Source organism: Oryctolagus cuniculus, chromosome 15 (genome assembly GCF_964237555.1).
Source record: "Oryctolagus cuniculus chromosome 15, mOryCun1.1, whole genome shotgun sequence".
NCBI classification, from domain to species: domain Eukaryota; kingdom Metazoa; phylum Chordata; class Mammalia; order Lagomorpha; family Leporidae; genus Oryctolagus; species Oryctolagus cuniculus.
Window position 1 is genome coordinate 12170805 of NC_091446.1, and position 70799 is coordinate 12241603.

The 70799-nt window shown below is 47.0% G+C and overlaps 1 protein-coding gene across 8 annotated transcripts; it reads left to right on the plus strand.

Moving 5' to 3' along the window:
- Positions 1 to 4085: 4085 nt before the first annotated feature.
- On the plus strand, positions 4086 to 38458 carry FAM204A (family with sequence similarity 204 member A). Of its 8 annotated transcripts, XM_008270593.4 has the most exons (11): positions 4182 to 4240; positions 4785 to 4965; positions 5952 to 6265; positions 6453 to 6537; positions 9699 to 9940; positions 10709 to 10796; positions 10929 to 10959; positions 11139 to 11238; positions 22533 to 22622; positions 37383 to 37489; positions 37804 to 38458. In XM_008270593.4, the coding sequence occupies exons 5-11, from the start codon at positions 9707 to 9709 to the stop codon at positions 37853 to 37855; spliced, it is 702 nt and encodes a 233-aa protein (XP_008268815.2). In that variant the 5' UTR covers positions 4182 to 4240; positions 4785 to 4965; positions 5952 to 6265; positions 6453 to 6537; positions 9699 to 9706; the 3' UTR covers positions 37856 to 38458. The 8 variants fall into 8 exon arrangements, with proteins under 8 accessions (XP_002718729.3, XP_051680172.2, XP_069913238.1 ...); XM_051824212.2 differs by lacking the exon at positions 4785 to 4965 and having other exon boundaries at positions 4118 to 4240; XM_008270592.4 differs by lacking the exon at positions 6453 to 6537.
- The last annotated feature ends 32341 nt before the right edge of the window (positions 38459 to 70799 follow it).

Genomic DNA, 70799 nt, shown 5'->3' on the forward strand with positions numbered 1-70799 from the left:
ATGGCAGAGAGCTGGATTGGAAGAGGAGCAGCAGGGACTAGAACTGGCACCCATATGGGATGCTGGTGCCACAGCATCTGTAAAATGAATGCTACTATGGCACAGCGCTGGCCCCCTTTAAGATTTTATTTATTTGAAACACAGAGTTACAGACAGAAAGAGAGAAAAACAGAGAGAGAGGTCTTCCATCCACTGTTACTCCCCAAATCTCCACAACGGCCAGAGCTGGACCACCAGGCCATCAGCAGGGAGCTGGATTGGAAGAGGAGCAGCAGGACTTGAACCGGCGCCTGTATGAGAAGTCAGTGCTACAGGAGAAGGCCTAGCCTGCTCTGCCACAACACCAGCCCCTCTTCAACTCTGGGAGTCTTCATTACCTTATCTGTAAAATGGATGTGGTAAAAACTACTTCAAAGGGTCCTATAAGAGAGTCAGTGCAAAATAACTAGCAGACATGTTCCATAAGCCTCTTCTTGTGCCCCCTCTCATCTCTCCCTAGGGACCACCTATTACACCTGAGGAATAACCAATAAAGAAAACGTGACTTTCTCTGGCAACATCCTTTATAACACAAATTTTGTTTCCTCAAATATCAATTCTTGTTGATGTCATAGTATTAGTTGTTCAATATATTCTTGGAAGACTAATATTGTTTATAGATGTTTCAGTCTTCAAACTCAAAGAATAAATCCAGATAGAGAAATTACTGTTCCGTTAGTCATGAAAGATATCAACACAATTTCTAAAATTCAGAAATCTCTGGTTTTGATTTTTTTTGTCCAAATCACTAGACCTCTTTTTCCTTCAATGCTAAAAAAGAGGCATTTTGTACAGAGGGAAATTAATTATTCTCTTTCTCAGTTTCAGCAAGAAGTACATTTATTATATGCCCAACAAAGTTGTATTCACTTTTCCCAACAGAGAAATGTGTATTTAAGGGGTTTCATTATATTTGGAGAGATTTTTCATCAATCAGAGATTTAACGGCCACCAAAAAGATCTCCACAATTAATCTTTTATAACATGGGTGTGACTTATAATCTCTACACTAAAAGAATTATTAAATATAAGGAAAAACTATTCACAAGCGATTATGTTCCTCGGGAAAGAAAAACCGCTTTGTGTTTTTAAAGATATGGTTGAGAATTTAAATGAAACATACATGCCTGAAATTAGTGCCAGATGCAACACAATCCAGGCACGACTCACAACTGCACCAGGTATTTCACTGCGATGTACTAAAAGGTATTCAACAATTCTATAGAACGCTCACAAACACAAGTATTTCATTCACAAAATGCATGGCTTGGCAGGTTTCCAGGGCAGGCATTTGCTAGAAGGAAGGTGAATTTATTGATTAGAATAAATCACATGACTGACATTCCTCCCACAAAACGGCCAAAACAGAAATACTCAGAAACTGAAGACCTCTCCACTGGAGCCAGAAGGAAAGTCTGGGCTATTCTTTACATGCATCATGGGAATCCAATAATGTTATCCAGCGAACAGGTATTTGAGCATTCTCAGTTTAATTTCCAAATATTTATTTTAAGAATACCAAATTTTAAAATACTAATTTTTGCAGTAGGACTTTCCAAAAATTTTGACATGAGTTTTTAATTCATTAGAGTACTTACAATTATATTCTCCCCCTAGCCCTTGCACATTTCTAGGCACTAAAGAATGTAGCGAGCATTCTTTAATGCAGCATACATAGAAACAGTAGTGATAGTTCTTAAGGATGCCAGTGGTCCTTCCTACTCCATACCTCAGTTCCTCCTCTTCTGCCCTTTCTTTCTCCATTCTGTTCACACTTCCACCATCAGCAATTGTTATGGACTGAATGGTTATAGACCTCCAACTTTCATATGGTGAAGTCAGAACCCACAGTGAGGGTGTATTTGGATCTGGGCCTCTAAGGAAGTACATTAGGTTAAAAAAAAAAGTCAAAAGGGTGGGGCCCTATCCAATAGGATTAGTGTCCTCTTAAGAAGAGATGTCAGAGGGGCTGGTGCCATGGTGCGGTAGGTTAATCCTCTGCCCGGGGCGCTGGCATCCCATATGGACACTGGTTTGAGTCCCGGCCATTCCACTTCCAATCCAGCTCTCTGCTATGGCCTGGGAAAGCAGTGGAAGATGGCTCAAGTCCTGCACCCATATGGGAGACCTGGAAGAAGCTCCTGGCTCCTGGCTTCAGATTGGTGCATCTCCGGCCGTTGCAGCCATTTGGGGAGTGAACCAGAGGATGGAAGACCTTTCTCTCTGTCTCTGCCTCTGTCTGTAACTCTACCTAATAAATAAATAAAATCTTAAAAAAAAAAAAAAGAGAGAGAGAGAGGGAGAGAGAGAGAGATGCCAGGGAGCTCCTGCAACCTGTACACATGAAGAGGTCATGCTTCTGCGGGGAGGTGGGTAGCATTCGAGAAAGGAGCTGAGGTTCTGCAGTCCGCACTGCCGTGTGCAGCAGCTCCAGCCACGGCTTGACAGCCAACTCACGGTTCCATAGCTTTGGTCAACCTGCTGCATGACAGCCCCAGGCGCAGGCGACCTGTGCATTGGTCCTGTCTGGCACAAGCAGCTGTGGCCACGCCAGCCCACATGGCAGCCTGTTGGGTCTGTACCACGCAGATTCCCTCTCTGTGCCCCCTCGCAGGCGGCCTTGCATGTAGCACGGAGCCCCCTCACATTTCCATGTAGCAACACCGCAAGTTCCATAAGGTTGCACATGTAGAACTCACTCCAGCTGGAAATGACCAGTACAGCTGCAGCATGTGTCCCTGCAATGAGCTGTAGGTCATTCCAGTGTCAGCAATAAGATCCTCATGGCCGCCACTCCCACCCCCCATCCTACACCTGATGCCATGGCACTTCCCGCCATTTCCGAAAAGGGACCGGACTTGAGTGGTACCAAAGCCCCTCCCCAAAGTCTGCTTTTTTAAAATTCAATGAAGCCCCACCCCAAATACTGTCGCTGCTGCCGCCGCGGGGCGCACCACTACACCCCCATAAAAGGGCAGGGGATAACTTGTTCAGAGTTTTTGTATTTTGTGTTCTTGTTTGTTCATTCTCTCTCCCTCCTTGTCTCTCTCTTTCCCAACTTGTTGGGGGTCTTTGTGTTTTGGCTTTTTGTTCTCTTTCTCTGTGAAGCTTTCCTGCATGCAATCCTCCAATGTGCACTTGTGTTTTGCTGCTGCCCTCTGCATACCTATACGCCTCCACCTTGAATTCTTCCACTTGTGGAGGGCAGAGCCTGGAGTAGCCCAGCCCAGGGCCCGAGACCCACAACGGTTTGAACACACAGCGAGGTGGCAGCTACCAGGGGAGATCTTGGAATGAACCTCCCTTGCAGTCAATTTGTTGTTTAATTCACAGTCTGAGGTGTCTCGTCTGGCAGCCCAACTACACTAATTTTACAGCACCTAGGAGGCCCAATGCTTGTTGCTTCCACACACTCTTCCCTTAAAGATTTGGATCCAAGGAAACCTATGGAGAAGCTGGACAGATCTGACCAGAGTTCAGACAGTCCCTTAGGTCATTCAGCTTTGCTTCCGTGACCAGGTTTGTAGGATTTAGGCATGAAGGGGGCGCAGGGACATCACCACTTCCATCAGCGCCGCCTGAGCAGCGCTGTTGGTCTCTGAGCCTCTACTGGTTCAGGGTGCTATTCCACTCGTGAGTCCTCTTCTCAAATAAACGCTGCTAAATTTTATTTTTTTGAGGTTTTACTTTCACAAGTGGCAGGGCACTGTTCCAGAAAGCGGACGCGCTGCCGAAGAAGGACCATCCCACGGCGGGACAACTTGGGGACCCCAGCGCCAGGCGAGCACCTGCGGGGCCTGGGACCGAGCCGGCGCTCCGGAAATGGGCGCAGAGAGAAAACAAGGAGGCCGGGGGGAAGATGGATGAGAAGGAGCCCAAGGGCCCGGAGAGCGTCCGCAGCGACGGACGGAGTCGGCACTTTCCTCCCTCGGCCGCACCGCAGGGACTGAAGAGAACAAAGCCTTCAAAAGCCTTCGGAAGCACCAGATAAACGGTGCGAAGAAGGGAGGAGGAGGAGGAGGCAGAAGAAAGAAACCACTTCTTCTGGTCCCACTGGAAAGCCAGGCCGGGGGAGGCCGGTTGCCATGGCGACCCTGGGGCCAGAGCGGCCGCCGCCCATTGGCTGAGAGGCCGGAGCCAATGAGAAGGCGCAATGTTGACGGGGTGTTAAGATGGCTGCCAGTCGGCCGCTTCCTGACCGGTGAGTATGGGTTACTGCGGGGCCGGTTCCCGGCGGGCGCGGGCTTCGACGTGACGGGTCCGGGAGGCCCCAGGAGGGCAGCTGAGGAAGCCAGCGTGGGTAGTGTCCGTTCCTCGGCCGAGCTGCCCGGAGCGGGCTAGGAAAACTGCGGCCTGGGCCCAGGGAAGCGACAGCGGAGGTGGCCTCCGCTGTGTGGACGGGGCGTCGCGGCAGAGGGTCCGTTCGTCCGCCTCACCGCGGCCAGAGTGAGGGGGATGAGGAGGCTGCGGCCGGCGGAGACGCGCTGGCGTTTCCTTGCTGTGCCGCGGGAACCAGCTCCGGTGCGGGCGGAGCGCCGCCGTCCGAGGCGCGAGGCGGAGTCCCGCGGCTTGCGGCCGCCGCGGGCGCTGGCGCCGGGAGCCTGCGGAGCTCGGGGGTGCAGGCGGCGGCGGAGGGGTCCCTTCGCGGAGCCGCCCTCTGGCGCCCCCGGACCTTGTGAGTGCTTAGCGGCATGGACGTCGAACGAGCCCTGAAAGGCCACTGGCGACTTGTCTTTCCGAGCAAGGTCGGGGGCCAAGCCTGCACGAAGCAGTCCAGTGGAAGCATTCCGCCTGCGTGCACGGTCCTGCCCAACGAATGGGGCGTCTGCGTGAGCAGGCCGGCAGCTGAAATCCGCGCCCGGGCCTGTGGTTCAGGTGTGCTCTCCGTAACTTGTTAACAAAAGGGAACGCATCTCCTAAAAGCAGGTGGGACATCCGCGTTCATGTTGATGTAAGATGCTTGAAAGAAAAGAAAAATCTTTATGTAGCCAGTTCCAAATCAGAAAAACTGATTTTTGTGTAAATTATTTAACAAGATCATCAGATCTTGGTGAGTGGTGGTTTCTGATAACTGGACAGGTGAGGTTAAGTTTAGATCAGACAAGATTCAGATTTCGGTGGTCATTTCTAACTGAATACAGAATTTGAGAAAGAAGATAATTCAGCTTGATGAAAATGGAATTTAAGTTCTAGAATATTAAAGCCAGGAAACATTTACCCATTGAGCTAATTAGATTATGCTTTATGGGTTTTGGCGATCAGAGGTTGCCTGGTATTCCAGAAGATATGAGATTAAATTCAAGCGCCTGAATGTCACTTTGATGCATGCAATCTAGTATAACATCTTGTATAAGTACAGACGAAAGTGTGCTTAACCAAATTTTAACAAGGCCCTCGTTACAGGCTAGAATCACTCTTCTCAAATTTTTGTCTCCAAAAATATGTTACCGCTGAAAGCTCTGCCCTCTAAAAGTGAATGATTTAAAGCCATAGAGTTCTACTTTTTTTTTTTTTTTTTTTAAGGATCAGTGGATGGCAATGTATTAGGCACGTCAGTTGCCTCATCCACAGAAAGGGTGTAAGGTAGTAGTTCCTAGTGCGGGTTGTCAGGAGGGTTAGTGGTGAGCCAGTGCTCTGCTCCTTTTTCTCTTTCTAGTTCCGTGTCTTACTGTGCCTGAGCTCCCCCCACCCCCACCTCGGTGTCCCGAGGTGCAGAATCTCGGCCAGCTTGCTGGCCAGACACAGACCTTATCCCCTGAGTAGGGGAGGTTCATCAGGGTTGCATCTGGCTGGGAGAGAATGGAGTGTGGCTACTCTGGGTATTTGGGCACTTAGAATATTAAGATCATCAAGAAACAGTTTAGAGCTGAGAGACATCTCACAAATCTCCTGATTAAACTTTTGTTTTGTAGCCTCTGAGTGGAGAGCCAGACAGATACAACTGCTTGTCCCTAATCCTGTTGCCCAGGACTGGAAACCATCTCCTGGCTTTCAAGACCCAGTGTCTCCTCTACCCAGGACCTCTCAGTCCTGGCGCAGCCCAGAGCCCCTTTCTTATCATTTGCTATCCCGGTGGATTCTGTACTTTGAGAGATGTGTTGACTAAACGTGTCGGTCAGTTGCCTCTCCTGTGAAAATCAGGCCACAGCTCCTAATCCGAGCCTGTGGTGAGCACGTGGAGAAGAATGCGGACTGCCTCGCCGACTTTGGGGCTCCTCAGCTAAAGGTGATGTTTCACTGGGAGGAGGAGTAAAACATGTTGGGCGCTTTGAATGTTGACATTAGCTTAGACACCATTACTGTCTTTATAGGGCTTGGTAGAGACCTTAGATTAGGAACCCTGAACTGTGCCCTGTGCTGTGCATTGTTTTCTGCCCAAGTGTGCTAAATAACGGCTATGGTTGGTTTTCCAGTGCATAAAAGAGCCTAGCTAGTGAGACTGGGATGGTACATGAATATTTCCAGTGCGTGGAAAACTCTGTGAGCCCAGGACTAAAGGTGTGTTGTGCATAGCGCTTGCAGGATGTTTCTTTAGAGCAGTTGTGGGATGGAATAAGTCCTATCTCTGGAGGTGGATGGAGGGGCTATGAGATGGAGAAGTGATATTCAAAACCAGAGAGAAAGGGGGATTCTGAATCATTTACATTTTCCTCAGAGCTAAAATGATTACATTTGCAGTTATTTGAGTTGCAGGATGAAAAATGAAAGCTTATGAGTTACTATATCGGTTGTTAAATGCATTTGGCTATAGCTACACTTAAATATGTTAAGTTTCTATTTCTCTGGTATTCCATATCCCTTGAGAATGGCTGAGTGGATTTTCACAGTTAATGGGCAATGTGGGATTATCTGCTTTAAAATAAAGAGGTAAAAAAAAAATTAAAAGATACAGTCTAAAAGGCATGGGTAAGAGACTTTTGGAAGAAATGGAGATTCATCCTTAAGAGCAACCGGAACAGGACTAACAAGAGGCCTGATGTGGTACCGGGGCAGAGTGTGTGACCGACGTGCGTGCTGTAGGAGACACTGCAAACAGGAACCCCAAGTGCAGTGGCCAAGCAGCCACTCGTACGTCGTGATTTACGGTTGACGGACAACTCTGTGAGTGGCAGCCGTTACCTGCTGTCATCGGCGCCTACAGAGTCGTCTTATTTCTTTCCTAAGTCACAGGAAAGTGACACATGGCTTGAGAGATTTCCAAGAAATGAGTTCAGAACAACCTTATTTGAATTTTGCCTTATTTCCTGGATTTGGAAGTGGATTCCACTTTTCTCTGTAGATTATACTAGGCAGATGCTATACTGAGGACAGGTCTTCATCAGCAGAGTTAAAAGTGGATAAATTTGAGAGTCCAAAAAGCATCAGAAGTGGTAACTGCTCGAGGCTGATGAGGAAGCCTGGGGGGCCGCGAGACAGCTCCGCAGAGGGAAGCACGTTTGGGTGCCCATTGCGTGGGCGACTGCCCTGCAGAGAGGCTGAAGCAGTGCGCAGCAGGAGACCCTTGGGGCACGTGCATCTCATGAACACTCACACCTAAGGTCTAGGCTGACTACCGACATAAATTTGCTGTGTGTGGGTATGCGTCCTTCCATGAGGCTAAGGATTTTTGTTGTATGTGCTTCTGACCGCAAGGTCTTGAAGAGTGCCTGGTACACAGCAGGCATGTAGAAGGTTCTGGGACAAGGAAGGAAACAGTGATTCCTGACGGATCCCAGCAATGCTAAAACATGCGGTTTGTTGCTGTTCTTAAGTTCTTAATGGACGATGAGCCTACAGGGATGTCAATGGCAAAGTCCTGTTGTAGTTGACTATAGTAAAGGAGTGGTTCTACTCAGAAGAGTAGAAATATTTTTGTTAATAGTATCACTTCTGTTTTCCAATATTGGCTTATTTTTACAGGATGTCCTTCATGTTGTTAGAGTATCTCAGGACTACCTCTGTTGCAACCTTTAAAATCCACAGGCCTTGTTTAGGAATGCGTCGAGGTTTTTTGGGTGCTGGAGCTTATGTAATTTTCTTTAAAGAAAAAAAAGGAATGCAAATTCTGAGTAGAAAATTAGGTTCCGAGCTTTGAAAGAAACTGTGCAGATGAGGAGCCTGGAAGCTTAAGCTCCATTATTTTAATTTGTCTCTCATTTTATTACTCCACTCAGAAAATCAATACCAAATTTTTTTTTATAGAAACTTCATGGAAACCAAGGAAGTAAATGATTTGTGTCAATTGCTAGGTGAATGCAGCACAAATAATAGAAACTTCTAAGCTATCTTCTGAACACTGCCACCCATAATAGAAGTGAAAGCATGCGCTGTGGTCAGAGAAACAGAGCAAAAAGCACCTGACATTTATTAAGCCCCTTGGACCTCCTAAACACTTTCTTGCGTCGCTTACCTCATTTAATCCTCAGAAAACTCTACAAGCAATGTAATGATCCTTGAATTCAGATAAAGACGCTGCAGATCGGAGATCTGAAGTGATTTCCTCACTGGTAGTCTGTGGAGTGGTGAGATGCCAGACTCCTGAAAAAGCCAAGAGAGTAACTTGCTGAGGTTATTTCAGAGAAGCAACCGCTGATGAGGCTGAGCCAGTACCACAGAAGTAAGACCTCATTCCTTGGACCTGGCAAGGAGTCCTTAAAAAAGAACAGGAATCTGTTATTCAGCGTGGTGCAAGCCCCCTGGTGCCTTTGTCTCTGCGAGAAGGGTGATCTTTGCTCCCTGGGTTAATCACAGTGTGGGACACAACACCGAAAACACATTGCGCTCCTGTCTCACTCCTTATGGTAGTAAATCATGGGCAGGACAACCAACTTTGGATTGGATTGTAGACATCTTTTGAAGGATATAGTGCTGGTTCAGCATGTATGCTAAAATGCACTGAGCTTTCATAATTGTAGCAGATGAGTACAACTCTCATTTCTTAAATCACTTTCATCAACTTAACAATGGTTAATTGTTCTAACAGTGAGCCCTGAACTTTTAGCATTGGTTTCTTAACTATAGTGTTATCACTCAAAAAACAAAACAAAACAAAACAACCCAGAACCAAAGCAGTGCATGTTTGTTAAATTGTAAGTACTGTATTTTGTTTGGTATTATTTTAGCAAATAGTATAAAATTTAGAACCAAGACGTCTTTCTTACTACTATTTATGTAGCTTCAAAATATTTGAAGTAATTGTTTTCCAGCTCCTTAGAAAATAAGTTCCCCTGAAAGTTCTCTGCATTCATTTGCAGTGAAACGGTCACTTTCTTTTACTCTCTGATTGATACAGCGTGAAGTGTAATATTTTAATTTTTAAATTTTCTGTAGAGTTTATTGTTAGACTGTTAACATTCTTGAGAATGTTTAACTGAATTTCACTTTTTTAGACAGTTATCTTTATTAGACAATCAAATCCTAATTTCCTTACTTATCTGTAGGTGTGTGCTCTAAAAAGCTTGTTAAACTGCTGTAAAACTTTTTTTTACTTATACAAGATTTTAAATATGTTAATATGAAAGTTTTACTCTGTTTTTAGGTTTTTTTAGAAGGAAGTTCAGGTACCTGTTTTCAAGTCATTGGTGTAATTATTAGGCTCCTGGGTGTCTTTTAATGGTTTTAAAATCATTTTCATGGCTACTCATGTAATATATATGTCTAAATTCATCTTTTTCCTGTAGAAGAAAAGATGTGGAGTGGGCTGCTGCCTCCTGGCCTAAATGAAAGTGATGTTGAGTCAAATTCTGAAGATGAAACCACACCAGATAACTCTGGACTTAACTCCCAAGACGGTGAAGAGGATGGGACTATTAGGAACACAGAAATCTCAGATTTACCCACAGATGGACCAAAAGCTGAAACAGAGACGATTGTAAATGCATATGAGACGTGTCCTTCTGGAATTCCCTTAAACATGTGGAATGTAGGTTTTCCCTGACGCTATCCTTATTAAAGCCTGTGTGTGTGTGTGTGTATGTATGTGTTTTCTTGGGATATAACAGTTAGGGAAGATGGACTCAGAATACTTTTACTATTTTATGAGTCATTGGCCACTTAGATTCTTGCTTTTAGTTTTATTTTTCATAAAAAGAAAAAGGAAAAAAAATCAGTACATATGGTTAGCTGTTTTGCCTACCATGATACATGAGGAGTTTGTATCCTCATTTTTGTCTTTATCTATCTGAGTCATTGGGTATCACTTAGATTATCAAATAATTTATTTCAAAACCAGTGAATAACAAAACTTAGGTTGTAAGAACTTGAAGAACAGAATCTCAAGAACTCAACCACTTTAATTAAATTGATACTTTATAAATACCAGACTATAATTTTATTGCTTAACAGATGTGTTATTTTTATTTTAGAATTTATTTATTTGAAAGGCTGAGTGACAGGCAGAGACACAGACATCTGATGGTTTATTTCCAGTGGCCCCAGCAGCCCCAGGCTGAAGTCAGGAGCCAGGAACTTCATCCTGGTCTCCCATGTGTGTGGCAGAGGCCCAAACACTTGGGCCATCTTCCACTGCCTTTACAGGTACATTAGCAGGAAGCTGGATTGAAAGCAAAGCAGCCAGGATTTGAAAATGGCAAATGGCAGCTTAACTGCTGGTCCCCATTTGTTATTTTTAAATGCATATTTTTCTTCAATGTGTGTTTGCCTCTCAACTTTTTTTTTTACTTTTACATAGAAATTTCAAGAATTGCATAAAAAACATTCTGAACAGAAAATCTCAACCTCAAAATTTAGAGGGAAAAAAAGGAAACGCTCCAGAAAAGGTATTTTGTTTTAATCCAGGTGATTAGTAGTGTTAATACTAATGTATAACTGAGTTCAGTAATTTTTTAAAAACATACTTTTGAAGTAATGGTTGAATACTGAAGTATTGACACTTTGTGAATTCTTTTCAGATAAATTGAAGAATGAAAAAGAATCTCATGGGTAGGTAGAATTTAATAGTTGTCTATCCTAGGCTATGTTATAGGACTTGTCCAAATTGTTGAGCTACTTTTTTTTGAGCTGATTAGACATGACAACTAGTATTGTAATATAATTGTAGTAACCAATTAAAATGAGTACATTTTGTGTAAAACAAAGCAAATTTAATTCTGTCTCTGCAGTGAACAGTCCTCAAATGAAACCCAGTGGAAGGAGCTTACTCAGTATTTTGGAGTCAATGATCGATTTGAACCCCCTGTTAAAAAGAAAAAAGTTGAAAAAGTAAGATCTTTTTTATTGGATCTTATGTTACCTCATAGGAGTCTTGCCTAAAGTACTTGTCCTCATCAGTTCATTCAGTTGAAAAGTTAAAATGTTGATTGTGTCTCAGAAAAGACGTGATAAGTAAATTCTTAGTTACACGTCATTTTAAAATGTTATGAAGCAAAAGAACAAACAGTTTGTTATGAAAACGTGGGAACCTTCCTTTAGTTTGGGTGCTCAGAGAAGGCCTTTCTTTTTTTCTTTTTAAGATTTATTTATTTGAAAGGCAGAGTTACAAGGTCGGGGGGAGATCCTGATCCTCCAGCTGTTGGTTCACTCCCCAGCGGCTGCAGTGGCCAGGGCCAGACTATGCCAGAGCCGGGATCCAAGAGCTTCATCCTGGTCTCCCACGTGGGTATAGTGTCCCAAACATCTGGGCCATCTTCTGCTGCCTTCTCAGGCCATTAGTAGGGAGTTGGATGGGAAGTGGAGCAGCCGGGACATGAACCGGCACCCATATGGGATGTGGGCTTTGCAGGTGGCAGCTTTAGCTGCTGTACTGCAATGGCAGCTGCCCAGAGAAGGCCTTAGGAGTCACCATCTCACTGAGACCTGTAGGATGTGCAGAAAGCCCTGTTTGTAGAGAACGCCAGTGCAGAGTTGGTAACACGGGCAGCATCCTTGGGCAGGTTCGTTCTGCAACATTAGAGTAAGAAACCAGCCTGGCTGGAATGGAGTCAGCAGGGCAGGGGATGGGTAGGCAGGGACCAAGGTGTGAAGAAGTCAAATGGTGTAGGAAGGAAGTGAGTTTTATTCAAAGTGTATCATTATTTATTCAAAGAGCATCATTAAAAGGTTTTAAGTCAAGGGAGTGGTTTGATTTATGTTTGAAAAAATCATCCCGTTATATGGGGAATGATGGCAGGTGGGACGAAAGTAGGTAAGAGAATGGATAGGAGACTGTTTTAGGCGCGAGATAGATGGTAGACCAAACAAACATGGTGCTACTGAAAATTAAGAACAATGGATGGATCTGAGGCGTAGTAGAGAAATAGAATTAGCAGTGTTTGCCTCTGGGTTGCATGTAAGGTGGTGGGGAGGGCTTGCAGCATTAAGGAGGAAGACTGAGTGTGCAGAGTTGTGCCTTGGGCAGTAGTGCGCAGCGTGATGCTGGTTTGGGAGGGGAAGATTTAGAGTGGAGCCTGTCTGCATTTTGTTTTGGAGCATGGGTGTGTTGCCTGGAGAACAGGTTCAGAGTGGGTGGCTGGTGTAATGAGATAGGGGCTCAGGGTGAGTGTGAGCTTGGCACTTGTGGACGTGGGGAGCTCTCCGTCTGTAGAACTCAGTAAAGGCTGCAGTGCATGGACAGTGTCCACAGTTTCCGGGAACCTGGAAATCAGATGCGAGTGGTCTGGCAAGGGTGCATGGGGCTAGGTGAAGCTCAGTGTATTGTATTCTGTGTGTATGGAGGGACACTCCTTGACTCACAGTTCGTTGTGTGTATTTAGAAACCTTTGCTGTGTTCTAATCAGTTGCTATTTCTCACAAGAAACCTTTCCTTTTAAATTCTTCTTGGGATGGATGCTGTCACAACAAAATTCTGTATGTAAATTTTTTTATTTCAATTTTGCAAAGAATTCTTGCCCAGAAATAGTCCCTAGAACACTGAGGAATTGGAAGCAGGATCACTTTCTGTGGCAGCTAGTCCCTGCTGTGGAGCAGTCTCCTTCCTGCACATGTCCAAGGGGGGCAGTTCCTACAAAGAAAGGTCACTGGTAAAGCTGGAATGAAAACTCTGGTTTCAGGACCACAATCTGGGTTTCCTGGCCGCGCTGCAGAAGGGGTGGTAGCCATTTGAAAGTGTGATTGCCGTGTTCCCTTTGCAGTTCTGGTGGGCTGAGAGGAGGGGCCCGGCCGCGGGAGTGGCTGCGCTTGTCTGTCCAGTCCGCTCTAGACCACCAGGGAGGCGACGCTGCGTCCCCTGTGCCTTCTCCGGCGACCTGCTGTAGGGTCGCAGCCACTGTCCAGGTTACTCTCTCCCAGAGTGAGTGGTTGAATAGTGGTTCTGTAGGAGGTATTTGTAAACTTTTACTTGTGAGTGAGATAGTTTTTGGTTTTCAGCTGTTTGCAGAATGTGTATGTTTTCTTATAACATTGTTGACTTTAGACTGTCTCAGTTGTTTCTTAGTGAAATCAAAGCCATGAAATGAACAATTTTAGCCTTTCTAAGGAGAATTGAATTTTGTACCATGTGTCTTTGTTAGAATTTCAATATTACTGAACTTATGAAACTGTATCTTCTTGATACTGGTTAAGTATGGGTAACTTCTTCATTGTCTAGAACTTGGAATTTGTGTGGAGTTAATTTAATATAGGATGCTAGGATTCTTTGTGCATAATCTTTTAAAGCAACTCCTTTTAGGAGCCAGTGTTCTGTTTCACATTATGCATTTGATGAATTCTAGAATAAAATTTTAAGTCTTAAGCAACATTTTAAAAAGAGATCTTTGTTTAAGGGAAAATGTAAGACCTCTTTTAAGTTCTTTTGTAATCACCCCTGATCTATGTTATGAGATCTATGTTATGAGATCTATGTTATGAAAACTATGTTTTCCTAACAGTGGTTGTTCCTGTCTTTAAATGGTACCTGGATAAGAAGTTGTGGCTGTTTCTGAACAAGGAAACCGATGCTGGCCAGGCTTCTATCTGTCCAGAGTTTTGCCAGCACTTAATATTCAACAAATGAATGCAAGCGAAGAGGGAAGGGAGGATTTAGTGGAGCCCGATTATTTCTTCTCGTGAAGTTCCGTGTAATTGCATGCTCCAGGTTCATTCATTTTTCTGGGATCACCCTTTTTTGCTGTTGTGGTAAAGTCCCTACTGTGAATCCACAGTGAATAAACTTCGAAGAATGTCCACATTCGAGGCACAAGGATAAAAGCTAAGAGTAGGTATTGAGTCCAGCAGATAGTAGCCCCTGCCCTCACCATCTAGAGAGGATCATGAAATTTTGTGGATTTTCAGTCCGTTATCTTACTTATCTGGCGCAGAGGCAGGTCTGCTCCCTTGTCTCTCTACCAGAGCCGTTTTATTTTGTATTCATGCAGCCCTCAAGAATGGTAAAACAAAGCAAACTTCTTAATCTTGTCTGTTGTGCAGTCTTTTTGTTTGGAAAGCTGCCAAGAATGTCTGTTTACAGCACTGCTGTCGCTGGCTTCCAGAGCACACTGAGAGACTTGTGTTTTTAAATATAGTCATCGTAATATCCAAAGCTGGTTTTATGTTCTTTGTATTAAATATAGCTATAATACTGTGTTTCTGGCAGCAGTTCTGGGACTTACTAATAATTCTGAGATCATAAAATAATTATCTTGAATCTATGTGGGAATTTATTTAGAATAGACTTTTTAAAAAAGATTTATTTATTTATTTGAAAGGCAGAGTTACACAGAGAGAAGGAAAGGCAGAGAGAGCGAGAGTTCTTCCATCTGTTGGTTCGCCCCCCAACTGGCCGCAATGGCTGGAGCTGTGCCCGTCTGAAGCCTGGAGCCAGGAGTTTCTGCTGGGTCTCCCATGCGGGTGCAGGAGCCCACAGACTTGGGCCATCTTCTGCTGCTTTCCCAGGCCACGGCAGAGATCTGGATTGGAAGTGGAGCAGCTGGGACTCAAACCGGCGCCCAACTGGGATGCTGGCACTGCAGATGGCGGCTTTACCCACTATGCCACAGTGCTGGCTCCTAGAATAAATTTTACTCATTAACTTCACTAAATGTCTCAAGTGTTCTTTAGTTGAATCAATTTGATTAGTCAGTAGTCATTTTTGAAGTAGTTTTATGCTTACCTACTAGATGCTTTTTGAATTGAAAAACTAGCTGTACTTTCATTAATTTTTAGAGTAATTGTACAGTGTCTGGTGGTTTTTAAAAGTTGTTGGTGAGAGGAAACTGCTGTTGTATTGTGTGGCTTTTTTGTAGCAGAGTGCTTTTTCCAACCACTCCAATACATGTTTAAGTAAAGTGCTGGCTGCCTTGTATACAGGAGGTGTACGGGTGTGCTATTGGGAAGGAGGCATTGGTCGGGGGAGGCTTCTGGTGGTCCTGGGAATTTTCCCTAGTGTCAGTTACGAAGTGTTCTCCTTGGATCCCCAAGTAATCCATGTGGGTGGGTGGGGTGGGCCACTAGTGTTCTCATGATACAGACGAAAGAACTGAAGCTGAGCACAATTTGTCCAGACAGACAGCAGCTCAGCAGTGAAATGACACTGTGAGCCTAAGTCATTTGCTTCCAAAGGTAGATGTTTCTCAGTAGCTGAACTTGGTTTCTTACATACTGGGCTTAAATGATCTAAGTGGGTGAGACTTGCATAGGTATGGAGGTGACAGATCATAAATTAATATATGAGTTAGTACATAAGAATAGTTCCCCCCTTCTTTATGGAGAAATTGCAGCCTTTTTACCCCTATTTTGTCCTGTCACAGTAAAGAAAGCTTCAGTGGATAATTCATTTGTATTAAGATTTAAACATTGATTGTGTTATCTAAGTAAAAGGTGTAGTAGCAGAACTTCTGTCATATTGGCTTAAAGGCCTTTAATCAATGATTTTTTTTTTTAATTTGTAGGTAATAGTACTTTTTTTAACAGCAGTTTTTTTTGTTTTGTTTTAAGATTTATTTATGTATTTGAAAGAGTTATACAGAGAGAGGAGAGACAGAGAAAGAAAGAGATAGAGAGGTCTTCCATCTGATGGTTCACTCTACAATTGGCTGCAATGGCTGGAGCTGCGCTGATCTGAAGCCAGGAACCAGGAACTTTTTCTGGGTCTCCCACGTGGGTGCAGGGGCCCAAGGAATTGAGCCATCTTCTACTGCTTTCCTGGGCCATAGCAGAGAGCTGGATCGGAAGTGGAGCAGCCGGGTCTCAAACGGGCGCCCATATGGGATGCCAGCACTTCAGGCCAGGGTGTTAACTTGTACCACAGCGCTGGCCCCAATGAATGTATTGTTAAAAGATATTCTGTATGTATACACATGGATGGCTAGTCCATAATATTAAACCTGGTGCCAAAGGTTTCTTAGATAATTGTAGTCATGACTTCCTGACAAGCTTAGCAAAACTGTTCATTAGAGGTTAGTTGTTGCCTGTTGGGAACTTCTGAGGCACTGTGCTTAGAGGAATTCTCCACCTGTGGCCACATCACCATCTATAAGCTCATTGTTGGTGCTGGATTATCTTTGGCTAAATGTGGTTCTAGCCACAAGGCAGCTTAGAAGTCCACCATGGCGTGGCAGCTGATCAGCAGTGCCTGGTGCCTCCTGCCTCTCCTGGGGCTTGGGAGATGTCCTGGAGAAGTCAAGCAAGGCTGCTCTTGGGTTCAGCTTCAGACTTAAACTAATTAATGGAATCTGAGTTATGAGACCATTTACTGACTCAGATTTGAATTCTTGCGTTTGTTCTTAGTCTGAGCCTTGAAGAGCTCTGCTGTGGTCTGTAACTGTAAAGATGAACCTTGTTCTTTGCATTAGTGGTGTTCTGATATTTAGATAGAATAATAGCAACGGCTGATCATTTACCGAATGACGGCTATATTCTAAAAACCTGGGTAAGTATTTTAGGTATATTTTCCTTGACTCTTAATGTAACCTCGCAGAAAACATAGCTTTACTCTCATTTTATTGCTCCTAGGCAGTTGCAGCCCATGGAGTTGTAGAATCTCACCAGGGTGCTTGCTTAGTTGCTGAGTAGGAGAGCTGGGGTTTGAGCCTGTCTAGCCTCCCCACCTGTGCTCCTGGAATCTGTTAGGGACTTAGGGTCTTAAGAAGGTGGAAATGTTACACAGAAGAATTTTTTTTTAAATAAGGTAAGTGTTTTTAACGCACATGAGATGTTAGTATGTTCTTAAAGAAATAGGAAGTTTAGGTATAGACATGGAACTAGAAATTTCTTAGAACCAAAGAAGTGATTACATTTTACTTAAATTGCCAAAAAGAAAGAAGGGAGGGAGAAAAAGAATTATATCTAGTTTATATTATAAATTATAAATATTTTATAAATAATTATATCTAACTATTACTGTTGAAATTTTTAACAACTTTTAGAAGAGCTAACAACAACGTTGAAAAGAAAGTGTAAAGCTAGGATTTTATTTCTGGGAGGGAATTTTGGTTGCCCAAGCCAATCCACTCATTGTCTTTGAGGACACTGAGGCTTGCGAGTCAGTGCCCTCTCACCCGCTGCAGTGGCCACGTTTCCTGACTGCCAGCCCAGCATCCTCTCTGCTTTGCTCTGCCTACAGCCTGAGATGCTGCTCATAATGGCTGGGGCACTGGGAGTTGGTTGGTGCTGAGAAGATGCATTTGTAGTTTCAACTGATTTATTTCCACATGAAAATTATACCTTTGAGCTCAGTGAGCCATAGGTTTCTAGAAAGAGGCAGTGTTCTTTCTCCCCTTTGTGAAATGAATCTTTAAGCTGTGGCTCCATGGTAATGAGAGGAAGATTAGCAAGTTGCTGATCAGCTGACCCCCCATCCTCCAGATTGTTCATGGGAGTTGCTAGAAAAAATAAAGTGGTGTTTTTTGTTTGTGTGTTGGTTTTCTCCTGTCACTGACCCATGATACTTCTAGGTGCTGGTGTAGAGGAATAGCCACACCCAGGTCTTCTGTCCTCCCAGGAAGCCTGGGTAATCAGAAGGGAGCAGAGCCGCTGTGTGGACCAAGCAGGACAGGCTCATTAGTGACCAGGTGGCTTAGGTGAAAGATTGGAGCAGAGCTGAGCTGCTTGATTCATTGGCTAGGAGCAGATAAGGTCAGAGTTGAGGTACCAGGTACCCCAGAATTTGTAATTCTCAAGGAAAATTGATGTTTTCTATTAATGAATTGTTTCGTGTATTTCAGTGGCATCCGAGGAGATACCACATATTCTGCACAGGAAGGAGGGGTTATTAATGTTTTCTAAATAAGATCACTTCTTCCAGTGCATACTGAATAGTGAGTACTAAGTTGCACCTGTAGGTAGCTCCGGGAGCCAAGATGGAGGTGATGTTCTCCATGTCTTCAAGGAATGTGTTTCCGAGTGTTGGGGTCGATCCACGTGTGAACAAGTACAGCAGCGTGTGGCCCTTCCTTCACAGTAGGAGTACTGCCACCTGGGTAGTAGAATTCCCTTGGGAACTTCCCCTCGCAGTGGATGTGTAGTGGATGGTCCCAGTCTGGGTGGGGTCCTTTGAGCACAAGGCAGGCGTGGGTCACTGTGCTGTGAACACCTCCTCGACAGCACATAACCCGGCTGGGGCCTCCTGCGGGGGGCGCTGGGCTGCATCCTGGGATGCACCGTGCTGGTGGACCTGGAGTCTGCCCTTCCCGAGGTGGAACACAGGAGGGGAGGCAGCCACACCACTCACTGTGGTGTGTGTCTGGCTGGTGGAGACGGGAGGGGCTGTGGCAGCAGAGAGTGCTGGGGGCAGGGGAGTGGCAGAGTAGCTGTGCAGGGCCGAGGGGACACGCCTAAATGGAGAAAGTGACATTTAATGTGAGCCTCAAAGAACACTGAAGACTTTTCAAAGGGATGCTCATAGGAGTCACAGGGACCATGAGGAAAATGGTGAATGTGGCCAGAGATTCGGAAGCATAGTGTTGCTAAAGGTGGGGCTGAAAGTCACGTGGGGACCCTCTTGTGAGGGGGTTGGATGCTGTTCAGAGGGAGTAAAGAAATAGGTGTTTGAGCAGGGCAGTGACATAATGACTGTTTTAGAAAGGACCAGTTTGGAGATGTTTATAAAATCCCAAATATGGAATAATGAGGCTTGGAAGAAGCACAGAGGGAAGAACAAGAAACTGCAAAAAATAAAGTGCAGTCAGGAGCAAGAGATTGGAGACACTGAAGACAGCTAAGGATTTGTCAAGGGCAGCGAGGTAGGAGAGAGGTAGGTCAGAAAGGGGTAAGCACGTTGTAGACAATAAAATCAAAGACCCCGCCTTTGAGGCCTTCAATGTGAAAATGACTAACAAGTGGCTGGAGGTGTCGATCTTAGGATGGGGAGAAGCCAGGTGTTTGAATTATCTAGAGATGTAATTAAGCACATCAGAGTCCTAGGACTGAGTAGATCACTGGGGAAGGTGAAGAGTGAGAGGGAGAGGAAGCTGATCGTATGACCTTGAGGACACTGTGACTAGGGCAACATGAGGACGTGGTAGATCATTTACGAATGAGGATGCAGCATAGATGTCTGTGTGGTGCAGCAGTTAAGTCCCTGCTTAGGATGCCTGGATCCCTTATCAGAGTGCCTGGTTCAAGTCCTTGCTACTCCAGTTCCAATTCAGCTGCCTGCTGAAGCACTTGAGAGGCAGCAGGTGGTAGCTAAAGTGCTTGGATCCTGGCCACCCATGGGGGAGACTTGGTTGGACTTCCAAGCTCATAGTTTTGACCTGGCCCAGTCCTGGTTGTTGGAGGCATTTGGGGAGTAAACCAGCTGGAAGATCTACCTATCTTCTGTCTCTACCTTTCAAATAAAAAGTGAAAATAAATAAATAAAGTTTAAAAAAGAATGAGGATACAGTTGTCATAAATTTTAGCTCACATTGGAATCAAGTCATGAATTGCTGGACTGTATCCCAGAGTTTCTAATTCAGAGACTTTGCAGTTCTAACAAGTTCCCACTGCTAGTCTAGAACTCACACTTTGAGAACGTTGTCTTGGATCCAGTTGGGCAAGGGTGATCTTAGTTGCAAGTTAGAGAGGAAGGACAGGAGAATCAGGAAGGGACAGGTAGACTGTGAGAGTACATGTAGGAGCTCCAGGGAATGAACCTCCAGGTGAGGACAGAGCAGGTTCTGTGGGTGAGGAGTTGGGACGAGTGGAGAGTTGTATTCAGAGAGCAGCCTTCCGCGTGGTGGAGCTCCCAGGTCTCTACCGTGACCCACAGCAGTCCAGTTCCAAAATACTCTTCTACAGGAGATGAGACGGAGCCTAATGCAACCCAGTGTGCTGCTTCCTTCCTTGAGGAAGGTCTCATGGTCCCCCTCTCTTACCAAGTCATCTGGACAAAGCTGTGCCTAGTCATGGAGTTGATGTGCATTCTGGCACAGCTCCTTCCCTTTGCATGGACAGAATAAGCAGTTCATGGGTTGACACTGTTCACAGGCCAGAGTGGATACACAGGCCACCGTTGGAGTGGTCCTGGTGTGAAGTGTAGAGTTGGAGCTCCCTGAAGATGCAGGATGGTGGGGAAGTGAGTCCAGGGTGTTGTTTGAATTAGGGGAGTTCTGCAGAAACACAAGGAAGGGAAACTCCTGAAGACTGGTAGATGACCACAGGGCAAGGACGAGGAGAAGGCACTAGAGCCGTGTGGCCTGTGGCTTCCAGCTACACTGAGGAGCAGGCGAGTAAGATAATTGACCTTCCAAGCCCTTCGCTGGGGTTTGTGAGAATAAACAGTGCCCACCTAACAGACATCAGTGACCGCCTCACTGGTTTTGATTCCATTATCTTTTTAGACAAATTATGTTGTGGTTATTTTTTCAGTAACAAAATTTCTCTCAGTTGACTGGTATAATGAAGAAATACAGTGATGGGGGAGACATCCTTAGGACTTCTGTTACTAGGTAGGGCAGGAGAGGCCTAGGTGAGACACTCTATAAACTGAAGATGCAGGTTAAAGGACACAGGAGATAAGCCATTGTTAGGGTAACATTTCTTAGAAGAGGCAAGTATTAAACCAGCTAAAATATTCTTGCTGTAATTGTTTTCACAAGCCAGAACTCAGTTTATGTTTAAGATTTCCCATAAGTATATAATAAGTCCTACCTAGTGACAATTTCCTGAGTAACCAGTGATTATTCATTTTACAGGGGTGTGCATTGTGGAGCAGTGGGTTAAGCTGCTACTTAGGATGCGCGGATACCATATTGGAGTGCCAGTTCGAGTCCTGGCTACTCCACTTCTAATCCAGCTTTCTGCTAATGAATCCTGGGAGGGAGCAGATGATGTCTCAAGTGCTTGGACCCCTGCACTCACACGTGAGACCCAGATGGAGTTCCTGGTTCCTGGCTTCTGCCTGACTTAGCTCTGTTTTGGGAAGTTGGGATATAAAGCAGCAATTGGATGATATCCACCTCTCCCCAACTCTTCCTTTTAGAAAGATGAACTTTTAAAAAAAAATTTCCATAGGAAAACAAAATGATTAGTGCAGATAATTTTCCTCTCATGTTTAATATTCAGTGACATGGCCACAGTCACAGACTGATGGGCTGTTGAATCAAAGTCTTAGCTGTAGGAATGGGCAGTAGAGAAAAGAAGCCGAAGGTTGTGGTTGAGGACATGGGCTCCGAGCAAGCCTGGGTCTGTGGGATGGTTGTCCTGCTGACACACTGCGCCTCTGGCCAATTTATATGTATGGTGGCCGTGTAATATATAAGAGTGTTTCCTCATCTTTAAAACAAGGTAACAGTGTTAGGAGGATTAAATCAACATTCTTACAGTTCTGAGTCCTGGAATTATATCTATAATTTTTGTAACTATTATAGTCCTGTGTCACTTAGCAACTGAAGACACATTCATCTTCATGAGACATCACACAAACTAAGATGGCTGCAGCGACACTGGGTGATACAGTGGTGATACAGTACAAGGAACACCTTGTATATGCAGTCCGTCGTTGACCAAAACCTCAAATGTGGCACATGACTTTTTTTTTTTAGGATTCATTTATTTGAAAGGCAGAGTTACAGAGAGGGAGAGAAAGGGAGGCAGATCGGTGTTCTATCTGGTGGTTCACTCTTCAGATGATCTCATTATCTGGAGCTGGGTCAGACAGAAGCCAGGAGCTTAGAACTCCATGCAGTTCTCTGGAGTAGATGGTAGGGGTCCAAGTACGTGGGCCGTCTTCCATTGCTTTCCCAGCACGTTATCAAGGAGCTGGGTGGGAAGTGGAGCAACTGGGACTTGAACCCGTACCCGTATGGGATGCTAGCATTGCAGATGGTGGCTTAGTCTTCTGTACCACGATGCTGGTCCCGATAACTGTATTCTCATTAGCCTCGTTGTTATTAAGGGAAAACATAGACTTTGGATTCACAAAAATCTGCATTTGCATCTCTTTTTAATTAGTTCAAGAAGTTATTTGACCTTGAGAAAAACCTTGTAATATATGTGAGACTTCCATTCGTTCCTGGAAATAGTGCCAGCCACCTTCCTGGGTTAGTGTGAGGATTCAGTGGTCTTTGTGAGTGATGTGTACGAGGTCATGTGATGGATTTGGCTGGCAAATGTCTGCCTTTGTTTCCTGCCCTTGATTTGTAACTTTCCTCCTTTTCTAGTCAGGCCTCGAGAAGAGGATCGACCAGGCTGTGGAGGAGTGGGATGTTGAGAAGGCCGAGGAGCTCAGCAACCAGCTGGCTACGCGCGAGGTGAGTCAGCCGAGATGCCTTTGTCTGTGCTCCCGAGTTGTCCGAGATGCATGCGGGTTCTTTTGTTACCGTTAGTAAATTCACTGCTAAGTGTGTGACCTGAGGCATTTCTTCTTGTCCATTTTCTTCCCTCTTGTTCTGCATTTATTTTTTTAAATTTTTTTTAGATTTATTTTTTTGAAAGGCACAGTTACAGAGAGGCAGAGGCAGAGAGAGAGACAGAGAGATTTTCCATTTGTTGGTTCACGCCCCAAATGGCTGCCATGGCTTGAGTTGGGCTGATCTGAAGCCAGGAACTTCTTCCGGGCCCCTCCCTGGGTGCAGGAGCCCAAGCCCTTGGCCATCTTCTGCTTTCCCAGGCCGTAGCAGAGAGATGGATGGGAAGGGTGGCAGCTGGGCCTCGAACTGGCATCCATATGGGATGGCGGTACTGCAGGCGGCGGCTTTACCTGCTATGCCACAGCGCTGACTCATGCCACGTATTTTTTAAATTCAAGATTTCATTATTGTCTTCAGTGTCTTTAAATTATTCTGGTCTAAAACTTATGCTGGGGATAACCCTTAGATTTTCCCTAGATCTAAAGTTGTTCAGGTCTGACTAAATGGCAGTTTTCTTTTTCACTTTGCATCTCTAACTCAGCCTGGAGCAGCTTTATGCTCTGAGGTCACATCCCTCACCTTCCCTTGACTCTTGCCAAGATGCTTTTTTTACTGCACACTCTGCACATCCTCCTGTCTTCCAGGCAATTTTCAGCCTTTCCTTCCTTTGATAAAACCTGGTAGATACATTGAATATTCTTTTTCCAACTACAGAAGGCCCTAGAAGACTCTCAGGTCCCTGACCTCCCCAGCTGAGAATGTGCCAGTGTGAAGAGCTCACATTGCTACATGTGTGCTGTTGTCAATGTTCTGTGATCCCTTTCGGTCCTTTCTAGGAAAAAATCTCCAGACCATGGCATCTGCGTCTCAGGCCTGGATCCTTCTCTGCTTTGCCTCATTCTTAAGCCGTAGTTAGTACTTGCTGTGTTACTTGTGTAAGCTGCTGCTCAGTGTTCTTACTTGCAGGTGAACTTTTTCCAAACTAAACTGGAAATGAACTTGCTGTTTCATAGACTCGTCTGTAGACGTACTGTTGTGCTCTTTCATCGCCAGATGTCACAAAATCTGTGACTTGCATCTCTTCCTCCTCTATTTTTGCCTGCAGAACTTCAGTATCTTGTGACTTTTATATTTTTATATAGGGAAAAAACATGTTCAGAAGAGGGGCTTAGGGGTTCTGAAATTATCTTTTCTGAAGCCTTTTAAAATCAATTGTGCCACTAAGTACTTCTGTGTATAATATGTGAGTGTATGTGTGTGTGTATTGATGGCTAATATAAAGAATACCATAGTCTTGGATGTTAGCTAGGGCGTAGGCAAGAAGTAGCATAAATAGCAGTTATATGGGCCGGCGCCGCGGCTCACTAGGCTAATCCTCCGCCTAGCGGCGCCGGCACACCGGGTTCTAGTCCCGGTCAGGGCGCCGGATTCTGTCCCGGTTGCCCCTCTTCCAGGCCAGCTCTCTGCTGTGGCCAGGGAGTGCAGTGGAGGATGGCCCAGGTGCTTGGGCCCTGCACCCCATGGGAGACCAGGAAAAGCACCTGGCTCCTGGCTCCTGCCATCGGATCAGTGCGGTGCGCCGGCCGCAGCGCGCCGGCCGCGGCGGCCATTGGAGGGTGAACCAACGGCAAAGGAAGACCTTTCTCTCTGTCTCTCTCTCTCACTGTCCACTCTGCCTGTCAAAAAAAAAAAAAAAAAAAAAAAGCAGTTATATGACCTTTCAAAAAATAAAATGTATACTACATTTAACATAGGATTTATGGTTTCAACCGCTTTCACGCGATTCCCCAGTGCTAATGAGCACATTTGTGTTGTTGGGTAGCCACCAGCATCGTCCATCTTCAGAGCTCTGTTCGTCTTGCAGGACTGAAACTCTATGCCCATCAGACAGTAGCTCCCTCTTTTCCCCTTCACAACCACCTGTGTCCCTGTGAATCTGACTTCTGTAGGTCCCTCTTAAGTGGATCCTGTAATATTTGTCATTTATTGTCTGATGTGTTTCACTTAGTGTAAGGTTTTTGGGATTCATAGGTGTTGAATGAATCAGAACTGTCTGCCTAAAACTGAATAATACTCCATTGCATGCATGTGCTAGATTCTCGTATTGTTACATTTTGTGTATATTTCGGTCTATAGGTGGACACTTTTGAGTTGCTTCCACCTTTTGCCTGTGGTGAACAATGCTGGGACAAACATGGGTATTCAGACCGTCCTCTGCATCCTTGGTTTCACTTCTTGTGAGTCTGTACGAGAAGTGGAATTGCCGCACTTTGCTTGCATTTTCTTATAAGATACCGTTCTCCCCTTCCCATCTTACAGTACTTCTGTGTTTACAGCGTGACACTATTTTGTCTCCAAAGTAACTATATTTTTATTCACTGAGTAAAGCTTTTATTATAGATAATGGTATTTTATTGCTCTTATTTTCGAACAGAAAGATACTGGTATTACATGTTTATAAAATGAATTTGAAAGTGTTGAATGGTGCCTCAGACTAGGGTTTCACTGTAAGCCGTTTCGCTGGCTTCTTCAGTGTGAAAGGTGCATATCCATAGGTGGGGAGCTGTGCCAAAGGTCACTTCTAGAATTCTCTTCAGCGAATGTAGCATCTGTGGCTTGTTAATAAGTAACTGGCACTTAGAACTTACATGTTCATCAAAGCGCTGTAGAAATAGTGGTTTAATTTCTTGGCTAGCTTGAAAGGATGGAAGACAGTGCTTGCCTGTCGCCTCTCGTGGCTCTAACGACAGTCCAGTGAGATGTTGTGTTGGGGTGGGGCTTGGTTTGAGATCTGAGGGCTTTCAGAGCCTGGAAAGCAGGCAGGGCAGCAGGCCCCTGTCACTGGTGTGGATCTCGCTGGAGTGGGGGCTGCAGAAGCGGGGGCTGCCTGGTCTGAATGCCTACCTCACTTGGATCAGGTTCAAACCTTTCTAGACAGCTGGTGCTTAATGCCTCCCTGGTGGTGAGGTAGTGCCATGTGTTGAACAAGTATCTCCTGAACCCCTTTAGGATTCCAGGACCATGTTACTGGCTGCGGTGGCAGACAGTGTACTGAGTAGCTCTGGAGAAGGCTGGCACGTAAGAAGTACCAGCAGGACTGTGGACTGTGGCTCCCTGTTGATTTTAGGGTTGCTGTGGGCTTCTGTCTTTCCACTGGTCTCTGTGCTTGTCCAGTGTTCCTTTGGGAAGCCTTGATAGTTATGTATGTTCTGATCTCTTCTAAATACAAGAGTGGCTGTGAGCAGCGGAGCCCCGGGTCAGCGAGTCTCTGGCTCGGCCTTGCTCAGGAGGAGAGCGTACTGCAAGCCTGGTCGTCGGCACTGAAGTGAGGGCTCTGCGTGCCCACTGCCGGCCGCGCGTTGCACTTTTAATTTTGGTATTTATTTGGGAAGCTGACAGAACTCCTGGCCACTGGGTCACTCTCATAATGGGGGGTGGGGGCTGGAGCCAGAAGCTGGGAACTCAGTGCAGGTGGGTGGCAGGAACCATCACCACTGTCGTGGAGGATCTGTACTGGGGGAAGCCGGAGTCAGCATTTGGAGCTGGGACCGTGTGGGACTCAAGCATGTTAACTGTTAGGCTACACACCAGCTCTGATTCTGTGATTTGAACACATTTTACTGTTAAAAAATAAATAAGGTACTTTTGAGAGTTTCCTATTTACCCTTCATCCAGGTACCTGAAATGTCAGTATTTTACAACATCTGCTTTCATTGTTTCTAATCTATGCACTTTTATTTAAATTTTCTAATTATACCACTAATTTCCCTTATAACAAAAAAAAATTTTGTTTTCCCACTGTATTTTGTTGCCAGGTTTCTTTGGTCTTTATTCCTCAGTCTATGTTTCTCATGACCTTAACTTTTTTGAAGGATAGATAGAGGTCAGTTATTTTTTAGCATGGCTCTCAAGTTTGGCTTATCTGATTTTTCTTCATAATTAATTTCAGCTATGCTTTTTTTGTCAGAAGAAATCATAAAAGTGATGGTGTATCTTCAGGGCAGGCTACCCTGGGCCATGAGCTATCTGTTCGCTCCATTTATTGATGGGTTACTTTGAGCATTTGATTAAACTAGTGTTTCTGTTTCTCTATTGTGATGTTACTGTTTTCCCCTTTGTAACAGATGAGTATCTTAGGGGACATGGGGAGTAATGTGAGACCCTATAAACATTCTGTCTCTCATACTTTCAGATTGCTAGTGTTAGCATCCACTGCTTATATTTTTTTTTCTGATTTTGCTTGGGACAGTTAATATTATGGCGATTATGAAATGACTTTAGATTTTTAGCAAGTGTTTTTTTTTTTTCTTTTGAAGTTTATTGTTTATTTGCAAGGCAGAGATACAGAGAGAAGGGGGAGAAAGAGAGAGAGAGATCGATTGATGTTCCATCCACTGATTTTACTCCCCAATGGCAGCAACAGTCAGGGCAGGGCCAGGCTGAAGCCAGGAGCCAGGAGCTTCTTCCGGTCATCCACGTGGGTGTGGGGTCCAAGAACTTGGGCCATCTTCCACTGCTTTCCCGGGTGCATTAGCAGGGAGCTGGGTTGGAAGTGGAGCAACTAGGACTCGAAACAGTGCCATATATTTGGGATACCAACACTGCAGGTGGAGCCTTAACCATCTATGCACAGCACTGGCCCCTAGAAAGTGATCTGATTATATTCTGTCTTTACCTGGCAATCCAAATCTAAAATTTGGCTTCAGTGAGATTTGGATTATAGAATCTTTTCTGTATTTTAAATCTTTGGTAAAACTGGACAATTGAATATAGTTTTCCTAAACAATGCACCTGGCTGGGATGGGGTCACTGACATTTAACCCACCCAAGGTTTTCAGCACTGGTAAGGAGAGTAGATATTTTTCTCAAGTATTCTTTTTATTTCCAGACAAATGCTTTGTCCTCATAAAATACATTTATTTAGTGTGGGATTATAGAATTCTGATTGAAAGAAAGAAGTTCAGATCCTGTTTTCTTCTGTGTGTAAGTGGGAAAACATCTAGATATTTGCTGTGTCGACACAAACAATGGGAAACTAATTGATGCCACCACTAGTTAAGGACTAGTAAAGAGGAACCAGTCAAGATGGAACTCTTGAATGGATGGTTGAGTTTGTGAAATTTCATTTTTTGTATTTCCCCCAAGTGCCAATCACCACAGATGTGAGAGATGGGATTTTGAGAGGCTGTGTGAGTTTGGGCCAGAAGCCCTTCTGGATTAAATGTGTACATGCACGGCGGTGTTCTTTAGGAAATCAGGTATATTGGTTTTCAATCAGTCACATTTTCTTTTTTCACGAAGCAGTGACTGGGACCTGCTGATAAAGCCTTTGCTCAGAGGCACAGATTCCAGAGTTCCGAAAGCCTTTTCCAGCCATAATAAGTGAAACTAATTTTTGATGTTTAACATTTATAAGCCTGTGAAACCAATAGGGCAGCGTCAGTAGAGAGAAAAATGAAGCCAAAGTAGAACCATGTTTGAGAATAGGCCTTGAAAGCAGTTCCTCCAGAAAACAGCATGCCAGAAATAAGGCTGCTGGCGCGTCGTCCTGTGGCACAGCAAGCCCGCGTTTCCCCAGAACCTTTGCTGTGAATTAATGATGACGTTAGGACGTGCGATCGGGCTGCAGGGGATGACTCCTGTTCACATGTGTGAAGCCAGTGTGCTGCAGTTGGTGTTGTTTGGAGACTGCCTCCCGTTGGTGACTAGGTTGTTAATAGTCTGGGAGGAGAGGTGAAGTGGGAATGTGTAGCTGGGCTTTTATCGTGGGAAAAATAGTGCTTTACGACATTTGTTGTGCAGAAGAGGTATTTGAGCCTACTTGTGACTTATTAACCTCAGGCTTGGTTACTTGCTAATCACTGATAATGACCCTTACAAATTCCATCCTTCTGTCCAGTCTTCCTGACACTTTGTCTTCATTATCATCTAGATCATACCAGTGTATAGAAATCAGAAGAAACAAGTATTTTGAAATTAAATTCTAAAGCCTGGGTCTAACTAAGTAGGCAGCAGTTAGATTGACTCTCATATTTTAGGAACAAGGTTTTACTGTAGGCATCATTGTATTAGTGTTTTGGCAACGGAACAGTGTGTTCCCACCATCTCATAAGTCATCCCTACGTTACCTAGATAGATGGCTCGGGTCAGCTTCAGTTATGACTGTACAGTGTCAGGGCAGAAATGAGTAGGGAAGAGAAGCTACCTATAAATTTTATTTGAACTTTGTGTGACTTATGCTTTTAAAGATTAAACTTTTTCTGTAAGTAATTGAAAGGGTCACTACACTTGACTCCTTGACAACACCAGTACTTCAGGTTGTAACATTGAAACACTTTCATGCAAGCTAGAATGAGAAGTTATGTCTGAGGATTTGCAAGGTATTCATATTCACATCTGAGATACTTTGGTTACAACCCCTATCCTCTTTGCTGAGGCCAAAACCCTTCAATTTAGAATAAGGATACCGTAAAATGTTTTCCTATTTTAAAGCTCCTTTTCTTGAATTTATAAATGAAAAATCTAAGACAGTGACTTGCTGTTGAGCATATTTATTTAGAAATCTAACCAAGTTATCACAAGTAGAAATGGTAAAAATATATATATCAGAGTGTATTTCATTTTAAGTATTATATTGGTAAGATGCATTATGCCAGGGATTTAATTTTAATTTTATTATAAGGTGAACTGTTTATATTTTTGGTTTGCAAATTATACATTAATAATATCAAAGTATGACTTGTTTGTTAATATTTAAATAAAGAAGGTCAGAATGGCCTTGTTCCAAGTACCAAAGTTTGACCCAGTTGAGTTGTTTTCTTTCTTAGCTATGTGAATTAAAAGCGCTCTGAATTTGGTCTGTTAGTTGTAGCCTAAGCTCTGTTTTCAGAGTAGTTTCCTGGGAAGTTGGAAAGCATACTCATTAAAAGGCTGTCTGTGAACATTTGAGGAGACCATTTCTGCAATTTATGTTAACTTCTAGAAAATAAAGGCTCTGGTGCTGCAGCACTTGGTCTAGTGTGCGTATTTTCCAGGTCACTTTATTGTGAGGCTTGGTTTCATTTGGTTGTTAATTTTAAGTGGATGGCAGTGCTGTGTTGTCTCAAGTTTGAAGCTTCCTGCCCCTGGCCAAAAGCAGCACTCCCAAAGAATACTATTTTGACAGATTACCTGTCAGACTACCTGGTTGTTAACATCTCCTTAGCTCAAAATGGAAGCATTTGTTTAAATTTTTAACTAGAGATACTATCACACTTAACGTTGCTCCTAGTCAGTGCTATTATGTTTGTATCAAAAATAAAGCCAGAAATAGCTGAATTGAAAGACCTATTACAGTGAAACAAATGTTTTGGTTCTGAATCCTTTATTCTGTAATCCAGAGGGGAATTGTTTTCTCCCTATTTTCATGAATACTTTCTTTATGTAGAAATATCTCAACCGTGTTTCTAAGGCAAAACAACCTGCTCAGAAACACAGCTGAATAGTATATTGCAACCAGCCATTATAAGGACACATCCCTGGGACCTGGACCCTGCTGCAGGAGGACAGGTCCTCTGTATTGTCTTAATTACTGTGAATTCCAATCACTGAAGATTGGTAAACACAGGAAGAATGCAGCGATTATTGTTTACTTGTATATATCGAGAATTTGAATCTAATGTCTCCACCTCAACATCTTATTTTTGTGGAAAGGGAATTATTTTGCCACTAGTAGGGGTTGTATATGATAAATGCAATGTAACTGTAGGTCTTGCTCTAAAATCCAGTAGTTAAATTTTTCCTTTCACGGTCATTTCATCCAGAGTCACCTAATATCTGCAAGCTCTCACCTTGCTTTCATATTTTAATACTCTTTGATTCCTTCCCTTTTCTTTTATTTATTCATTTTTGTCTCTTTCTGGTTAGGCAGTGGAGTTTAGGACCACTGATTAGCCAAGAAGGGGAGGGTGAGACACTGGGGAGGAATACCTCCAATCACTGAAGGGGTATTGGCCAGGAGGGCAGGTGGGAGACTCTGCCTTTGAGAGGGCCATTTCAGAATGAATTCCCTGTCCTTAACTTTGGTCGTCTCTTGTTTCATGGTGTGGGCATAGTCTGTGGGGCTTGTTAAATGCTTATTTTAGTTCTTGCAAGCCTTGTTCTCAAAGAATGACAAGTTCTTGTAAAGCATTCAGTTGTTCCGTGCAGATGAACACATCATGATGTGTGGGAAATAAGCTATGTTTGTCCAAGTAAGGGAGGGCCTAGACGAATTCCTATACATCCAGTTTAAAGATAGGCTCATCCACCCAGAAATCGTGTCTACCCTTGAAGTTGGAGCATTTTAACAGGAGAAACTGTTTTGGTGCTCAGTGGTGGGTTCCCCGTGTGGTTTTAGGTGTGTGTACTCACATCTCCCTGGAGTGGGGATGTTTTCTTTCAACCTTTGGGGCCTGACTGGGTGCTCACCTCAAATGGTGTTCCTTATGCTCTCTTTTAATTATGTTTATCTGTGCTTTTAACTAACCTTAAAAAAAGATTTCAGATGTTACAAGTCTAATTAAAGAGACAGACAAAGCACAGTTTATACTGTAGATTTTTTCTGCAGTTCAATTAATCAGCATGTTTTCTCTTTTAATTAAAACCATTTTAGTAAATTAAAGCCCACAGCAAAACACATATATAATTTGTTTGTAATTAGCTCTTAATTGGTGGTAGTTGAAGCTTAGCACCCTTGGTTTCTTTCTTCATGATTGCCATTTTATTAGCAGCCAGTCATTAATTAATCTTTTTCTAATTAGCTTATAAAACTGTTGATGGCACATTATTGTAAATGTGATTTTAAGTTCAAAGCTTGTTAATAGGCTTTCTTACTTAGAAGAACAGAGATAAAGAAATTGCTGAAAACAGTACTACAGTTCTTTTAAAAAACTGTCTCTTATGGGGGCTGTGTAAAGCATCTAACAGCTTATGGTTCATTTTTTAATGCTTTTTTCCCCCTTATGAATGAAGTAAGTTGCTTGAATATAAATGTCTATGTTTGGGGATAATTTCAACGGAATAACATCTTTTCTCCCTCCTTTGGAATACTGTAATCTACATATAATTTGAAGCCTTAATAGTCATCATTAAAACAGGTGTTAAGTAAACTATTTCACTGTGGTATCAAAGTTGAGTGTATTAATCATATCTGCAAATGTTTGTGTATGTACAGTTGTGCACATATATGTTAAAAGATTTGTGTATAAGTCGTTTGTGCTTTAAAAACTGGGGTTGCTGGATTTTGCTTTGAAATGATATGAAGTTGGTGTAAACATAAATAGATGTGTGTACAATTATCTATGCATATAGATATATGTAATATACAAACATGCACACATATGTACATGCACACTTCAGGATAACAGTAAAATTAGGGTATCTCTTGCAGCAGAGAGAAAGTGACTTGATTTAGAGTCTGGTATAGCTTAGTTGCTGTCATCAGAGCTTTGGCATCTCAGGTGTGACCATGGAGCGAAAGGTACCAGTCCAGATGTAGACATCCGGAATTTACTATTGCACGTACCATATGAAATTGTGGTTTGAGTGAAACACATTAGCCACATTCTATTCTTTATTGAAATATACCACTGGCTTCATAAAACCCCTTAGCTGTGTGGCGATCTGAGCTATTTTTTTGTTGCTATTAGTGGAAAGTTTTGAGAGTTACAAAAAAACCGCACAGCATTACCAGTCAGTGGAAGTGCTTTTTCTTATTTGCTTCTTGAACTTTGCATGTTATTTCAACTTTGGCTACTTCTTTGCTTGTTTTTTAGAAGGCATTTTATGATGCCATGCAAGAGACACTAGGAAGGGATAGCTGACAAGGAAAAAATTAAAAATTGGATAAAAAGTAAATGAATAATGTCATATTACTAAAAAGATGAGAGGCTAATTTGTGCCGACTTTTTGCTAATTTTGTTCAAGCCTCAAAATGAGGAGCTGTCACCCGTTCTGTGTAGCACTGATGACAGTGCCAATGATCCATGAAATAAGCTGCCGCTGGCTTTGTTCTGATAAGAATGAACAAATCTGCACAATGTTCGGCTCCCAGAATCTCATTTTCATACTTGCATGCAGGCTAAAAGAAATAAGCTGTTTGCAGGCTTGATTAATCAGACATTGGAGGGGTTTTTGTCTCTTTGATCTCTTTCGTCTCCTAGGTAACTTGCTTGACATTAATGTTGAGCTTGAGTAAAGACAATCAGGAATTGTCGACCAAACTGATAGAAAAATTAAAGACCTTAACGCTTTAAGTGCTCCAGCAATGGTTCCGCTTTACTTCAGAAAACAGCTGTTTTCATTTAATTAAAGAACAAAAGAGAATGGCATAAATATTTTTCATAGAGACCTATTATTCCATAAAAAGTTAAAGTATGATAATTGGTATTTTTAAGTAAGTGCCTTGAAAGTGTTCAAAAGGGGGGAAAACTTCATAAATCTGTTACAAGCTAGTAATTTTGAGATGAGTAAAATATTTTATGAAATGGATAAGAAGTTTACAGTTATGCTGGATTAAGCTGTTTGAGTCAAATGCTTCAAATGATTATCAGCAAACTTTATAATGACAAGATTTTGCGAGAAAAACTAACTATTTTGAAGTTTGTCTTTTAAAAATCTCTACTCTGAGGATGTGCCATTATATCTATTTTACAGCCCAATATGATTTACACACGCTAAACCTGTAAAATGGAAAGGAATTAAAAAAATGTCGCCGTGCATTCGCTTGAGGTTATGCAGACGCTTTTACAAATCTTCCAAGTGGCTGCAGAGATGAATGCCTCAAGGGTCCAGCCGGGGCCCTGCTTTCCCAACCAGCTAAAGCCCTTATCTTAAATCCAAGCAAAGTACCATTAATCTTTTTGAAAGACCTTTTATGGCTTTTAATATATCCCAAATTAGAACATTTTACACCCTTGGTTCCTGAAATATGGTGATAAAAAGCCTTTAGAGCTTAATTTTCCTTACCGCATGCTCTGACCAATTTGCAGTTCTTTGTGATAATGTTTAGACACCTTAATTAAAATGCAGCAAAATATTGGATGTTCTATATGGAAAATGCTGATTCTTTGGCTACACATACGAGAAATTCTGTATATATTTTTATTCATTTAAAAAAATGTCTTCCCACTTTGTGTTGCCGGAGTTATCTGATGACCCAACACAGTTTTTAATATAAAAACCATTGACCAAGCTTTTGTGGTGTTTACCTTGGGCATGGAGATGCATTTTTCTTTTTATAGACGCGAAAGGGGGATTCTTGTCGGCCTGTTTTGTTTGTTTGTAATACTGAAACGTGGCGTGATATTCTTTTATATTCTGGAACACGGGTCAGTCATCTTGACGGGGAAACGGTGTTCCTCCTTAACCAGCTCTTCCATAGAAAGTCTTCTTCTCCTTTTATGCTTATCCATTGAAGAACATCCCATTTAACCTAACCCAAGGTAAAATACAGTTAGAAAAACACCATTGACAGGAACGAGTCATTTTGAAAGTGTTGCCTGTGCATCTAATCATTTATTATGTTCATTTAGTTCACAAAATAACGGTGCCCTCTCGTGTGAATCCTTGCTTCATGCGTTCTCACGAATTCCTTTCTACAAGTCTCACGGAGCCTTTGCCCCGAGTCTTTGCTCTGGTGCTGATTGTGCTGGGTTTGGCCATGGCATTGCAGGAATACGGAAGGCTTTCACAGCCGTGGAGTCAAGGTGAGGAGTCCATTGAAGTCACGTGGTGCATGGCCAGACACACTGAGGTGCTCTTCGGGCTGTGCGTCCTAAATCCAGGAAGCCCAAATTTCCAATTGGGAAATTTCAATAAGTTAAAAACACAAGCTATATCTTAATTGCAACCGTTATAGAATTTTCTCATACTGTTAATGCTGCCTGCAAATATGATTCACATCACTTTTGTTTTTCACCCAAGGTATAGGCTTAGTTTAAATACAAGGTAATAGTTGAATGGGTCTTTTTGGGGGGAGTGGACTTGGCAAAGCTATATCAAATTTACGTTGATGGACCTGGCGCTGTGGGGTAACAGGTGAAGCTGCTGCCACTGCCTGCAGTGCCGGCATCCCATACGGGCTCTGGTTTGAGTCCCGGCTGCTGCACTTCCCATCCAGCTCTCTGCCATGGCCTGAGAAGGCAATAGAAGATGGCCCAAGTCCTTGGCTTCAGTTCCAGGTGTTGCAGCCATTTGGGGAGTGAACCAGTGGATGGAGGAACTCTCTCTGTCTCTGCCTCTCCCTCTGCTTCTTTGTAACTCTGCCTTTCACATAAATAAATAAATCTTAAAAAATTTACATTGATATATAATACATAGAATGGAGTTATTTGAAAAATGCAGATGTCTTGTGTTTTGCCTTTTGGATATGTAATACAGCAAAGAGATTAAATCGTCCACATGCATGTGGAAAGACCCGTTGTGCATCTCAAACATAGGTAGCAAGCTGTGTTTTATGGCAGAAGACAGTTTGTGAGGTGCGTTGATGGATCTCCTGGTATCCCATGGTACCATCCTATTTCCCAGCGCCCTTGCATTTAGCTGGTATACCTGAGTGGTTCAGACCAGTGGACTAGGAGCAGAAATGAGTGTTGTTTCTGGACTAAAGCATTTAAGAACCAGCCTGAGACCCTCCAGCCCTTCTGCCACGGTAAACCTGAGAGCCCCGTTGAGAGGCTGGCACCACAGGGTGAGAGCCCTGCTCCTCCATAGGGACTCATTGAAGCAAGAAATCAAAGTCCAACCAGTGCGATTTGGGGATTTGTTTGATACTATGGTGCTGACAGTGTAACCTGAAGATGCGAATTTTTTACACATGTGAGTAGTAGTGGATTACAAGTGGATAGTTTTTTAGTGTCTGTGGTTGATGTCTTTAAAGATTTGTGTGTTTATTTGAAAGAGTTACAGAAAAAGATCTTCTAGCCACTGGCTCACTCCCCAAAATGGGTGCAGCAGCCAGGACTGGGTCCGGGTGAAGCCAAGAGCCAGAAGCTTTCTCTAGGTGTCCCACGTGGGTGGCAGGGGCCCAAGGACTCGAGCTGTCCTCTGTTGCTTTCCCAGGTGCATCAGCAGGGAGCTGGATTAGAAGTGGAGCAGCCAGGACTCAAACTGGCACCCATACGGCATGCCAGCATCTCAGGCAGTGACTTAACCTGCTGTGCCACAGTGGACACTTTTTTTTTTTTTAATTTTTTTGGACAAAATTAGACAGTGAGAGAGAGAGAAAGGTCTTCCTTCCATTGGTTCACCCCCTAAATGGCCACTATGGCTGGTGCGCTGTGCCGTGCTGATCCAAAGCCAGGAGCCAGGTGCTTCCTCCTGGTCTCCCATGCGGGTGCAGGACCCAAGCACTTGGGCCATCCTCCACTGCCTTCCTGGGCCACAGCAGAGAGCTGGACTGGAAGAGGAGCAGCCGGGACAGAATCCAGTGCCCCAACCGGGACTAGAACCCGGGGTGTTGGCACCGCAGGCGGAGGATTAGCCTAGTGAGCCGTGGTGCCGGCCAGTGGGGACACTTTTAAAATAAGAGCACTGAAGGCGGGCGTTCTGCCAAGTGGTTAAGATGCCTGTGTGCTGTATCAGAGTGTCGGGGTTCCATGCCTGACTACTCCTGCTAATGAGGATCTTGGGAGGCAGCAATGATGGTCCAAGTAATTGGGTCCCTGCTACCCCTGTGGGACACCTGGATTGAGTTCCCAGCTCTGGCACGAGCCCTGCCCTGTCCAGGCTGTTTGCAGGCCCTTGGGGAGTATATCAGCAGATGAGAGCTAGCTAGCTCACTCCGCTCTCTCTCCCCCCCTACTCAAATAAATTAAAAAAAAAAAAAAAAGGCTCACTAGAAGTAAAAGGTACCAGCATCCTTGTATATGCTGGCAAATGGTTATGCACTTTGGGAGAGGCTGGAGAAAGGAATGGGGAGCTGAGGGAGGGCTGAAGCAGCATAGAAACAGGACTGCTTCCGACGGGGTGGAGGGGCCTTCAGGGTGAGGACTGTGGCACCGGCAGAGGACTTCAGGGCCGGGAGCAGAGGCCCTGCGCTGGGAACATCTGGGTTCCAGGGGCCTGGTGCCCAGCCTTTCCCCCTCTTACTCTTTGCTCTCTCGGTGAATTGAAAGCTGTTGCCCATCATGCAAGCTGTATTTATGAAGTAGTAATTAGCTTTCCCATGTTTTATTAATCACATCTATGACTGCCAATCAGAATTTCTGATCAGCCAGAGATAACTGGTGTGACCATACTGAGTGCTGTAATTCTAGCCCAGAGCAAAGAAACTTGATGTCTCTGTCAGTCTGTGCAGCCTTATCAGGGGTAGATTCCTGTTCAGCCTACTGAAATGCTGAAATAGCTTTCGGATCCTCATTACTACCTTTGTGGGCCCTCGAGGGGCCTCGGTTTGGGAAGGATTTCCATCCAGGAGACTGTTCAACTCGGATAAAGGGTCTGCTGGGAGGTAAGGAGGCAAGGGAAGGTGGCCCTTGTCTGTGCATTTGTTATACTTGGTTCAGGGAGGCCTGAGCATAGCATTTCTCATTTCTAGACATGGCTTTCTTACCCACCACTCCTCCGTTATTTACTATACATCTTGTATTAGCTGGAATATTTATTTTCTCTTTTTTCTATTTTTCTCTTTGTAATTATTAGCTTGGTGTGAAAATTGCCAAAGCAATTGCCTGCCACAAGTTTGTAAAAGCCAAAAAGGAGGCTGAGAATTCACAGGCTGCTCGAAAAAAGAAGAAGCTTGCATGGGGGTAAGTTGGCTTTAAATTTTTAGTAGGTATTCTCCTGACTTCGCAGGGGCTGCAGGAGTCCTGCAGGTGCAGTTTAGGAGTGCATTTTGTGTATGGTTGGGATTCACTGTGGCAGCTGTGTCCTTGCTGAGTATTGATCAGATTCTAAGTATGGAGGCATTTCTTCATCCTGTTTAATGTTTATTTTATAATCTGGAGTGTGCTAAACAGTTTTTAAGTTTGTTTTTCTTTGGTCACTTTGTATACATGTTATTCCAGCAAAGTATTTATTTTATTTTAGACAGAAATTGAAATTTTTATCTTCTTCACTCTAGGTTTGAAGCCAAGAAGAGATGGGAAACCAAAAGCAACATGGGATATATGTGACTTGGCGCTGCTGCAAGATGCCTGTGGACTCTGTGCCCAATTCCTGAGAACACCTCCTGCTCGTGTTAATGTGTCAGGAAATTGAGAAAAGTAGGAAAAAATAAGCATAAAATTTGGGAGTTGGTTATCAGCCCTTTTCAATCTTTTTTTCTAAGGAGTTCATGTTATTGAAGTGAATGAAGTGAACCATTTGTTACAAGAAATGCTATTTGTATAAGAAATCTGAGCATACATATTGGAAAAAAGGGTAGGGCTGTATTTATTTATTTATATAAGTCTACAGTAGAAAATCAATTTTGCTTTTCATCTGTTTGGTATAGCATAACCAATGAGCTTCTTGTACTTTCTTATCTGTATTTGGTGTAACTGGAATCGTGTTTTTAAGATTGGAATTTGTTTATAATGGATTGGTTGTAAGTTCAAAAAGTCTCAATTGATACTGTCTTTAAAATGACTTTAATTACCTTAGTCATGTAAAAGTAATTACTGATTCTTTATTGGCAAAAGTAGAGTGATATTCCATAGTCACATAGTAAAAGCAATTGATTAATTTTGTGTACTTTCAGGTCAAATATTACAATAAAAAATGGACAGACTGTCGTATTTGGAGGCTGATTTAAATTCAGTGCTGCCTAGAAATGTCTTCCTAAGTATCTCTCACAGTCATGTCATTCTTTAAATTATGGGATGATTCTTAGAACAGAAAATGGTGTAATTGTACTAAGCAGACAATTATGACTCAGGATAATACAACTTCGAACCATCTGAGAACTGATTTAGTTTTCACTCCTTTTCCCTGTTACTCCTTGGAAGATTGAAGGCATTAATGTGGCTAAGGAGAGGAATGGTGCATGGTATGTAGTTTGCATTAGAGGTGTATTTCACTTCTAAAGGGTTGGCCAGGAAGCCTGGAGATGTGGGATGACGAGTGGGTTAGCAAGACCAAAGTTTATGCTGCAATTTGAGCTGGGCCTTCGGTGTTTTGGTGCCTTTTTCCCTACTCAGATCTCTGTGGAGCTGAATAACTGGTTATTGTTGGTCTGGTGAGTCCATCTATTCTCCTTAGCCTTCTCAGAGGTTTAACAAAAATTGTATTAATTCCTGGTGACATACTTAATTTTTTTTCTGTATTCTGGAGTAGATGAATAACTAGCTGCTATTTAAGAGCCCAGAAGCCATAGCTTGCTTCCATGTCATCGAGAAAAGCCAGCATAGGGGGAAGATTTGAGGAGATAGAGCATCTAACTAATTCATCATGGAAAGGAGTCCAAGCCAAATATTGGCAAATCTTGCATTTTATGATTTAATATTCCTTGTTCCATTCTGTAGACGTTATCATGGACTGCTTACCTACAGCATCCTATTCTAAAAATCCATGGTGGGAGAAGTACCTGCTCCACAGTGCAGTGGTTTTGCCTGAAACATTAAAAATGCTGTTGCTGAGCAGGCCGGTGCCGTGGGTGTTCTCGGCTGGGGAGCCAGCACACGGATATCTCCCCTGTCCTTAGAGCCTTCGGTGCCGCTGTAGGCATGGTTCACTCTTCTTTTCATGCTGAGACCTTCCCAGAGTGACGCCTCTCCCCCTTGGGGTCTGACCTGGGAGCCTCTGACCTGAAACCCAGCCACCTAACCCGTGCAGCTCTCTGGGTGCTGTCCTCGGGGTGCTCTGTACGTTAACTGAGCGGGAGCCAGTGTGGGGGGGACCAAATGGAGCGGCGGATTCATTTGATAAAGGAAGCCACATCGCCTAAACCCCTCCTCTGATGGGGACACGAGTTGTGGAAGCTCCAGAACCTTACGATCCAGCAGAAGAGGGGGTGGGGAGGGAATGGTTGGGGAGAGGAAGGGCCTGGCTGTCTGGGGTTGGCCCTGCTGGCATGTCTTGTGGGACCCGTTTTATCTGATCAGCTTTAATATGAATTAGACGTTTTCCTGATAAAAGCAGTAAATGGGAACGCTATTTCTAGAGTGCCTGTGTTGCCCAGAGGGGGCCGTCATTTGTCCTCTTCATTCTGGTCCCAGCAAAATAGAGGTTCTTTCTGGGTTGGTAATAACTTCAGTTCCTGAAGCCTCAGCATGTGTATTTACTGCCGGCAGAATGCTTGAGTTAGATTAGCGATGTAAATGTCAGTTGTTGTTAACTGAGATTACTATGTTTCGGGCCATCGGTCTGACATTAATGTAACTGATTTACTGTTTAAGTCCTTCAGGGTAGGACAGTGTACTGAGGAGCAGTAATTTTGAGCTTTACAGCACTGGTTCTGAGCAGTGAGTTTGGGGGTGCATTTCTGTTTGGGAGCCCTCAGGATGTTTCTGATTCTCAGAGAACATTCTATTTCTTTCACCAGAAGTAGAACTTGAATATGTAATTTCAGGCTTGCTATAATTAGTTCTGATGACAGAGTTAAATACCTCGGCCAAGATTGTAAATCAGCAGTTAAGCAGGTTTCTGCAGCTGATTGTAAATCTCTTTCTCCCTATTTTAAACGCTTATTTATTTAGGTAGACAGCTAAGGGAGGGTAGGCCAGGAACAGGAATAAAATGTTATCCGAACTGCAGGTAACAGCTGAGAACCGTACATTTAAAATCTCCTGATTTCTCTTAGACCTTTTGTCTAAAATGTTATCTTTCAAATATCTTAATAACTTGCTTATTAATAACTAGTAAGAGAAGTTTGGGTTTAATTCTTAAGGTATGGAAATACAGTTTGCCGGATGTAAAAATTTTCATTTGTTAGGCAAAAATAACAACTTTTTGGAAATATATGCGAGTACTTCGGAAGGTTCATGGAAAATGCATATTATGAAAAAACTGCATGAGTTTCCAAATTTTTTGTGCCAAAATAAGCTTACCTTTCAACTCCAGTTTTTTCCCATGAACTTTCCAAAATACTTTCATCTATCTTGAGATTTAAAAATATATATATATAAATGAGGTTGAAGTTTAAGATGTCAAGTGTGCAGGTGTCTTGTTTTTGGAAAGAGATCATAAATGAACGAAGTTTGGGGAAACTGATGTTATGTCAGTCCTCGTTTCGGAAGGTTGACTTGGTAAAACGAGGCAGCCAAGTGAGAACCACTGAAACAACCCAAGTTTCTCTGCATTGGCAGAAGTTGCTTTTATTTTTAGTTTCTGGCAGAGCTACAAATGCTTTGCATGTCAATTTAATATTTTTTCAGGCCAACTGTTTATTCATTGGCTTAAAATTTACACTCTGCTAAAGTCTTAGCTCTGACTTTCATGAAACAAATAGTAATATTTGTACATGAAAATCTTTTTCCAAAACCGAATATAGATTTGAATTTGTTGTACCAGCACCATCTTAACACTGTCATGGATCTGAAAGTACTCTGAGAAGTCTCAGACAGTACCAGCTCCTGGCAAGGATATCATTATGCAGTAAAAGAGCATCTTTCTAGGTTTTCAAACTGAAAAGAATGGAGGCTTCATGCTAGACTGTGTGTTACAGTAAGTTTCGGTGAATTGTCATGACGTTTTATCAGTGTATACAAGGCTACTTCAGAAAGTTCATGGAAGATTGAATTGAAGATATTTATTTTGGTGTAAAGAATTGAAATTCATGCAAATTTTTTCCATAACACATATTTTTCATGAAGTTTTTTAAGAGCTCTAGATGCATGGATTTCAAAATTTTTGCACCTAAATGAACTTCTGTTTTTTTAAAGATTTAATTATTTATTTGAAAGTCAGAGTTACACAGAGAAGGAGAGGCAGAGAGAGACAGAGAGAGACAGAGAGAGAGAGAGATCTTTCATCTGCTGGTTCACTCCTCAGTTGGCTTCAGTGGCCGGAGCTGTGCCGATCCGAAGCCAGGAGCCAGGAGCTTCTTCCAGGTCTCCCACGTGGGTGCAGGGGCCCAAGGACTTGGGACATCTACTGCTTTCCCAGGCCATAGCAGAGAGCTGGATCAGAAGTGGGGCAGCGGGGTCTCAAACTGGTGCCCATATGGGATGCCGGCACTGCAGGTGGTGGCTTAAGCCACTACACCAGAGTGCCAGCCCCATGAACTTAGGTTTTTTTAAAAAATTTTATTTGAGAGGCAAAGAGAATCCCCATCCACTGGTTCACGCCCCTAAATGCCTGTGATGGTTGGGGCTGGGCCAGACTGCAGCCAGGAGCAAGGAACTCAGTGTTTGTCTCCCACCAGGCTAGCAGGGACCCAACCTCTAGAGCCATCACTTGCTGCCTCCTGAGGTGTGCATTTGTCAGAAACGAGTCAGGAGTGAGCCGGAATTCTAACTCAGCCACGTCAATGTTGTATGTGGGCGGATTAAGCAGCCATTTAACTATGAGGCCAAACACTTGCCCCTAAATTTCTTTTAATTCCATTTTCCAGGAACTTTATGAAGTACCCTCGTAGCTCATTCTTGACTTTCTATTATACTTAGGCATTGAAATCCATTTTCCATTTTTGAGGTTGAAGTGCTCTGTAGTTTCTTATTAGATGAGCACCACCGTGTCTTCAGTCCTGATTACTTCACCATCCCTGGGCGCGGCCCCCTCTCCCCCATCGCTCGGTGTTGGGCGGTCATCAGCACCAAGACCTGCTGGGGAAGGGGCTCCATGGCAGTGAAGACCGGGGCGGCGCATGGCAGATCACGGTTGCCGAGAAGAACTGGGAAGCAGTCACACCGTGTCGCTGCGGCGTTAGAACAGAGTGTGTTGACTGTTCAGTAGCACCTCCGTGGGCTCACGTGGGAGAGCCCTGGTGGTGGGTGTTCACTGTGCTCCACTGGACTCGTCCTCAGGTACAGCCCCGCCCTCCGAGTAGCTTCCTCCACGCTGGTTTGCGTGGCCACAATCTCAGGAACACAGCTGTAGGCATCTGGGGGAACAGCTTGTGGAGTGCCACGCAGAGGCTGTGTGTTGGGGGGAGGGTGCTGGCAAGGTCAGGAATTCGCTGGGGAAACTACCTTTTCATTAGGTAGTTCATCGGGTTCAAATAGAAAACTTTCTTCCAAGTGAGATGGCATTCTTAGGAAATGGAACCTTAAGTATTGCACATTTTTTTGGGGGTGGGGGGTGGGGAGCTGGTCCACACTTTGTTTATTGCCTTATAGAAGACATTTTACAAAATAAGAAGGTAGACGTCCCCTTTAATATCTTCATGTAAAAATTCTACAGTGCAAGACCATGATTACTTTTAAGTATGAAGACATCAAAAGCCAACCAGTACTTTAGTATATAGCACAGAAATTTTTTCTATCACTTTTTTTTTTTTTTGACAGAGTTGGATAGTGAGAGAGAGAGACAGAGAGAAAGGTCTTCCTTTTTCTGTTGGTTTACCCCCCAAGTGGCCGCTACAGCCAGCGTGTTGCGGCTAGCGCACTCCGCCGATCCAAAGCCAGGAGCGAGGTGCTTCTCCTGGTCTCCCATGGGGTGCAGGGCCCAAGCACTTGGGCCATCCTCCACTGCACTCCTGGGCCACAGCAGAGAGCTGGCCTGGAAGAGGGGCAACTAGGACAGAATCCGGTGCCCCGACCGGGACTAGAACCCGGGGTGCCAGCGCCACAGGTGAAGGATTAGCCTAGTGAGCTGTGGCACCGGCCTCTATCACTTTGTTAAAAATGTTGACAAATTACTTGCTTGGGCTCTAAAATTAGTGTCCACTTCCTGTCCCTTGAAACTTTTTCTTCTCTTTTTTTTTTTTTTTTTTTGACAGGCAGAGTGGACAGTGAGAGAGAAAGGCAGAGAGAAAGGTCTTCTTTGCCGTTGGTTCACCCTCCAATGGCCACTGTGGCCGGCGCACCGCGCTGATCCGAAGGCAGGAGCCAGGTGCTTCTCCTGGTCTCCCATGGGGTGCAGGGCCCAAGCACTTGGGCCATCCTCCACTGCCTTCCCGGGCCACAGCAGAGAGCTGGCCTGGAAGAGGGGCACCTGGGAAAGAATCCAGCGCCCTGACCGGGACTAGAACCTGGTGTGCCGGCGCCGCTAGGCAGAGTATTAGCCTATTGAGCCGCAGCGCCAGCCCTTGAGACATTTTATATCCATACTGCATCATATTAATCCTGGTGCTCAAAGCAGCTAAGAATCTCAAAAACCTCTCAGGTAGCTCAAATGGCTTTATACCAACTGGTGAAAGTCATACCAGAATACTTTGCATGTAATTTTCTGTCTGTTACCACAATAACAAAGTATAAAGCTGTTATACTTAAAAAAAAAAAAAAAACTAACAAAATAATTTCAGTTTTCCTTTGCTAACATCATGTCTTAGCTCTTAAGAGAGAAAAACTTTCTTGGAGGGGGAAGTATTTTGTAAGTAAAAATGTCAGGTTTAAGTTAGTCATTACAAATGTCTTATTTAGGAAAGAAAGTGAACATTTTGATTCATAAGAGTAAAAATTTCATCACTACAAGCTTAATTTAAAGCTAAAAAATTGTAACATGTCAAACTAATATAAATCAGTATATTCTGTTGTTTTTCAAAGAGTTCATAATTGAGGAACAGTAGTTTATGTAAGATGCCTTTCCAACATTTGGTCAGATTCGCAGGTGTAAGAAGCCCTAAGCAAAGGATACCTCCTGAGCTTCCTGGTCCTCGTGTCTTCACTGAGGGCAGTAGACCGCGTGCCCTTTGACAGCCCTCCCAGCCTACAGGTTTATGTAGAATCGTTAACCTGTGTGCTCAAGAAGTGTTTCACTCGGTGTTATTTTCCAGATAAACACAGTTCTCCCATGTAAGTGCATGCTGTTCTTTCAATGTTTAGATTTTTACTTTAAAACTTATTTTCAAGGTATCTGTCTGTCACCTTAAAAGAAGATAAGATACGGGCCGGCGCCGCGGCTCACTAGGCTAATCCTCCGCCTAGCAGCGCCGGCACACCGGGTTCTAGTCCCGGTCGGGGCGCCGGATTCTGTCCCGGTTGCCCCTCTTCCAGGCCAGCCCTCTGCTGTGGCCAGGGAGTGCAGTGGAGGATGGCCCAGGTGCTTGGGCCCTGCACCCCATGGGAGGCCAGGAAAAGCACCTGGCTCCTGGCTCCTGCCATCGGATCAGCGCGGTGCGCCGGCCGCAGCGCGCCGGCCGCGGCGGCCATTGGAGGGTGAACCAACGGCAAAGGAAGACCTTTCTCTCTGTCTCTCTCTCTCACTGTCCACTCTGCCTGTCCAAAAAAAAAAAAAAAAAAAAAAGAAGAAGATAAGATACGACTAACAACAAAGCCTCCTACTTTTGGCTCTCGCTCTAATGCTATGCAACTTTGGACCAGGCTCTGTGAAAATGAGGGTGGTGCACCTGCTAGCTGCCTTGAAGACCAACAGAGCGACCATAATACATCAAAGTATTTGTAAACTACAAATTGCCACATGGATGCAAAGGATTGTCATCATAAATCTAAGTTGACTTTTCCCTGGTTAAAGAAAAAAAAATCTGGATTTTAGAAAATAGGCATTCTTTGTCAATACTTAACGCATTTATGATTCTGACCCTGGTTATCTGTCTTCTAATCACACTTCTGATCGCACCATGCCTTGACTCAGTTTCTCTCTCCTGGAGTCCAGAAATCTGACCTTGAAATAGGTGGAAACTATTACTTTAGCAACTATACTGTCATCACTATTCACTGGAATACAGGAGATCTATATCTTCCGTATATATAAATACAGGAGTAGTATCATAACTACACTGGCATCAGACTCACCTAGGGAGTGTTTTAAAGATGCGGATCTCTGGGCTCCTGCCCACAGGATTCCAACCCAGCAAGTCTGCAGCAGGACCTGGAAAAACTTCTTAAAAGCTTCCCAGGCAGTCACCAACAATCAACTGATTAGGTCAGTTTCAGGGATTCACTGCTCTGTCTTCAATTTCTTTCTTTTCTTTTTTTTTTTTTTTTTTTTAATTTTTTAACAGGCAGAGTGGACAGTGAAAGAGAGAGAGACAGAGAGAAAGGTCTTCCTTTGCCGTTGGTTCACCCTCCAATGGCCGCCGCGGCTGGCGCGCTGCGGCCGGCGCACCATGCTGATCCGATGGCAGGAGCCAGGAGCCAGGTGCTTCTGGTCTCCCATGGGGTGCAGGGCCCAAGCACTTGGGCCATCCTCCACTGCACTCCCTGGCCACAGCAGAGAGCTGGCCTGGAAGAGGGGCAACTGGGACAGAATCTGGCGCCCCGACCGGGACTAGAACCCGGTGTGCCGGCGCCGCTAGGCGGAGGATTAGCCTAGTGAGCCGCGGCGCCAGCCTTCAATTTCTTCTCTATAATTTTAGCAGCTGCCAGTTCATGTTTAATATAAAATTTTCCCCTTGCATCCCATCACCAGCACATTGAAAAAGATTGCCCATGATCTTGGCTTAGATCCACAGGGAACTATCTTTTACAGTAAAAATTTAAGATTATAAATTAATTGCAGAGCTAAGACAGCGCATGTAGGCAGTGAGAGGCAGCTGGTCCTAGGTTTACATGGTGTATGTGTTCTCCTTTATTTGTAGTTGGTCGCCATCTTATTTTGTGAGCAGACCGGGTTGTTTAAGGAGACTCAGCATACCCAGGTCCCGGGGGAAGGGAGGATAGCGAAGCCCGAGCTCCTGAGAGCTCCCCTGCCAGGTGTCCTCCTGTGCCTGCTCGTTGGCACCGTCCCAGCACCTGCAGCCCACACTGCCCCCTCGGCCCCTGGGCTTCCGCTTGCACAACTGCTGCAGGGGGCCTGCTCTGTGACAGGTATGGAATGAGGTAATCCTCTCCCACCTCTCATTTCTGAAGGGTGTGTCTGTCCAGTTATTACTTGTCCGTCGAACTGAAAGGTCTAGAAACCAACAGCTCCAGTACAAGCTGTAATTATTGATGTCTGCTTCGTATTCTTCTGTACGTTCTGGCATTTGATCAAGAAGTTAATATATCACTTGATGTTCAGGCTGAATGTGCCGCAGCTATCAAGGTTTTATTGCTTGATGGATAGCATACAATTATGGCTGCCCAAAATGAAAAGTTGTTTTCGTTTGTAGGATGAGTGATCCCTGAAGAAGTAATTATGAATGTCACAAGCAGTTGGGAAACAAAGAAGCTTTGCATTTCTTTGAATTCCTCCCTACATGAAAATCTAAGAAATATTTACTGAACACCCCTATGGCAGGTACTAAACTACCTGGCAGTTGCCGAGATGGCTGATAGGCGCAGGCTGCGGAAGCTGCGGGAACCGTGTTTTAGACAAGTCGAATTTCAGGTGAGCTCTTAAAAAAATAGTGACTTTTCTTTATTTAGTACAAAGAAGTAATCTACATGTAATAAATGAAATAATCCAGACTTTAAAATTCCAGTTGCCTGGATGTAATCTTCTGTCGGATTTCCCAGCTGGGCGGTCAGCTGGAGGCCGGGCCCCCCATGCCCACAGCGCAGTGATGGCCTGGCTGCCCTGACTCGTTACCTGTGCTCGCTCGACAGGTGGCAGGCACTTGGGAATGAATGCCTCTGTCTGTTCTGTTGCATTGGTAAAGTTTTTCTCTTTAAAAATATAGATGCATATATATTTATTTATTTGAAAGGCAGAGTTACGGGGTGGCGTTGGCAGAAGAGAGAGAGGACATCCGTCACTGGCTCACTCCCCAAATGGCCAGCACAGCTAGGGCTGGGCCAGACCAAAGCCAGGAGCTTCCTCTGGGTCTCCCATCTAAGTGCAGGGCCCAAGGACTTGGACCATCCTCCACTGCTTTCCCAGGCACATTGGCAGGGAGGTGGTTTGGAAGTGGAGCAACCAGAACTCAAATCAGTTGCCCATATGGGATGCTGACATCTCAGGTGACAGCTTAATGCTACACCACAATGCCGGCCCCATTTATATGTATAAAATAAATAAATAAATATATATATATATATTTTTTTTTTTGAGAGCTCCCATTCACTGTTCACTCCCCAAATCCTGCAATGGTGAGGACTGAACCAGTCTGAAGTGGATCCAGAAACTGAATCTGTATCTCCCATATGGTGATGCACTACCTACCGGAACCATCACTTCTGCCTCCAGGGTCTGCATCGGGAGGGGGCTGGAGTTGGAGTGGAGCTAATACCAAAACCCAGGCACTCTAACGTGGAATTTAGATGTCTTAACCACTAGGTCAAATACTCGCCCCATGGGGTAATGTCAAGCTTAGGAGTTTTTCTTAAACTGTGTCAATTTATCCTTTATGTTAGAATGCCTGTGTCCCAGGGCCTGCTCACGATAGGGTGTTGCTAGTAACTGCTGCAACAGATGTGTCCCCAAAATGAAATGACTCAAGTGCAGTAGTTTCTTTTTTGTTCCTGGAACAAAGGAGCATGTTCCTGTGAACGGAGGACTCTGCCACACGCAGCCATTCAGAGAGCCAGGGTGACAGCAGCTCTGCCTTGTCCCTCCTAATCCTGTGTGGCACCACGCCGGTGGCTGGCAGGGGACGGAGCACTCCCGGGAAGATGCGGGCCTGGCTGGGAACTGGAGCGCGTTGTGTCTGCTCACTGCACTGGCTGGAACTTGGTTCCTTCCTTACACCTCCCTGTGCGAGAGGCTGGGAAAGGTAGACTGGCTGTTTCCCAGGAGGAGGTGGAAATAAATCTCAGTACTTAGCCAGCATTGTCTGCCACATATGACCTTGAAGTGACATGCTGAGGTTTTGCTGATGTTAAATAGCACACACGCTGTTTGTGATTTGATGGAGTTGTTTTTGCTCGGATGTGTTGACAGAGCTGAGTTAGAATAGCCACTCCTGCTGCCACACCTCTGCTCAGGATCAGAGCCGGAGTCCTGCGGGGCTGATGGGAGCTCGCCAGGTAGATGCCGGCACGAGAGCTTCCAGGCAGAGGGAGCAGCCGGGCATTCGCGTGGGGGCTATGGGAGTAGGGAAAGGCGGCCGACACACCCAGCTCTTAGTCCTGCCGGGAAGTTTGGGCTGGCGTGGGAAGGGTGGGTGGCCGTGGGGTGATGCCCCCGGGAGAAAGGCAATTGCCATGCAAGTTTGGGATGACGTGTGATGCCTCGTTAGGATTTAGGGGAGAACGTTTTGACTTGCTGTGTCAAGGCACTGTGGAACACCCTAGAATGTCAGGTGGACCGGTGTGTGTGTGTGGGGGGGGGGGGGTCCTAGAGGACTGTCGGGCAGAAGACAGGCTGAGAGAAGAGGCCTTTCGACAGAACAAGTCCTGCTGAGCTGTGCAGCTCCACAGGGCCAAGAGGTGGCCTCAGATGGCGATGGTGAGCATGGTCGGAGCCGACGGCCGAGCTCACATCGCAGTAGACGCTGGCTCAGGCCGGGTGTCCTACAAGCAGAGCCCTGAGCTCCTGAGAGGGATCTGTGAGGATGCGCCCTCAGGGAAAGTCTGTAAGGAGGGAGCAAAGCCAGCGAGCCGCGAAGTCGCTGCCCAGGGAAAAGCCTTGGCCGGCTGCCCAGGCGAAGGCTCTGTGAGCCCTGCTTGCAGCAAGGGAGTTCACCTTGGCCCCCTGCGTCAGCCCATCAGTGCCTGGGGCGGGGGCACCCCTGCCCTGGCAAGGGAGCCCCTGGCCTGGAGGCCCCTCCCAGCACAGGGGAATTCTCCAGAAAGGGCTCGGTGGGAACTGTTGGCAGCTGCCCCGGCGCTGGAGGATGAGTGTTGACCACTGCTCCCGATGGCTGATAGTGAGGGGGCCAGCAGCCCTCACCACGGCTCCTGGGTCAGGGTCTGCACTGACAAGTAGCACGAGTGGTGGTTGAAGTCTGAGGGTTCCCTGACCCACTCTGTGCCTGCTTGTCGTGAGTGAGTGAGGCACAGAACAGATCGTGCTGGACATAGTGTGCTGTCTCTGAAACCAGATGGGAGTACTGACCCAAGAATAGATGAAGTATTTGCAGCTCATTTTAAATCGCCTTGTTCCTAACTTTCCCTTGACATTCAGTTCCACTCCACTGCTGCCCCCCCGCCCATGGAACTCACACCTCAGAATGTATACTATGGAGATTTCTGAGCCCAACCCAGACGGGCAAACTGGATCTCCGAACATGTGATCTGGATCTGTCTTGCTTTGTTTTGAAGCTCACAGGTGATTCTCATGCAGCACCTGGCACAGGATTGCAGGCCTTCTACACTGGCTGGCTGGCTGGCTGGCTGGCTGGGTGGATGGATGGGTGGGTGGGTGAATGGATGGATGGGTGGGTGGGTGGATATATGCACCTGTTCCTTCCAGTTTAGCTGTTTGAGGTCTTGTTTGGGTGTCTGTAATAAGTGCTACTGACTCCTGGAGAATAACAGAAGCTTTAGAACGACTATTATTTTTCTCTTAAAATTTCTTTTCAGCACCTTGAGAATTCCTTGTTATATATATGCTTCTGCCTTAGAGAGACGCCTTAGTTCTTCATACATAATATGAATGAATGGAGACAAAGAACCAAGATTGTTGGGACTGTTCCCATGCAGTGCTGTCACACCGTCCCTCCCGGGAGGCCGGGCGTGTTGTACTGTACGAGATTTGTAGAGGGAAACAGGCCGCCGTTCTAGCATAAAAAGGTCTGGATTCATGGCCAGGCCGGGCGCTTGTCCTTCCTCCTCTCCAGTGCTCAAAGTGTAGTCCGTATCCACCTGCAGGCAAATCACTTGTTGAAAACGTGAACTCCAGGCTCCCTCTCTGGGGCCCGGGCCTGAGAGCCTGCATTCTAATAAGCTGTGTGACTAGTGCCTGCTGAGAGAGAATTCCCGCCTTGGAGTGGCCCTTCCTTCCTCATGGGGAAGCTGGAAAGGGGAAGAGAGACAAGGCAGCAGAGCTAGCACATGTCATCACAGACCGTATAGCATGGAGAAACCCCAGTAGCGTAACTGCTTCTACACCCAGTCTAACTCTACTCAGTGAACTGCTTCATTGAAAATGAAAACAGTTCCATGGCAGAGACCCCAGTCGGAATCCTTGCTTGGCACTTGCTTCCTTGCCAACAGTGCTCAGAAACAGAAGAAATCTGAGGTGCACGGATGGTGAGGTTCCTTCCCGACGGTGGGGGCTAGAGTCCTCGATGTTTCTGTGCACCTTGGATGGTGTTTTTATCAAAGTCATAGACTACCAGAAGCGGCTCCAACCATTCTTGGAGTCGGAAACCTCGTAGTTGTGCAGCTCCGTCAAGAGCAAGCTGCCTTCTGACTGGGTGTCCCTTCCCTGTAACCCGCTGGCCGTGAGGATTGCTCACGGAGCTTTCCAAAGTTAAGATCCCATAGCAGGGTCTGGGAGAAGTGGATTTTCCCTCTGCTGTGGTATGGATCTGCTTTGAGCATGTCCCCCAAAGGTGCTTGGGTTGGGAGCTTGGTCCTTAGTGTGGCCATGTTAATAGGTAGTGGAACCTAAAAGGGCAGAGGTCACAAGATTAGCTCCTCCCACTCTGGCTTCCTGTCTCCTGTGTAAACCCTTCCTCCTATGTAGGCTCCTACCTGGTGCCATGTACCATACGGTCGCAGTTGGCAGACCGTCCCCCTGCCGTTTGGACTGTGCTTCCAAAGCTGTGAGCTCTGTACATCTCTTTTCTTTGTTAAGAACCCAGAACTAGTTAATACTCCCTTGCCTTCTGTCCTTATTCTCACTACGAGTGAACTGAAGCCTTGAGATGCGCCTGGCCCCACAGCCAGCACCGAGAACACAGTGCTGAGCAGACTTGGTCCTGAGCTTCCCGGAGCTCACGCTGCAGACACAATCAGAAAGTCACGGCGGGCCCCAAAGTGACGTCCTGTGCTGCAGCACCAGCACCGCTCCGGAAATGGAGACACGCAAGCCCTGGGCTCCAGCCAGACCTGAGTCAGAAACTGTTGCAAGGAGACCCACAGGGGGTTCTGATGCAACTCTGGGACTGGGCTCCCCTAGGGTGATCCATGGAGGAAAAGATGGCCGGGAGGGCGTGTTGCTGACAGCAGCAAATGCCAAAACAGGGAAGACGCTACACGCCCCGCGCCCGGAGCAGCCCGGGCTTGAACCCCAGCCCTGCTCCAGAGGGCTCTGTAGCCTCAGGCAGGTTTCTAACTCACTGAGTCTTGGGTTCTCCTGAGAAGCGGAGCTAATAGTGGTCCCCATCTGATGGGACTGTGGGGAGTGAAGGGTTAATGAATATGTAAGTGCTTAGACTGGATCCTGGTGCAGGTACTTGGGAGCAAGGATGTCTGTATATAAGCAGCCTTGGGGACTTGAGGCATGGCCTCACTCCCATTGCAAATAGTTCAGTTCCCTAAACTCGGAATTGGCTCCTAAAGCACAAGCCGTGCCGTGTAGAGGCGTCATCCAGCCCTCTCAGTGTCACACTGTAGGCAGAAACGCTGAGACCGCGGCTACTGCTGTTGCCCTGAGCTGTAAGCGGTCCTGTTTCCGACCCAGGCATTTGGTGTCTTCTACAAACATCCACGAGACAGCGGCGGCCAGTTGCTAACTTGCAAGGAGGAGGACGCGCCACAGTTCTGCGTGGTGCTGTGTGTGCCTGTGAGTGGTGGGTGGTAGTATTGTGCTTAACACTCCACTCTGTGCCAGTTTTCTGGAAGAAATCAAAGTAGAACCGTGGCACTGGCCTTCAGAGAATTCCCAGAGGAGCCAAGGAGGTTGAGAATCACATAAACGTGACCAGACACACACGGGGGTAGGAAAGCAAACAGGTTTGAATCCGAGCCTGCACACTCAGCAGCTGTGGGAACCCTCCAGCCCTCTGCTTCGTGTTGGTCAAGTGGTGGTCATCATAATGCTGCCTGTGCAGAGTGGCTGTGATCCCGGAGATAATGCGTCTGCAGGGTTTAGCAGGGCGCCAGGGATGGAGCGGGCACTTAGTCACCAGCCCTGGCGTTGCTGTATTTCTTTTGTGTCTGGGATGTGGCCCGCGTGTTTGCCATCTTCTCCCCGGACCTTCAGGGAAGGAAAGGCCCAAGGCCGCAGCACACTCCAAGCAGAAGCTGCCTTTCTCAGAACCACCTGCACCCCACAGACATCTTGATTCTCCTAAAGGACTCGCCAGAGCTGAGCTCCGGGTGGTGGGGTGGGCAAAGGGCTGGCCTTGCAGTCGGACAGCTCTGCGTTCTCAGGGACCTGAGGCTGAATACCACGATGTAACAGCTGAGATTTCACAAGGTTGCCTGTGCGGATTTTATTGAAGGATACAAGGTATGTTCGGCCAGTGCTGTGCTGGGTGCCCTCGGCTGCCAGCCCGTGGCTTCCTGGGCTGCTTCTTTCTCGTGACTGTAACCCCAGGACCTTTCTCTTAAAAAAAAAAAAAAAAATTATTTTGCTTATTTGAAAGAGTTACAGGGAAAAGTAGAGACAGAGAGAGAGAGGTCTTCTATCTGCTAGTTCACTCCCCAAATGGCCGCAATGGCTGGAGCTGAGCCAATCCAAAGCCAGGAGCCTGGAGCTTCTTCCAGGTCTCCCACGAGCGTGCAGGGGCCCAAGCACTTAGACCATAATCTGCTGCTTTCCCAGGCATCCTAGCAGGGCACTGGATCAGAAGTGGAGCAGCCGGGACTCACACCGGCACCTGTATGGGATGCAGACGCTGCAGGTTGGGGCTTTAACCCAATGTGCCATGGCTCCCTCCCCCACCCCCCCCACCCCCCGCCCCAGGATCTTTCTCAATGACTCACGCACTGGGTGTTCAATGAAATTTGTTGACCAAATTGAGTTGAATGAAAAAGAAGTAATCAATTCTTTCATCGTTACTTTGGAGAGACTTCTGCGCTGACTTGTCCTCAATGTATTTTTCTGAAAGCAGAGCTCACAAAACTCATTTCCTCACCTCCCGCACGTCACTGGTTTCTAAGCCGCCGAAGGCCACAGACCCCTCTCCAGGAAGATGGACACGTGACCGTCAACGCTGCCTTTCCCACAGCGTTTCCCTGTGTCTCAGACTTCCTCTAACTTCCCCATTGAGAGGACCCTGCTTGAACACACCCATTCTGGGATGGCCAGCCCGCTGAGATGGCCAGGAAATCACACCCCATGTATCTGTCCCAAATCTGCTAGCCACATGGGCAGTCAACCGTTACTATCTTGTTCCTCTCGTTAAAGCCACGCAAGACTCACTTCCGATCTACTTGTTACTTAGGGTCAGCGAAGGGTTAAAGCAATTCAGGTGTTTTGAGTTCCTCATGGTAGATCTGTGGTTTCAAGTTAACCTCTTGGAAATGCTCTTGGTGAAAGCAGGTTCATTCAGTCTTACTGCTGGTGCTTACAATCCTCCCCACCATCGTCTGGAGGGGAGAAAGCCCGATTGTCAGAGTTACCAGTCTTGCTTTGCCTTTGAGGACAGTAGGAGGAGTAGGAGAGACTTGTCACAGCTGAAGGCTAGCAAGGGCCTGCTTGACCTCAGAGAACTATGCAGTGGGGGTAGTGATGGATGGAAGAGCCTGAGAAGGTGCCAGTGTAGGCACTGGCGTCGTCGGCAATGAGGCGGTGAGCTTTCCCCATCTGGAAGCTGAAAATGGCAGGATCTGCTGCCCGGCACAAAGAAGATGCTGTGGGCCCAGAGGGAGCCGTCACTCAGCATGCACTGTCCAGGGGCCGTGGGAGGAGTACAGCCGCCATCTTGGCTTCTCTGGAGTGAGGCAGCACCACCGCGGCTCGTGGTTGCTAGGCAACCGTTAGCCCACCGCTGCCCTTTTCCATTAAACATTATCTGCCTTAGATTGTTTTAATTTATTTTTTAACCGCGGAAGGTAATGCGACAGCGAATTATCGGTGCAACCTCACGGGGAGAATGCATTTGAGGTTCCCAGATGGGCGAAGGCAGGGTTAGAGGACTCTTGGGTGGGATGAGGAAGGCAGGGACGCTTCCTCACCTGTCCTCCTGAGTCCTGAGGCCGAAAACAACACTGGACGACAAGGCCTGCGAGCTTTCCACTGATCCCGTTGGAAAAATCTCCTCCATCCTCCACTATGACCTGCCCCGAGCCGGAGCTCGTCCGAAAGCAGCTCCTACCAGCCAAGAATGGTAAAAGGGGTGCTGGCTCTGGCCAGCTCTGCAGACGGCTACAAGCTTATTATCCAAGGAAACCGAGCAGAAACGCGTGGAAACACCTGTCTGTGTAGGGAATACTCTGGCCTGCAACAGTGAAAACAGGGCTGAGGAAGCTTCTGCAATCAGGAAGACGTTTGCATTCGAGATTTAGAGACAGACTGGTGACTTTCACAAGACGCTATGGAAGTAGGCAGCACGAATTACCGCCAGGGACTGGCGCTGTGGCTCAGCGGGCAAAGCCACTGCCTACAACGCCGGCATCCCTGTGGGTGCCGGTTCAAGTCCTGGTTGCTCCTCTTCTGATCCAGCTCTCTGCTATGGCATGGGAAAGCAGTGGAAGATGGCCCAAGTCCTTGGGCCCCTGCACCAGGGTGGGCAACCTGGAAGAAGCTCCTGGCTCCTGGCTTTGGATGGGCACAGCTCCGGCCGTTGTGGCCATTTGGGGAGTGAACCAGCAGATGGAAGACCTTCCCCTCTCTCTCTCTCTGCCACTCTGTAACTGCCTTTCAAATAAATAGCTAAGTCTTTAAAAAAAAAAAAATTACTGCCAGCCTGTCCTGCACCAGGCCCCCAGCCTGCCTCAGGGTACCTGTCCAGAGGGGATTCAGGGAAAGCAGAAGAGTTGGGTCCATGGACTGGTGGGGCTCAGGCCCTTAGGGCCACACACAGAGAGTTAGCTCCCTCCTACCACCCCCACCCTGCACACACAGAGAGTTAGCTTCCTCCCTACCACCCCCACCCTGCACACAGAGAGTTAGCTCCTTCCCTACCACCCCCTACCCTGCACACAGAGAGCTCCCTCCCTACCACCCCCCACCCCGCACACAGAGAGTTAGCTCCCTCCCTACCACCCCCCACCCCGCACACACAGAGTTAGCTCCCTCCCTACCACCCCAACCCCCACACAGAGTTAGCTCCCTCCCTACCACCCCTCCCCCACCCAGATAAATGGGTTGTGCAGATAACTGGGTTCCAGTTCCAGGTCTCCCTCTCACATCTTGGGCAGCTTTCTTGGGTTCTTCATCAGTAAGTGAGGGGAAGATGGCTGTGTCAGAGGTCGTGGTAATGCAACAGCGTAACAGCTGGTCCCTGGCAGTCACCCTTGTTCTTCTGACCTTATTGTTGCTGTCATCGCCGCACCCACCTGCTCCTTCTGCTCCTCTGCAGCTGGAGAAACCCGGCCCGGGCCGTCCCTTTCAGATGCCTGTCCTCACCGGCTGCCTCTGCTCCGCTGAGGACAATTTTAGCTGGATATGAAGAGTGTGTTATATATTGCTTGGGACCCTTTAACATGGAAGTTTAGGCCTGGCTGTGCCATTGGATACCTGGCCTAGGGAGTAACTGATGCCCCGCGGGCAATGTCATGATGCCAGCCGGGGTGCTGGACCCTGCTGTGACAGGTGTCAGTGCCCGGCCTCACCTGTGCTGGATGCAGCGTCATTTTGAGGTTCTTTCCTGTGATACCAACACAGCACCATGCACTGTCCCTGTGATGTGGATGCTCTATTTGATATGAGGGAGTGCAGAAAAGTTACAGAATCTGCCCAAGACCAAACCCAGGTCAGTGACAAAATCCAGGCTCAAAGCCCCGGATTAACATATGACCCTGGCCTCGAGGAGGCGGGCCATCTGACGATCAGGGGGAAAGAAGACCCAGCAGCCGCACCGCTGCACGGAAGTTAAGGTCTTACCTTCTTCCTGCAGGCCAACAAGGTGTAGGACGATGGAGACCCCCGCCCGTGCACGTGACGGTAGCGATAGCAGAGACGTAACTATGGTGCGATCCCCCACACAGCTAGCTCAGGTTATCCGCTCACAAGGTGAGAGGTGTTAGGAGACACTCTCACGTGATGGGCGCTCAAACTCTGTGGTTGGCTAGGGGCGGGGATAAGTAGATGAGTGCACAGAGACCAGGAGAAGTGGAGAAGTTGGAACCAGAGGAATCTGGTGTCTGCGTGGAGCAAAGCGAGGAGAAACGCCCCAGCTGTTGACTCGTGGAGCAGACACTTGGGACTCTGTGCCAGTCGTGGGGCTGGACTGGTGCGTTTAAAAACCAAAAACACAAAACATGGTCTTCCTTCTCGCAGGTGGTTTCCCCTGCAACTCAAGACCCAGTGCAGGGAACGGACTCGGTCCCAGTCTTGCCCGGACAGATGCACAGCCTACCTGGGCTAAGTGCCCCAGGGGAGCCAGGTGCCAGGACTGGCTGTGGCCGCGGCGGCCGCGGCGTGAGTGGCTGAGAGGGGCTCAGCTGCAGGAAGGGAGAAGGAGCGAACATGAACAGGAAGGTGTGGAAGAGGCTGCAGTCTCCGCCAAGGTCCCGGGAGAGGGAGGGGCCAGGCACAGACGGAGGCGGCACAGAGCACTTGGCCCATCACTAATGTTTGTGAAGCCTCGCAGTACCCACGGCCGCTGGGGCAGGGGCCAGCACCTGCAGCCCCCGGCCCCTGCTCCTCTCGGTGGGCAGCTGCACTGTATTCTCAGTCTCCACCTGCTGCCGTCTGGCCCTCTGTCACTATGTCCCGGCCTCAAAGGGGACTGTGCTCCCAAGAGAGGCCGCACCAGGTGAAGCCGTCCCCAGCAATGTGGCGACTTGAGTGCTGGCCGTCCACGCAGGCTTCCCTTCCACTCTCGGGAGTGCCTCCCCATGCGCTCTGCAAGGCTGAGGGGTCAGTGGCCTTTGGTGCCACTCAGACGTGTGACCCTTTAGGAGGCCATGAGTAGAACTCAGTGGGCAATAACCTCCGTTATCATCACCGTTTACATGTTTTTATCATCATTTACTTAAAACGACGGTTCTGGAATGTTCCTGAGTCCTTCTTTTATAAGCCTGATTCAGTCAGCGATTCATTAGCAAAATTATTTTATAGTAGTGTGATGTTAGTTAGCAAATACCGGAAACTGTTGTGTGTCTGTGCTAAAGCCCTGAGGTCATGGGTACAGCACCGTTTGCACAAGAGCTGGGATTTTTCTCCGCTTTCCATTTTTCACCAACAAGTCATCGTTATGGAAAACGTCTGAACACAAATCCCGCCTCATTGTTTTGTTTATTACAACTTTGGAATTGTCACATTGTCATCATAATCCCATTAAATCGCTATTCTTTGTTAACAAAGTGTAAGTGTTTTTGATCTGGAGAATTTGAGGGGAATTAAAGGCCAGATTCTTGAACTGTCACAAACACCATCTTGACACCTGGGAAGTCGGCCTCCAAGGGCATCCTGGAAGGACAAATGACTGGAGCTGCCGGGGCCAGGCTGCAGCACAGAGCAAGCCTGGCTCACCTGCTGTGTGCCCAGAGAGTCGCAGCCACCGGGCTTACCCAGCTGTGTGCTCACATCCGGATGGAGCACACACACCCTCTGGGTCCCCACGGCAGAGCACCAGTGCCCCCACTGCCCAGCAAGGCCCATGGGGCCAGGGTGAACCATACCAGGTCTGCCTATTTGGCTGTTGTGTTGGCCAGGGTTCTGCAGAGACACCAAACCAATAGGATAGATAGATGATAGACAGATGATAAATGCAGATAGATCATAGAGGGGTGACAGATAGTTGGACGATGGAGGTGTCTCACCTCATTACAGAAGCTGAGAAGTCCCACGAGGGTCTTGGCAAGCTGGAGACCCAGGGGCGCTGCCAATGTGGCCTTGTCCAAGCCTGAGGGCCTGAGCACCAGAGGGTGGGGTGGGGGAGCACTGATGTAAGTCCTGCAGTCCCAAGGTCAGCGTCTGGGGTGACGATGGTCAAGGGCAGAGGAAGTGCCTTGCGGCTCTAGGACAGAGACCATGTCAGCCTTCCTCTGTTTCTGTTCAGCTGGTCGGGTGGCGCCCACCCAGGCCATCTCCTCTGGGAGATCCCCACAGACACATAGCAGCACTGTGCCAGTTCTCTAGTGTTCCGGAAGCAGCAAGTTGACACCAAGAATGAGCAGTCACAGCCGCCAAGAGGTTTCCCTGGGGGGCCAGGTTTTGGGGGGTCTCCGGGGTTCAGGCCTGGCCCTCGGGGGCACAGGCCAAGCAATCTGGCCTTGGCAATGTCTCGGAAGTGTTTCCACGCAGGACAGTGGACTTGTGCTTACTTAACTCACAAGAGCCGGACTTACGTGGACCAGATGCCAATTTATTGATCTGCAATAAGATTCAAAACCACCAAGGGAGCCATAGTTGGCAGTCTCTTTGTAAGAAAAGGACACAGGTTGTTGAAGGCACAATCTGCCCTCCTTAGCCACATCGACTCCCTGTTTAACACTTCTAGGCCTGGCCCGGCTACCCACTCCCCACCAACATCACCACCGTTCTGATGGGTGCCCTCTTCCTTTGGCTATGTCAATACTTCCTGTCAGGTTCCTCTCCTGTAGGCCCTTCTGAAGTGGGTTTGCATGTCTATACCCCCATCTTTTAAGCATGGGGTTTTAATTTAATCCTCTGAGAATAACCCGTTATCCAGTTCTTGGTGGTAGTGGTCAGGTGTGGAGGTGCCCTCACTGGTACCCTGTTGCACCAACTCTAATTCAGATAGAGAGCATTGAGGAAGTTAACACGCTACAGCCTTCTGCCTGACCATGTATTATATGACAGTCAAACACTGGGAGGGTGAATGAGGCTCGCAGGTTCAAGAATAAATCTTGGCAAGTCATAAGGGGAGTGCAGATCAAACCCACAGTGATAGTACACTGCTCATCCCTAGCAGAATGTCCATGATTAACAATGATGATGATGAAGATGATGAAGGAAAATCATAGGCACTGGTGAAGACGGAAGAGCATCAAGATACTGGAACCCTCATCCATTGGTGGTGGGAACATAAAATGATGTAGCCACCAATAGTTCAGTAGTTCCTCAAAAAGTTAAATATGAAGTTACCATATGACCAGTAATTCCACTCCTGGACACACACCCAAGAGAGTTAAAGCAAGCATTGTACTTATACATACGTGTTCATGGCCATCTTATTTACAGTAGCCACAAAAGGTGGAGACTAAGTACTGATACACACAGCAGCACTGATGAGCCTAGAACAGATCGTGCTACGTGGAAGAAGCTGGCTACCAAGGCCGTGTAGTGTCTGATTCCATTTAGAGGGAATGTTCAGGATGGACAGATCCGTGATGACGGGGGTGTGTGGTCAGGGAAGCAATTACTAACGGGTAGAGGGCTTCCTTTGGGGATGATGAAAATGTCCTGGAGCTAGCGGCACAACTAAAAACCACCGAATTTTATACTTTAAAATGGTGAATTTTATGGTATGGGAATTCTATCCCAGTTGTAACAAGAGCAAATGTTTGCAGACTTTTTTTTTTTTTTTTTTTTTTTTTTTTTTTTTTTTTGCAGGCAGAATTAGTGAGAGAGAGAGAGAGAGAGAGAGAGAGAGAGAGAGAGAGAGAAAGGCCTTCCTTCCGTTGGTTCACCCCCGAAATGGCTGCCACGGCTGGTGTGCTGCGCCAATCTGAAGCCAGGAGCCAGGTGCCTCCTCCTGGTCTCCCATGCGGGTGCAGGGCCGAAGCACTTGGGCCATCCTCCACTGCCCTCCTGGGCCACAGCAGAGAGCTGGGCAGAGAGCTGGACTAGAAGAAGAGCAACCGGGGCAGAATCCGGCGCCCCAACCGGGACTAGAACTCGGGGTGCCGGTGCCACAGGCAGAGGATTAGCCTAGTGAGCCACAGCACCAGCTGCAGGCTTGTTCTTACTTTTACCCAGCTATTGATACCAGTGCTTGCAGTCATGTTTGCCAGATACGGTTTGTAAGCCACCTACAGTGGATCACCAGAGGTAACTGATCAAAATGCATGCTTCTGGGCCCCACCGAGACCCCGAAACAGAATCTCTTGGAATGGGAGCAACAGAATCAGCATTTAAAATGTCTGTGGGTAGTTCTTTTGCATGCGCACACACACACATACACACGATGTTTAAAGATTCTGCCTCGGTGGGTAAGATAGCCTTTTTCCTCTCTCTGTAATAAACAAAGATGTCATCGTGACCAGCTCCCAGTAGCACAGCAACTATTCGTAGCCACCATTCTGGGCTCTTCCTGGGAATTCCCTACCCTCCTGTATTGATCTCTTTCTTGTCCCCTGATTCCACATCTTCTACTCTCTTTAGCTTCTTGTCTCAGTGACGTGAATCTTCCAGAGCCTCCTGAGAGAGAGAGAACAGAGGAGACCGTTATCTGGGGCGCGCACCCAGTTGAGATTGCCATAGTCTACCCTCTAATTGACGGTAGGCTGAGTTTAGAATTCCAGGTTGGAGTTAATTTTCCTTGTAAATGTTGAATGTCTTGCTTCAGTGCTTTCTAGCTTCTCACTGACCTCGAGAAATCCGAAGGCGCCACGGTTCCAGATCCCTCATGTGTGGTCTGCTCTTGGCTGTTTTCTCCTCCCCCTCCTCCTTTTTCTTCCTCTTTTTTTTCTCCTCTCCTTCCCCTTCCCCTTCCCCTCGCCTTCTCCTCCTCCTCCTTCTAGCTCGTAATAACTTCTCTCTGACTGTGTTCTGGAAACTCGTACTGATGTGTGTTTGCCAGGTCTTTCCCATTCATAACACTCAGTACTTAGTGGGCCCTTCCAGCACGCCAAATACCATCTTTCAATTACTTGAACAACTTTTAATTCTTTTTTTTGGAAATATTTTATTGCTGTTTTTCCCTCTTTAGAAAGAATTTAGGTAATAGTCTCAATTCATCTTTCAGGTTTTCAACCGCAGCTGTCATTTCTATCACAGTCTAAATTCTTAGAGCTCTTTCTGGTAATTCTCATATTTCTTATTCTAGTAATCTCTTCTCTTTTGTGACTGTAGCATCTCATCTCTTGGAAGCTTACTTCTAACTGCACACTCTATGTCCCTACCAAACTGCCTTTTTATGTTCGTTTGTTTAATTTTCTAGCTCGTGCATTGTAATCTTTGGCTGTCTAGTCATATTTACAGTGGGGGGATGAAATGTTGAGTTAGATTTCTGAGAGCCCTGGTGGAGCCTGAACACTTTGCCTTCTCTGTGATGTGTTGCTCTAAGTGGGTTGTAAGCTGGGAAAGTGTTGATGACAATATTTTAGGCCCTTCCTTTAAGACTGGTCAAATCCTCCAAAGACTTTACCAGCCCTCCTTGGAGGGTGGAGTCCTGGCCCATAGCTCAAGAACTTCCAGAATGGATATTTATTTATTTATTTATTTGACAGGTAGAGTTATAGACAGTGAGAGAGAGAGAGACAGAGAAAGGTCTTCCTTCTGTTGGTTCACTCCCCAAATGGCTGCTATGGTCAGTGCTGCACCGATCTGAAGCCAGGAGCCAGGAGCTTCTTCCTGGTCTTCCATGCGGGTGCAGGGACCCAAGCACCTGGGCCATCCTCCACTGTACTCCCAGGCCACAGCAGAGAGCTGGACTGGAAGAGGAGCAACCAGGACTAGAACTGGCACCCATATGGGATGCCTGCACCACAGGCGGAGGATTAACCAAGTGAGCCATGGTGCCGGACCCAGCACGGATCTTTCCATGTCACCCCTACCCTGCCCTGGAGAACCTTCCTCTGTCCACACCAAGCTCTGTCCTCTCTGGATGCACCTGCTACACTTTTCTGCCCTGGGGCCTCCCCCTGTGCTTCCGGGGAAGCTTTCCTTCGTCCTGTGCAGCGCATGCTCTGGGGCCCCCATGGTTGGGGAAGAGCGGTCAGCTCCTGCCTGAGACGCGAGTGTGCTGTGGCCACTCCTTTGGTTCCCTGTGGCCATTCCTGTGCCGCTCAAACATTCCTAGCGCTTTGCATCCACAGGCACTGCTGCCTGCCTGATGTGTGCAGGACACCTCAGCGGGATGTGGCTTAGCCTGTTTATCGGTCAGCTTTTCATGGCTTTAACTAAAACACCTGACGAACAATTTAGGCGGGAAGGTTCCCACCAAGTGCACCTCTCAGATGCCACAGCTAGATCAAGTCTTCACCCATCAGTTATGAACATAAGACTTTGGTGTTTGAATGTCTGCATGCATTTCGGGGCCAAGTCCTATTTCACTATATCAACCTGTGTCGCTGAAACAGAAAATAAGTGAGTATTCAGATGAATTCAAATGGAATAGCACTCACAATAGTAAGCCGTCTTATAGAAATACTTCTGTTTTTAAAATATTTATGTATTTGAAAGGCAGAGTTACAGAAAAAGGGAGATACACAGAGAGACAGACAGACAGAGAACTTCCATCCGCTGGTTCACTTCCCAAATGGCTGCAACGCCAGAGCTGTGCCGATCCAGAGCCAGGAGCCAAGACCTTCTTCTGGGTCTCCCACATGGGTGCAGGGCCTCAGGGACTTGGGCCATCTTCCACTGCTTTTCCTGGCCATAGCAGAGAGCTGGATTGGAATTGGAGCAGCCGGGGCTGGAACCAGTGCCCATATGGGATGCCAACGCTGCAAGTGGTGGCTTTATCTCTATGCCTCTGGTCCCAAGAACTATTTCTAAAATGAACTATAAATGCCTGTGCCTTCTTAACCAAATTTAACTGAACAGAATTTCTACTTTTAAAAAGTTATTTATTAACACTCTGACCTCAGAATCAACCCATAAGGCTTCCTGGTAGGGCTGAAAGGCCTTCAAGAGCATCTCAGGCATGGAAGGACAAGACTGTGGGGGAAAAAAAACCCTACACGGAGGATCTTTGCGAGGCCTCAGAGGAAAGGAAGGGTCATCAAAGGAGACACTCTTCTCTTAAGGGAGAAGAGAACATCCACTTTGTTTATGGCCGTGTCCAAATACCGATGGAGTCTATGGTCACAAAAGGCTTCCATAGCCCTGGCAGCCCACGGCAAGAGCCTCGGATGATCACTGACGTCATAAAAAAGAGTGTTAATTGTTAAAGGAACAACAGTAGTCACTGTGCACTTGCTCCCCAGGTAGGACTTCTGTCCCCATTGAATTGCAATGTGAGAATCGACTGCAAATTCTCCCCCCATACTGTGCTATATATGTTGTGTGTGGGCCTGGGGGCAATTTGTTGAAATCTGTGATTAGCGTAGAGTTGGTCCTCTGTATATAGTCATACTAAAAATGATCCACAATGAAGAAGGAGATGGGAGAGGGAATGGGAGGTAAGATGGGAGCGGGGTGGGGGGCATGGGGGAAAAGAACCACTGTATTCCTGAAGTTGTATCTATTTAAAATGCATTCATTAAATAAAAAAAGTTATTTATTTATTTATTTGAAACATGGAGTGACACAGAGAGAGAGAGAGAGAGAGATCGATCTTCCATCTGCTGGTTTACTCCCCAAACTCAGGCAGCAGCCAGGGCTGGGCCAGACCTAAGCCAGGAGGCAGGAACTCCATTCAGGTTTCCCACGCAGGTGGTGGGGACCTGAGTACTGTGGCTGCCATCTGATGCCTCCCAGGTATTTTAGCAGGAAGCTGGATCAGAAGCAGAGTAGCTGGGACACAAGCCAGGCATTCCAAGAGGCATCTTCCCCCTCTGCTCACCCAAATTTATGCCATGTAGTAGGTCAGGGAGGTTACTATATTCATCACTGACAGGTTTCCATTGTAGTGCAGGGAAGCCCCGGGGCAGTTGTGTGTGCACAGCTTATTAATTATTTTTTTATTCATTTGAAAGGCAGGGTTATAGACAGAGATAGAGACAGAGAGTCTTCCATCGGCTGGTTCGCTCCCCAAATGGCCGCAGCAGCCGGAGTTGCACCAATCCAAAGCCAGGAGCCTCTTCCGGATCTCCCACGTGGGTGCAGGGGCCCAAGGTCATCCTCTACTGCTTTCCCAGGCCATAGCAGGAAGCTGGATTGGAAGTAGAGCAGCCGGGACTTGAACCGGTGCTCATATGGGATGCCAGTGCTACAGTGCCGGCCCCACGCGTGCATAGCTTTTACCTCTGCATGAAGTGACCCCACACAGCAGAGCTTTTGTGCTTTTATTTCCTTCCCTTTAGACTGTCAGTTCTCCCTGCAGGCCCACTGCTGCCTCAGGTGACTCACCAGTGTGAGGTCCTGCGGGTAGAGAATGAGGTTTGTTCAGGTCTTAACGGAGGGGAGGGTGTGGCACTCGCTCATCCAGGAGAGCTGTTTGTCAGTTTGAGTAGATCACGTCCTAAGCAGTGAAGAGAAGGCCCAGAAACCAGTGAGCTGATACCAGTTAGCAGCAGAACTGAGACCAGAAGCCAAGTGCCCAGTTTTACTCAGGCGTAAGCCTACATTCTGAGCGGCCGGGTTTCTGGAAGCATCGCCCTCAGACGAGGAGATTGTGCTGTGTAAACACTCACGGCGGCGGAGGTTGTCTTCAGCTGCGCTGTTAGGCAGCGCGGCTGAGAACTGCACCAGCAGCTGGCCACAGGGGAACTGCCTATTTCCTCGTCTGCGTGGTCCCGAAAGCCGGAGCTAGGAGGTGAGCCACAGGCGAGGCGTGGCAAAGTTGTGGGCTCAGCCACAAGCCCCCCACGTCAGCTCGTCCACGGCAGTTCTCAGCTCTGGCGCAGTTTTCTGGTGAGAGCATGAGGCATTCCAACGAGACCACGCTTCGCAGAGCGCGGTTCCTGTGCGCAGATCCTGCCTGCATCACAAGGCTTCCTTCCTTACCACCTGATTTTATTTCCAGGACTGAGATCACTTAAAACACACACTCTCCCAGGGTTCCCTGGTGCAAGATGGCTGTGGGATACTTTTTTTTTTTTTTTAAACACGCAGAGTTAGACAGTGAGAGAGAGACAGAGAGAAAGGTCTTCCTTCCGTTGGTTCACCCTCCAAATGGCTGCTATGGCCGGTGCGCTGTGCCAATCGGAAGCCAGGAGCCAGGTGCTTCTCCTGGTCTCCCATGTGGGTGCAGGGCCCAAGCACTTGGGCCATCCTCCACTGCCTTCCCGGGCCACAGCAGAGAGCTAGACTGGAAGAGGAGCAACCAGGACTAGTACCCGGCGCCCCAACCGGGACTAGAACCCGGGATGCCAGCGCTGCAGGCGGAGGATTAGCCTAGTGAGCCGCGGCACCGGCCTGTGGGATACTTTTCTGACCAATGACATGGAAGCCTCGTGGGTCTAGCGACACTCGTAGGGGTGCGGGAAGATGTGGGGGACAGTGTACCAATGTCTACAAATGTCCCAGAGAGCAAAAATATGACTCTGTGGATGGACAGAGGGCTGGTTAGCTGGCTAGATGTGTGATAAAGCAAGAGTGATGATAGAATTGAGGTATGGAGTACGTGACCATTTCCTGTAAAATACGCTCAACTCTGCTACATGTGTTCAAACGGTCAAAAGAAGATGGAAGGAAATGATGCAGGCTGTGGGAGGAGAAGTCTCTGGCCCTGTGCCCTTCCTCCCTCTCCTCCCGCGCGTCTGTGCCGGTGTGGGAACCTCTGTAGCCCTGTCGTCACAGCGATGCCCGTGTTGTCACACGGGACCAGAGGAGCAGGAAGTCAGAGGACGAGGGCTCTGGGTGCGCTCCTGGAAGTCACAGCACCGTCTGCCGCCCAGAGCGCTTGTTGCTGGGGTAAACCCACCTTCCTGGGCCGGAGGCAGGGCTGGCCGGCGTTTCTAGCTGACGTACTTGAATACGCGAGAAAAAAAGTGCTTGTTGGAAAACTTGGAAAGACAGGGCGTGGAGTGGAGGGCGACAGCCCCACTCTGATTTTCTGTCCCCAGTGTCTTTTACAAAGCATTTCAGGAAATGTCTCCTCTCCGCTCCGGTCTGTAGAGAGCCTTGTTCTCTTGGAGAGCGGTGGCCCAGGTTCCAGGGTGGATGATGGCAGCCCCTGGTGGGCTCTGGGGGCTCCCAGTTCTTCATTTAGGAGAGGCCGCCTCCACCAGGCAGCCCAGGGGTCCTCGCTATGGACGAGGCCATTCCAGTTCCGTGCAGGGCAAGCTGGCCCAGGTGCTGGGGCCCAAGGCAAACAGGAGGCCAAAGTGAAGCTGTGATGTTCCGCTAAGCACCGACTCTGGGAGTTGGGGCTCTCCCGAACAGGCTGTTAATGCGGAAAGCCTCGGTGCCCTCAGCGGGGTCCCCACAAATTGCCATCGCGGGCTCATGTCCAACTTTAAAAAGTGAATTCTCAAAACACGGCCTCATAGGACTCCAGCTCCTCTGGCCACAGCGTGAATTACATTAAGACGACTCCTATGCTGCTCACAGACCGATTTGTCTTTTTAAGTGTATTTATTAGGTTTCTGGCAGATTTTCTAGAAAGGATCCAACAAAGCATTTCCTCTCGCTTCCCCGGCCAGGCCAGTTTTCCCCAGCTGTCTTCGTTTTAGCTCTGTGTCTCTTGAGGCCAGAGTTACCCCAAGGAAAGGGCTGTCACCGGCTCCTCACTGTCCGCACGTGGCGGTGGCCGAGCTGCTTCTCGTCTGGCTGCTGGAGGCCGATGCTCCCATCTTCCCCCAACAAGACGAAATCCCCACTCAGGCAGCAGGCTTGCCAGGGTTTCCAGAGCCTGGTCCCACGTGGCTTGGCTCTGTGGCTGTCGTCTGAGGCCAGTGTCCCGCCGGCATCATGGCACCAACCTGTGTGCACCCCAGAAGACAGCGTGGCACCAGGGCCCCAGTGGCTTGGGACGAGCAGTGTGGGGCAGTGATGACTGTGGGGGGCTGGCAGGTGGGACAGATGCTCCCTGGGGCTCCCTGGGTGGCTATGGGCCCTCCAGAGTGCCTGAAGCTGTGGTTGGATTCTATGTGGGCGCCTTAGAAGGGCTCTGCCCCCAGCTGTGAAGCTCTTGGGTATAATTCCAGAGACACTGTGGGAGCAGACACCCTGGGACTGGGTAGGCAGGCGATGGAGGAACAAGGGGAGATTTCTGGGTCCCACGCCTGCCCCCAGCCCTGGAGAGGGCCAGCCCAGCCTCCAGATGAGCAGAAGCAGCTCCGTGGTCAGGCAGGCCCCGGGAAGGCCTTGCTCAGGGAGATGGCTCTGTTTCCCTCGTCCACGCTTTGACGCCCAGACCTCCCTGCTGTGAGCCCAGGCTCTGTTGCCTCATTGCCTGCTGAGCTCTCTCTCCTCTCCTTAATGAGAAGTCTGGGATGACGGGGGACTCGGCTGACCCCTCCTCCTCCTCCGGACCCGGGATTAGATGCCCTCCCTCCAGCCCTCCCCGACTCTGCATCCCACAGGTGTCCCCACACAGTGCCGCACCCCCTCTCTCACCAAGCTCGGCATCTCCTGTCTTAATTCCTCACTCAGTGTCTGCTCCAGCACCACCTGCCAGGTCCAGGATGGCAGGACTGCAGCTCTGTGTCGTCCACGGCTGTGTCTCTAGCACTCGCTTCAAGTCAAGTTGCCTACGCATGCTCCATAAACGTGTATTCCAAGTCTGAAGGAAGGAATTGTGATTTAAGGAAGACCTGGAAAAGCCTGGAGTCTGAGAAAGATTATTTCAGAAAGTCTAGGACAAGAATGCTGGACTAGACATTAGATTTTTTTTTTTTTTTGACAGGCAGAGTGGACAGTGAGAGAGACAGAGAGAAAGGTCTTCCTTTACCGTTGGTTCACCCCCCAATGGCTGCCACGGCCGGCGCGCCAGCGTGGCCGGCGCACCGCACTGATCCGAAGCCAGGAGCCAGGTGCTTCTCCTGGTCTCCCATGGGGTGCAGGGCCCAAGCACTTGGACCATCCTCCACTGCACTCCCTGGCTACAGCAGAGAGCTGGACTGGAGGAGGAGCAACCGGGACAGAATCTGGCACCCCAACCGGGACTAGAACCCGGTGTGCCGGCGCCGCAGGTGGAGGATTAGCCTATTGAGCCACAGTGCTGGCCAACATTACATGTTATTAACAATCTTGCCATCGGGGTGTGTGTGTGTGTGTGTGTGTGTGTGTATGTGATTACGTATGCAGGGGGGAGCTAATGCAGGGAGAACATATTCTTCCAGAATCTATTCAATACCTAAACGTGAGCACCAGGTTTTGAGCTGCTTGCGTGTGCATCACCCCTTGAACTTCAACTTCACCGAAGGAAAGCCTTTCCCACCTGCGACATCCGGCTGAGGGCGCCCAGTGTGCAGGCCCTCTTGGGAGGAGTTTGTGGGTGCATTGGCTAAGGTCTGGCAGTTCCCCCAGCCTTCACCAGTTTTATATTCAACCCACGGCAGATGACCTTGACCTAGCACCGAGGCTGCCGTGGGTTCCGTCGCTGCCAGTCAGACTATGTGGCCGTGAAGTCACTGCTGCTCTCTGGGCCTCATTTCCTCATTTTGGCTGCACCCTTCCTGTGTACTAGAGGCTGAGCTGGGAAGTCACTGGGGTTACAAAATGGATAACTCAAGATCTGCAGCCTCAAGGAGCTCCCAGGCTTACAGGAAGCCTTGAATATAAATAAGCAAGCAGAGGAGTTATTTAAAATATTTAGCAAGCACGAGGCCTGGGAATCCACCGCTCATAATGGGGCAAGCCAGCTAAGGAGAGCCCTGCAGGGAAGCAGGATACAAGACCATTGCCATGGTGCAGGCATGTGCAAGGTTCCAGGATGGCAGGAGAAGGCATCCCAAAGGTCTCAGTTTATGCATCTGTAGAATGGGAGGTTAGATTAGAGCAGAGTCAGTCAATGGATCAAGTTTGGCCTGTCATGTATTTTTGTAAACAGATTTATTGAAGCAAGTCTCACTCATTTGTTTACGGATTGTCTATAGCTGTTTGCAAGATATGCCACCAGAATGGATCCTTGCAAGGGGCTGTATGGCCCAGGCAGCTGGACACCCTTAGTATCTGGCCCTTTACAGGAAAGTTTGCCACTCGCTGACAGATAAACTCTCATTTTTCCTTTTGTCATAAAATTCCCATAGCAACTTTGGGTCTTCAGGAGACAGTGAAAGCTATTGGGACTGGAGACCAAGCCCTTGGAATACAGAAAGTAGGCTGGGCTCTGTCCTTTGGAGAAAGTATTTTTATTCTATACCAGAAGTTCTGCTCATTGCTGTAATGAAACCCATTAGGGCTTTACTGGTGCATACTGGTTGGTGAGCTTGTACCTGCAATTAAACCAAGGAAACTTCCCGGGGCTCACAGTGGACAAAGGGGCGCAGCTGTGTTAAGAGATGATCCACAGGCAGACTGGGAGGTCTACCTGTCGTGCTGGGGTAGCTTAGAAATCAACAACGTTGCCGGCGCCGCGGCTCAATAAGCTAATCCTCCACCTTGCGGCGCCAGCACATGGGGTTCTAGTCCTGGTCGGGGTGCCAGATTCTGTCCCGGTTGCCCCTCTTCCAGGCCAGCTCTCTGCTGTGGCCAGGGAGTGCAGTGGAGGATGGCCCAAGTGCTTGGGCCCTGCACCCCATGGGAGACCAGGAGAAGCACCTGGCTCCTGCCATCGGATCAGCGCAGTGCGCTGGCTGCAGCCCGCTGGCTGCGGTGGCCATTGGAGGGTGAACCAACGGCAAAGGAAGACCTTTCTCTCTGTCTCTCTCTCTCTCACTGTCCACTCTGCCTGTCAAAAACAAAACAAAACAAAACAAAACAAAACAAAAACAAAAACAAAAAAAAAAAAACAAAAAACAAAAAACAAAAAACAAAAAAACACCAAAAAAGAAATCAACAACGCTGCGTGGATTTGTTTTGCAAGACTCTAGGGGAAAGCAAGAACGGGAAGCTCGGAACCAGGCTCGCTCCATGAGCATCTCTGACAGTAGAGGGTCCTGGGCAGGCCTGGGAGGGTCTGACGAGGGAGCTGGGAGCGAGCAGAAGAGAGCCAGTAGGCTGGGGCCAGCAGCTTGTGGCAGGTGGGTGGAGCAAGGCGAAGGGAGCAGGTGTGCTGGGCGGGGCTGTCACCTTCTGCCTGGCGCTCTTCTCCCTCCCCCTCTTCCTCTTGATGCTTCCAGGCAGGCTCCGAGTCAGCAGATCTCTTATTTCCCTTTGAACCACTGTGGGTGATTGTGTGTTTGCCTCCAGTACTTTTTTTTTTTTAAAGACTTATGTATTTATTTATTTGAGAGGCAGAGTTAAGAGGGCCGGGGTGGGGGGAGATGCGGGGGGGGGGGGTGATCTTCCACCTGCTAGTTCACTCCCCAGATGCTCACAACAGGAGCCAGGAGCTTCTTCCAGGTCTTCCACATGGGTGCAGGGGCCCAAGCACTT

Bases quoted from the DNA above. Each gene is read 5' to 3' on its own strand.
- FAM204A (XM_002718683.5), top strand. From the start codon at position 4,180: ATGAGAAGGCGCAATGTTGACGGGGTGTTAAGATGGCTGCCAGTCGGC. The intron at 9,941-10,708 runs GTAGGTTTTCCC...ACTTTTACATAG, and splicing joins TTCCCTTAAACATGTGGAAT to AAATTTCAAGAATTGCATAA. The intron at 11,239-22,532 runs GTAAGATCTTTT...CTCCTTTTCTAG, and splicing joins AAAAGAAAAAAGTTGAAAAA to TCAGGCCTCGAGAAGAGGAT.